The sequence below is a fragment of the Mesoplodon bidens genome (genome assembly GCF_964165515.1).
Source record: "Mesoplodon bidens genome assembly, chromosome: X".
Taxonomy (NCBI): domain Eukaryota; kingdom Metazoa; phylum Chordata; class Mammalia; order Artiodactyla; family Ziphiidae; genus Mesoplodon; species Mesoplodon bidens.
Genome location: NC_138163.1, coordinates 123195839 through 123267927, shown reverse-complemented (window position 1 = coordinate 123267927; position 72089 = coordinate 123195839).

Genomic DNA, 72089 nt, shown 5'->3' with positions numbered 1-72089 from the left:
CGTGTTTGTTTAACTATGAAGTGTGGAATGGATCCCCTCTTTTGGAAAGGGGTTAAATCTTGTGACTACTTAGAAGGATTAGTTTACAGTTCTTACTAGTCATAATTTCAGTGTTTTGCTTGCTTTTAGTGTGCACTGATCAGCCTTTTATTTGTTATGGAAATTAGGTCTTTATCTGACATAAAGTCACATCTGGTTCAACTGACATTTACTTTCCAGTGGCAAACAGGCTCATTACCAAAAAGCCCTCCCTAATCCTACCATCCCTCTTTCACCCCACTTCTCTATTACTCTTTACAGCAAAACTTTCCAAAAGGTTCACCTATGTTGTAGCATGTAACAGAATTTCATTCCTTTTTATGTTCAAACAATATTTTATATACATTATATAATATTTGCACATACTTATATATATCTGTCACGTCTTATTTATCCATTCATCTGTTGGACATTTGCATACCTTACTTCTTCACTTCATTCAGGTCTCTGCTCAAATGTTCTCTTCTTATACAGCCTTCCCTGACTACCCTGTCTGAAAGAGTACCTTTCTCTCAATGATTCTGTCTCCTTACTCTCTTTTCTTTACAGACACACACAACCCTGTATTTTATTGATTGATTGATTGATTGATTTATAGTTGTCTCATTCACCAGCATAAAGGCTCTATGAGGACAAGGACTTGGACTGATGTGTTTACTCGTGTCTCTAGCACCTTGATCAAAGACGGACCCACAAAGTTGCACCATCATACGTGTTAAACGAGTGATTGAGTTCACCTGCATGTTTTCCATTCTCACTTAAAATCCTTCTTTTTCATTTCACTCTGAGGAGAAAATGCATTTCCAGTCTCTTGTCTTTGGGGGGAAGAAGTTTTCTACCACTGGTGGCTCTTTATCGACTGGCAGGCATTTGGTTTTTTTTTTTTTTTAAATTTATTTATTTAGGATGCACTGGGTCTTAGTTGCAGCACGTGGGATCTTCACTGAGGCATGTGGGATCTTTTTTAGTTGCGGCATGTGGGCTTCTTATTTGTGGCATGTGGGACCTAGTCCCCAGACCAGGGATCCAACCCAGGCCCCCTGCATTGGGAACATGGAGTCTTACCCACTGGACCACCAGGGAAGTCCTAGCAGGCATTTGATTTTGAAAGACTTTTGATGTGTCCATTAAACTTTTGGACAAATACTAGATTTGAGCTGCAGAGTCTATCTGGTCTTTGATTTCTTTAGTTTGTGCTTTTACTTGGTTTTGTTTGTACTTCTTTATTAATCCCAGGCTAGATAATAGCTTCATGTTTTCTATGTGCCAAAGTAAAATGATTTTTAAATTTTCCACTAGCAATATATTTACAAAAATAAAACCTTACAGAAATTGCTTACATAAGACTGTACTAGTCTTAATTAAGTTGCCTTAGGCCCTGTTACAGCACGTGCTTTTTCTTACCTGAAGAATCCTAGGAAAGAACTGTATATTTACATCCTACTTCATTCTAGAGAAGGATTTGAGGCAGAGTATACTCACAATCAGAGAAAATTAGTAAATTGGGGTAAGGCAAAAATAAGGTTTCAAAAAGTGAAGTAAACATTTGCCCCCAGTCATTACATTAAAATCTGAATAAAGAGAAGTCTGCAATAGGAATTTTTTTTTTGGAATTGAAAAAGTGCCATATGAGTGTTTCAATTACAGGAAAAGGACCATGATAGAAATGAATCTATTTGTGCTCTTATAGATTAAGCCATGATTAGACTAATTTTTTTTAATTGCTTGAGAAATATTGAGACTTTCAATGGATTTTTAGGTATTTTTACTTATTTTATGTGGATCAATTGATAGTATTTTTATTAGCCTTCTGAGAATTAGCATTCTAAATATTCTGAATGTCACCTCTGGATCCGTTATTATTTTATTGTTCTGTACTAACATTTGAAATTCTGTTTTATGTCTTTACTGAGAGCTTTCTTTGGGCCTAATTTTTTGCTATTGCTCTATTTATGGATCGAGGTAACATAGAAATCAAAAGAAAATTCAATGAAGAAACCATAATGTCAGGAGTGTTTGCAATGCATTCAGTTCAACCATCATTTGTCAGATACTTGCTGAATGAGTCATGAACTCAAGTGTGTCTACAGACCAAGCAGATAAATTAGTGAAGCAGGTCAGGCATATGCAAAATCAATTACCAGAAATGTAATCAAGCTTTCTTTGTTTTTACTGAAATACAGGGTAAAGAGATAACATAATAAACACAGATAGACTAATGGTGATCATATGTTACTATATACATGGGGAATGCAAATTGAAAATAGAGAGAGCTAACTATTAATTGTTTTCTTTCACGTTTCATTACTCTTTTGATTTGGAACTGGAAAGCAGGTACCTTAACTTCTGTGAAAACATGAAGTGTCAGGTCTTATATTTCACATTGTGAGGTGCAGGGTAGAATTCAGCCTTGAATCCTCTAACTGATTTTGATATTTAATTAAATTCAGATTCATAACAGAAAGAAGTTCTTCATAAAATAATAGCTCATTTGAACATGGATAGGATCCTTGCACAGTGTTTTTATATTTAGGATAAATAAATGTCATTGTTTCACTTTTAGTATTATATTACGCTGTATACAGTTCAATAACTTCTCTTTGGCGCTCCCAAGTCATACTATCTGTACTAGTTGGGGAAGATGAACTGAACAAAGCTAGTTTATTTTCATAAAGTTTCAGATCAAGAAAATACATTTGGAATTTGGAATTTTATTTCACACTTTGGGAATGTAAATCTGGCTATGGCTTTGACTTCTGTTAATAAAGGAAAGTAGCTGAGATTATTCTCTGATGAAACTCCTAAAGATTCATTTTTCTATGATTAATGAACAGAACAAATTGCTCCATTTGATAATGCCCTTGGTGAGAAATATTCAAAATATTTAGAAGGGTCATAGTGTCAAGTCCTTGATCGAATTTTTGCTGCTAAATTGAGATAGGCATGTTTCTTTGGTTAATGTGATATCATCATTGAAAGAAATAATTCAACACCCATTCATGACTTTAAAAAAAATCTCAGGAAACTAGGAAACTATTGAAGCAATACAGCGCTTCTTGCCCCCACAGTTCCCTGATAACATTTATGTGATGTCGGTGACATGATTACATATTAACAATGCATCATCCATCCTGCTGCCCATGACTCTTTCAGATGTTGTAACTGTGCTTTGTTGATGATGATCACAAATGCAAGTCTTAGAGCATGCAGGAAAATGTGAACGAGCCATTTTCTGGTCATGTTAAATTTACCACCCAGAATTTTATAGTACAAAAGTGGAACAGCACATGAATTAACCATGTCTTCTCTTGAACCCTTCAGGCCATCATCACTGCATTCCTAGAATTCAACCTCTCTCAATTTTGACTATACCCCTGCAGTATACTCACAGTCACCAGAGGGGAGGAGAGTGGAGGGTAGCCCAGGGCTGAGTGACAAGAACAGTCCCATTTACACAGGGAATGTCTGTCCCTAGACCCATGTGGCCTGAGTCTGAACTAGGAGAGCACAGAGTCACCACATTGATCAGAGGCAAGAGAGGACATGGATATAGCGTTGGCATTGTAGAGTGATGGCCTCAGAAGCCCTTGAGGACACAGGCACGGCCTCCCTTCGAGGGTCACCAACACCTTTAGAGGCTACACGGGAAGGGGATCACCTTGGGTGCCAGCAGGGGGTTGCACATGGTAATGGGTGCCTGCCATCAACCCTTTCACTCTCAGGTGCTGTAGACTGGAAGCAGCATTGCCCAAGGGTTGGTGGTGGACCATTGGTAGCTTAGAGATACTTGTGTGATATGAGCGAGAGCCACTCCAAATCAGTGAGTAAGCACCAATCTTGTGCACTTTCATGAAAGAAATACCACTCTGGCTGGTGGCAGCACTGTCCTCACCAGACTGCTGTCCTGGAACCGGGACCTCAAGACCAGCCCACACATTTGATTTCCAGAGCTCTTTGGGGCATCTGGTCGATCTCGTGCAAGGGGTAGGGTAGTGATTCAAAAAGTGCCTGGGAAGCACTGCTGGTTGGGCCAGTACCAGTGTCAGAGGGGTACTTAGAAAGTCTCCAGGAAGGCAGCCCTAAGGCCCAGGGCCTCTTATATTTAATACATAGTCTTTTATAAAATCCCCAAATGGTTTGTAAATGGTTTGGTGTCAGGCAATTAAATTAATATGTAACTGTATTTCATAGCAGCATTGCAGACTTTATTCACATTCAAAATAAATCCTATTGGTATTGCACTCCTTTTCTAGCTTACTCAATGTTTCATCACACAGTATGTTGGTTAAGAGCACAGATTCTTAAACTAGAAGGGTTGGTTAGATGGAAACCCTAGCTCTTCTACCTACTGGCTCTGTGACTTTGGGTAAGTTTGTTAACCTGTGTTCCAGCTTCCTCATCTATACTAGGAAAAGTAATAGTACCTATCTCATAAAGTTGTATTGATTATTAAATGTGTGAATACATGTAAATACCTAGAACCCTGCCAGATGCACAATATGCACTCTGTGTGTGCTATTATTGTCATATGCCAGGGATTCCCAATAGAAGTGAGTTTGCCCTTCAGGGACATTTTGCAATGTTTGGAGATAGTTTTGGTTGTGTGTATGTGTGTAGAAGCGTGCAGGAAGTGCCACTGGCATCTAATGGGTAGAGGCCAGGGATGATGCTAAACATTCTACAATGCACAGGACAGTCCCGCAGCAAAGAATTATTTGGCCCCAAGTGTCATCAGTGCCAAGGTTGAGAAACCCTGTTGTATACTACTGACAGTTCTTACTGTGGTCTGTTTCATAACGGTGTCTTCAGTTGTATACTTTTGACATAGGTATACTTGCTTTGCAAAATAATCGTGAAATATGCTCTCATTTATCTTGAAATAGGCTACCCTCTTAATCTGTCGTAGAGATAGTGGGTACAAGAATTATTAACTGATCCTCCTTACTCTGTTACAAGTGCAACAGAGCAAGTACAGTAACAATTGCAAACCAACAACTGGCTTCAGTGACTGAGAGAAAATAGAGAGTGATAAGGTGACAGGGTGGCAGAGAACTGGCCTTGGGCCCTTGAAGCACTCAAATCTAGAAAGAAACCACTTACTTTCTTTCCTGTCCCCTCCCTCTTATGTGCCAGAGGGCAAAGGGTCAGCTATTGTTGGAATGGGGACAAGGCGGTGGAAGGAAAACATGAACCCATGGACAAAAACTCCATCAGTTGATATTTCAAATATGTTTACTCTGTTCCACGCAAATTGCAAAAAGAATCATGAGAGTGAATCATAACAACAACCAAAAATTTTTATGTGTTTCAAAAGGTTGGGCACATTTCTGGAAATACTTTGAAACTGAACGGAGCCTTCTTACAGGGCAGAAGGTTCCCTATGTCCTCCATATTCAAAGTGTGGCCCACAGGCCAGCAGCCACCGCCCAGAGCCCCACCCTGGACCTGTTGAATCCGAATCTGCATTTTAACAAAACCTGTGGGTGATATATACGGACATGAAGATTTGAGAAGTGCTGGAATGTTCTCTCTGTCCCTGGCACATATGGTGTGCAGCTCAGCCTTTAATTCAGGACTGGGCCTATTAATAGGCTAAAGGTGACGGGGGAAGCATTTTTTTTTTTTTTTTTTTTTTTTTGCTGTACGCGGGCCTCTCACTGCTGTGGCCTCTCCCGTTGCGGAGCACAGGCTCCGGACACACAGGCTCCGCGGCCATGGCTCGCGGGCCCAGCCACTCCGCGGCATGTGGGATCTTCCGGGATAGGGGCACGAACCCGTGTCCCCTGCATCGGCAGGCGGACTCTCAACCACTGCGCCACCAGGGAAGCCCGGGGGGAAGCATTTTTAATCAATGAGAAAGGGATTTCCCCTTCCATTAAGTAATTTACATACCATTGAACTTATTTATAGATTCTCAAATGATCTGATTTTATAAGATATGATCTTTTCATTAAACTGATGTTATGGTTAATGATATGTATCATATTTGCAATTTAAAAGTTACTAATGAAGAGTATCAACCCTTTGAGAAGGTAACAAAGTGTGTTCTGCCATCTTTGTAATTTGCAGACCGGAGAACCACACTTGCAATCCAGCTATGGCATTCTCTATTTCTGATCTCTATGGTGTGTATTTATTTGCATAACTCTAGATATGATAACTCTAATCTCCTACACATTTAGCTGACTGTCACAGGCTAAAAATGAAAGGGAAGTTACAATAAAACTGAATAGTGTTAGAAGAAAAGTACACATCACTTCAATTAGGCTCACTCCCTTACCAAATAAATAGGACTTGTAGACCAGGAGACTGAAAATTGTGTCTCCATCAAAAACCCCAGTGTGAGCAACAGAAGTGGGGGCTGCCCCTACATGTCTGGGGGGCATTTGAGCCATCACCAGATGCCTGCTTCTGATTTTCACTGCCTTCATTTTTTTATCCTGTCCCCACTGCAGGAAAGGAGAAAAGAGTGGGTATCTCATTCTCTGGCAAGGGGGCTAAAGGGTGGGGTGTGCAAATGATGCAAAGCTCTATGAGCTGCATATTCATAATCGCTCGCCAAATCTACCATTGCTGTCACTTTCTTCCCTACAGTTCCTGCTAAGTCTCCCTAGCCTTTCACTCATGCTGCCTACTGAAACTACAGTAGCTCCCAGAGAGCTTGCTGCAACTGTAAAACCTGAGGCAGATAGAGAACTCTGGCTTTCTAGCCAGAAAACAAAGACATTCCCATGGCCTTCCATATTGGGCGATTTCCAAAGTACTGTAATCTGTGTGCCTTGGAAATAGTCAAGTGTTTTGGGCTGCAAGCCACCAACAGAAATAAATTTCAACTTTATCTGCCGCTGGTGAAAGATAATGAGCATTTTCTTATGAAATTTTGGGCCTCTCTCTCCCCAGCAGCTTATGCACTTCTATTGTGCCAGCTTCCATATACCGTCATTATCATTATTAGACACAACATCTAAAATGCCATCGAATAACTCTCATCTCAAATTGCCTTCCTGAAGTGAACTGAGGAGATTCTGGCAGCCATAAATGCAGAAATGTACACTGCAATTGGCTGAGTGTTGTATCAGACCAAAAAATGAAATGAGGAACATATCAAGCTTGAAAGTTCATCTGAAGCTTCTAGATAATCCTGCCACTGTTTCAATTTAAGTAGTCTCTCTTGAAACATTGGATCTCATTAGGCTTTCAGCTCTCAAGCCCCAGGATGCATTGTATTTAATTAACTCTTCCTGGCATAAAAGTTCTCAGAAGCTCTAAGCTCTGGTAGACAAATAAAATTCCCTCTAAGGTAATCTCAGAAACCCCTTGAGATACATATATCTTTTCAATGTCATTTATCTTTCAGTATGCAAACTCAGACCCTGGGGGAGGTGTGGGTGCAGAGATAGAGATGTCTGTAGACATCTGTCATAAAGCCAGTACGAAATCTGCTTAACAGAGAAATTATCTTTATTGCTATCAAGTGGTTTCGAGCAAGATACATGCTCATCTTTAGATAGGATGGGGCATGGCTAAAGCTTATTGAAACCTTTCTGAAATAACAGAAATCTGGGATGAATATGCCCAAGTTTTGGCATGTCAACTATTCATAGGATTTTAATCACCTCTTTGCTATGGGTTCTTTTCCTGGTTTGTCCATTTGACATTGGCACAGACTAGACTGTCATTTGAATGTGGGTTTTTTAAAAAAAATAAGCAATGATAATAATAAGAAGCAACAGTGATCATTTCTATCCTTTGAACCTTACTTCACAAGATGCAAGAGATGAGAATACCCTATTTTCGATCAGGATCTCTCAAGTAGAAGCTTCCGAGAAGAGTTAAAAATCTCCCGAAACAAATTCTCTTGTTTGAACACATTAATCAATCAGAGATTAAAGGGAAGAGGAGGGAAATAGGCAGTGAGGTGGGGGTAGTGATGGAAAAGAGCATGACAGCAGCTTTTGAGATGCTGACTATATTCCCTTTCTTGATCTGGGTGCAGGTATTACCGGTGTGTTTGGTTTGCAATTGTTATCAGTACATTTTTCTTGACGTATGTTTCAATAAAAAGTAACAAACAAACAACAAAACCAAACATGTAGCTTGTGAAGGTGGTCCAGCTGCCTGGTGTCATGAAGGCAAAGCCATGGTAAGGGCCAGGGTAGGATAATGCCACTGGAAGTTCAGAGAGGAGACATTAAAAGGGCCTGACCAGGCCAAGAGCCAGAGCTTCTAGAGGAAAGTTTGAGAGGCTGGAGGGGAGATGGGGATGGTAGCTAATGGTGGAGAAGGGGATAGTGAATCAGGATTCTAGAACTCGAAGGGAGTTGAAACAGGATCACCGAATATTGCTTAAAGGAGTTCCACAGGAATTAACATTCATCTGGGCAGCAGAGGAAGTATGGGTGGATTTCTTCTTCCCAATTCACAGAGTGTCAGAGATCCTACCCAGGCTCTTGGATGACCCAATACTCATTTAGAAGGTGGAATTTTCAGCTACACAGAAAACGTTAGTCCCCCAGATAGTATGTCCTCTGAGACTCCTTCTTGTTTATCTTGGCATCCCCTCAAGCACTTCCAAATGAGAAAGAGTCCCTTTTGGTTACCATTTGATTCACCAACCCAGTCAAGGATCAGATTTTGTGGTCATCCATACCAAACCAGATGGTGGGATCAGCCTGCCAATTTTTCACTCAACAAACACTCATTGAGCACCTACGATGTGCAGGACTGTTCTAGGTGCTGAGGAGACAATGAACAAAGCAGAGAAAATCCCTGCCCCTTGAAGCTTACACCATGTTGATGATGACTAATATACCATAGCTGAAGGGCTTATTTAATTTAGAGTTTTATAAGCAAAGAAAAAAATCTGTTGAGAATCATCAAAATATCACAATAGCTAAAATATACACAAGTGTGTCCAATGGTTAACCTAGGCATGTATACACATAAAAAGGACACCATATAGAGGCATATTCTTTGTTAACTGTCAGGCCAAGGAGAGTACATTTCATGGGGTCAAAAAGACCCATCGTTTTTTTTTTTTTTTACATCTTTATTGGAGTATAATTTCTTAACAATGGTGTGTTAGTTTCTGCTTTATAACAAATTTAATCAGTTATACATATACATATGTTCCCATATCCCCTCCCTTTTGTGTCTCCCTCCCACCCTCCCTATCCCACCCCTCCAGGCGGAAAAAAACCCATCTTTAAGGCTTAAGGTTTAAGACCTGTCCCTCTCTCTTGCTGGGTGTGGATGGGCAAGCAATTTGCTTACCCTCTCTCTTGAGGTCCCAGTTTTCTCATTTATGGAATGAGAATAATTTAAGTACCTATATTCTAAAGTTGTAATGAGGGTTAATATGTTTATCTTAGTTACTAACTCATGATAATTATATCAATAATTATTTAATAAATGGTAATGCATTCTGAATGCCCCAATACTTTCAAGTCTTCTAGCTTTCTTGAGCCCCTCTTTATATGAGTCCCATGTAAACTTTCTCAAGTTTCTCAAGCTCTCACCTCTATGTTGTGAGATGCCCAAGGTCTGTTGCAGCATTTATAAGGACTGTGGAGGCGGGGAGACTTACAGTTTCCTGGGCATTTTTCTTTCTGAATTCCTACTCTATGCAAATTCTTGATTCACACTCCCTAGGCCATGATTTTGCTTCCTGCAACCTGTCCCTTGCACAGGCACCTCCGTTTCACCATTGTTTTCTTCATGTGTCACTAAGATAAAGCTCTTAGGTACAGTAGACTGTGATTGAAGATTTAGAGACAACCAAGAGAGCTCAGGGTATTACCCTCTTCATGAAGAATTCCTCACTGACCATCTTTCCTTCCCTAAGACTTGGCCTCATCCTTGACTTCTCATTATATGAGTCTTTATAACCAATCCATCAGGAAATCCTGTCGGCTTTACTTTCAAAATATATCAAGCACAAACCTTTTAAAAAAACTGATGTCTTCCAAGTGCCTAAGACAATGTTTGGCATAAAGTAGGTGCTCAAAAATTATTTGTTGAGCAAAAAAATGTGCTTAGAACAGTGCCTGGCATGAAGAAATACACAAATTTAAACTTTTATTAATATGATTTTCTATGATCTGTAATTTAGCCTTTCAAGTGGTTACTATCAGGAGGAAGTTTCCTCTGTAGAAAACTGACCATCTTAAACCTCACACTTCAAGTCAATTAATTAGCACTCGGGTGTACCATCCCCGTCTTGCTTCCGCAAGACTGATCATCTTGAGTGTTTGGTAAAGGAAGTTTCTCAGGTTTGCAGAGGTGCAGAGAAGAAATCGAGCCCTTAGGGACCTCTCCCCTCCCCAATAAGCAGCAGGTCCCTTATGAGGATCAGCTTGAGACCAGATGAAAGCCTCTCACTTTACCACAAGCATCATATCCGTAGATTTAAATAGCATCAGGTCGATTGAGGAAAGGGACCATTTGAACCGTCAGGTGTTTGCAATTAGAAATAAAATTGCACAGCCAAGAAGCCATTATCACAAGTCCTGCACATGTTAGACATTTCAGGTTCTACCAAGTACATTGCAAGAGGTATCAATAATATGAGAAATGTGCACATTTGCATTTTAGTTCAGTGAGACAGCTTTTCTTCTTGCTGCCTCAATGAAAATTTTTAGACACATATTAACATTGCTCTGCTTAAAAGCTTTTTCTTATAATTCTCTACAAAATACATGAAACATGCTCCCTTAGTGTAACATTCCAAGAACTCCATGTCTACTACAGGGGTGGAAAACATTGGACCCAAGATGCCAGTTATATTTTCGTTCCTCCCATGCCTGCAGTATAGTTGGTCTCAGCATTCTTCTCCAGCATTCACTGTCCTCCTCTGCTCAATGCCCTCATCCAAATCATTCACCCCAAATGATCTGCCTCTCTCTCTCTGACTTCATCTCTTGGTACTCTCCCTGTCTCATTCTCTGCCAGCTGTGCTGGCCTCCTTGCTCCTTCAACACACTAGGAACCCTCCAGCCTCAGGGCCTTTGCACTGGCTGTTACCTCTTTCCATAACATTCTCCACATGTGTAACTTCATAGGTAGCTCCCTCTTTTAAGCTTTTGCTCAAATCTTACATTTTTAATGAGGCCTATCATAACCACCAATTTAAAACTGCAACCCCCTTGTGGTAGACAAATAATGGCCCCCCCAAAGATGTTCACATCCTAATCCACAGAACCTGTGAATATGTTACCTGACTTGGCAAAGAGGACTTTGTGGGTGTGATTAAGTTAAAGATCTTGAGATGAGGACATTATACTGGATTATTTGGGTGGGCCTGATGTAATCACAAAGGTCCTTATAAGAGGGAGGCAGGAGAGTCAGAGTCAGAGAAGATGTGACACGGAAACGGAGGTAAGAAAGGAGGGAGATTTGAAGATGCTACCCTGCTAGGTGCAAAGATGGAGAAAGATCATGAGTCAAGGAATTGAAAGTGTCCTCTAGAAGCTGGAAAAGGCAAGGAAAGGCACCTCCCTTAAAGCCTCCAGAAGGAACGCAGTCCTGCTAATACCTCCATTTTAGAGCTACTGACCTCCAAACCATAAGATAACAAATTTATGTTGTTTTAAACCATTATCAGTGTAATTCATTACAGCAGTAAGAGGAAACTAATACACCCCTCAGTCTACTTTTTTTCTTTTTTCACATCACTTATCAACCAACCTCTATTGTACCAATGTGCTTATCATGTCTATTGTTTGTTATGTCTCTCCTGCCTTATCCTCTGCCCCCCTCTATATTGTAAACCCCACAAGGGCAAATATCTTCATCTATTTTGGCCACTGCTATAAACTTACACTTAGAATCTGATACATAGTCGGTGCTCAATGAACATTTGTTGAGTTAATTAATTGGTTGGTTAATCAATCTATTTTTACACTCTGAAATTACTTCCCACCATTTAAAATGAATCATCCAATCTAGCCCCTCATCTTATCTTTCCTCTCCCTCCCTCTCTCTCTCTCTCTCTCCACCCTCCCTGCCTCTCTCTCAAACACACACACACACACACACACACACACACACCTGACACACATGCCCTCTGAATTTAGAATTCTCTCCCCCTGTCAGAGTGGGTCCAGTTTCTGGTTATAGCGTTCCATGAAGCCTTCCCTTGACTCAAAAATCCACATTGAACTCTACATTTTCTGAACTACTATAACATCTCATTGTTATCCCCCAGTTTTGTACTTATATTTTCTTATTGTTTGTATCAGCCAGTCTTCAGTCAGGAGGCAGAAACCACACAGTAATTAGAACAGGGGGAGTTTAACATAAAGAATTATTAACTAATGAAAGGAGATCAACTACCAAGGGGTAATGGATAATTCTAAAGAATACAGGGACAGCAGATATAGGAGGCAGCCACTATCTCTAGGACTGAAGCAGAGTACCCAAGGCAGGAACAAACTGGGAGAGCTCTGTAGACCCCCACTAAGGCTGAGAGATTCAGACCTCAGTGGAGAGGGTGTTGGCACGGCCCACTGGATAGTGAAGAGTTTCACTGAGCTTCTGCAGACAGTATGGCAAACAGGAAACTGCTGGCTGGGGTGCCAGCTAAACTCACTAGGAAGCTTCTTGGTGGGGTGCTGATGAGACTCATAGGAAGTTGCCCAGGGGGTGCTATAGAAACATTCTGAGAAGTGGCCTTCTGAGTTACTAGTGGAATAGGCTGGGAGGCTGCCTGTGAGAATGCCACTGAAATTGGCTAGGAAGCCACCTTGGGGGTGCTCTGAAACTTACTGAGGCGTGAGCACCTCTGGGTGTTTGCCTGCCACTGACCACTGTGTGGTGCAGAAGCAAGGAAGAAACAAAGCACATTAGGAAGAGGTACCCCGTTGCCCTGCCATGTATTTTTAGCACCTTCTATTGACAAATCTTAACAGTGCACCATCTGGCAAAGGAGAAATGTTTACAAGGTCCAGCTCCAGTATCACAAAGCAGAGCAAAGAAGGGCGGATTTGGAGCTGAGGGGCAATACATTAATAATTGGTACACCTTTGTATTTGTAATTTCTCTTGAATGTTAACAATACCGTAAGCCCCTTGAGGGCAAGGGCAATGTCACATTTCTCACCCCCCGCAACGGTTTATATGGCATTTAACACAGTTCTGACCACATGTATTAAGTACTTCGTTGACTGTAAATAAGATTTTCCTGACCTCTTATTTGCTCACTAGCCTAGGAAGACAATGGCATCATCCTCTCCTTTTGTGTTACCCTATCCTGAGATCTAATGACAGAGCAGTTCAACTATGAGTGAACAGCAGCTGCCACCAAGCTAGCAATTTCCAACTGCAAACCAGGCTGTGATTTTCTCCTCAGTGATGATGCCATCTTGCATGTCATTTTCAAAAATGCTGAAGCCAAGCTGGGGTGAATTGTGATTTTGTTTATTAAACTCTCACTTGGTGGGGAACAGCCCTGTCAGCTGCTGGTTTTCCCAGAGTCAATTCTTACTCAGGCCTCCAAGCCAACCCATCAAGGAAGTATGTTCCAATGTGTCCCACCTTCTTCTCTTCTCATAAAGACTCAGATGGTTCACAGGCCAATCTTTTCAAAATCAGATGACTCAAACTGCACAAACCTTCCTTGTGTCCAAAAGGAACAGAGTACAGTCTAACAGTTATATTCATTTTAATGCATTTCTTGGCTTCTAAAGGCCTTCAAAAATCTTATTTTGTGTGAATCCAAGAAGCTCTTACTCCAGGGCCTCTATTAAGTAGCCCATTCCAAAAATAAGATTGCCTAGCCCCAATTTTAACACCAGCCCCAGTCCTTTCCAGTATTCCCTTGTCCGTGATTAACATATGCTAGGACTCATTCCTTACCCTGAATATAATGAGTTACCTCAAATATAATTAGCCCAACACCAGTAATTGTGGCCTGTATAGTTTCTTTGCAGGCAAAACGGCTTGGTCTTGAGTTACACAAATTTGTATGAGCTCAGAGCACATGTTACTTCCGTGACCTTGGATATGTTACTTCACCTCTCTAAATTTCAGAGCCCTCCTTGGTAAATCAGGGCTAGTTGATGGAAATGGGGCAAGTTATCCTCTTTAGAGGACAGTTTTCTCCTCAGTAAATAGGAGCAAACCATGATACTTACGCCACAGAGTGTTATGAGAATAATGTTTATAAAGCCCTTAGCCAGTGAATGGTCAAGAAATGTCAACTATGATTATATCACAGACCAAACAATGTCAACCTTTCTAGTCCAAGCCACCATCACCTCTTTCCGGAATGACTGCAGTGGCTTCCTAACCGGTGTTCCTACTTGCATGCTTGCTTAGAATCTATTCACCACACAGCAGCCTGAAGAATCTTTTCTAAACATAAATCAGGTCTTGTCACTCACTCCCTCACTCAAAGCCCTACATTGGCTTTCCATCACACTTTGTTTGAACAAAGTCCAAAGTCCTTACTATGGCCTACAGGGCCCTGTGTGATTTGGCCTTGGCCTATTTCTCTGATCTCTCTTAATGATTTCCTTTATCCTTCCTTTCTGTCTAGTCATGATTTTCCTGTGGTTCCTAAGCTATGCAGGCGTGTTTTGGCTCAGGGACTTTTCACATGCTGATTCCTTCATTGGAATGCTCCTGATCCCACATATTCACATTGCCCATGACTTATTCCTACACTTTATTCAGGTCTCCCCTCAAATGTCTTCTCCTCAAAAAGGCCTTCCTTGCCCACTATATGTAAAATGGCCCCTACCTCCCATCCATTAGTCTCTAGCCCCTTAACTTACCTTACCTTATTTTACTCACAAGACTTATTGGCACCTAACGTTATGTTATGTATTTATTTGTTTACAATCTTTTGGTCCATTCAAATGTAAGTTTTGTGAAGGCAGGGACTTTGTTCGCCATGGTTCAGTACTTGGGATAAATTAGGTGCACAATAAATATTTCTTGACACAATGAGTATTATTGTTATTATTATCCAGGATTTTGAGTCTTGTGGGACTTTGGATCTTTTGTGAGGCTCTCGTTGGAATGCTAATGCCTCTAATCATGGCCAACTCATCCCCTTCTTGGTAGTTGGTGTAAATCTTAGCTGAGATTCCCAGAACTGGGATGCATGGCTTGACTCCAAGTCTTCGGGGGAAAGAGAGAAGTGACAAAAGAGTAAAGTAGGGAAAGAGAAACTGATAGGAGATATGGGAATATCTCAAAGGAAAATCTTCACTCAATTTATTATTTTGTCTAGAACCATCCCTGGATACTTGCTCAAACCAGAATTTTATATGAGAGAAAACTCCTTTTCTCTGCCTCCCTTTCCTAAATGTACTTATCTTCTGCCTGAACAACATAAATGTAATGTCAATTGCTGAAGAGAAGCCAGTTCCAACATTTTTCAAGTTGTCTGAGAACAAAATGGAAGAATTCAGTTTTTGTTTTTGCTTTAGCATTGAAAATCATGCCCTAGTTTATCATCAAACAAAATAAACTTAAAAACCAAGTCATAGTGAAAGTGTACATCTGGATTCTGCAAGTTCATTCCCAGGAATACTATGGTTTAACTATTGCTAATGTTCAACTCATTCTGACCTAGTAAAATGGCAGTTTCGTATGGTTCACTCTAATATGTGTGGCAGTAATTAAAATTTAGAGATTATAAAACTCAGAGAGATAAAGCTGTAACTCTCCTTATTTCTAACTAGGAAAATTAGCTCGTATTATAAGGATAGACTAGGTTATGCTGCAGCAACAAACACGCCCCCCCAAATCTCAGTGGCTTAGCACAATAAAAATATATTTCTTGCTCATGCTACATGTTCGAATACAGGTCGACAGGGGGCTTTGCTTCACTCAGTCACTCAGGGATCCAGGCTCATAGAAGTATCACCTTCTTATAGTTGTACCGTCTGGAATGCATGGACTTTTTGGTGGATGCCACAAAAGCAAAGATGAGGGAATTGAGCATGGGCATTTTCAGTGTCTCAGTACAGAAGTGACGCTCCCAACTTCTGTTCCTATTTTATTGGCTAGAGTTGGCCCTATGGTTCTCATAGGGTCATTTGCTACCTCCATCCTAACTCTAGCTTAGGCCATCCCCTCCACAACCACCAACCCCCCTTTTCTTGCGTTCTTCTCAATTCACAACACAGTGACACCCTGAAAGGCCTGGATGGCTCTTCTCAGATGGCTCTTGTGACTTATTCTTAAACAATGTAACATTTATGGATCTCCTTTCATACACTGTGACTGGAAAGCAAGGAGGCTGAAGTTTGCTGGGAGTGGGAAGAAGGGAAAGGGAACGAGGTGAGTGCAGCCATGCTTAAACACAACCTACCATCATTTCAACCCTTCTGGGTCTGTCATATGTTGGTCCAGGGAGCTTTGCAAAAAGCATATCTCAAAAAGAGGTGAAGTGAGACATATACCTTTTTCTTCATTCATTTCTCTAAATCAATCTGGGGATTTTTATCATCCTTTCCTTATAGATTTTTTTCATGGTTGGGGGAGGGAAGCAGTTGAGGGTAGAAAGAAACTGGAAAACAAAATCCCACTCTGGCTCCAAACTTTCTTGCCCTTTCCCCCCTACACTTACCCAACTTCATTCTCTAAGACCTTATGTCTTCTTTATGTGGCTGGAAAATGCTCCTGTTATTACACAGTCTTCAACTTATGATTCACATAAAAACTCTGGTCTTCCCTGTCAGGCTTTGGATCCTGACATTGAAAGCCAAGCTCCTTTCCTTCAGAGGTCTAGCTCTTGCAAATCAAAAGCACTTTGGATTTTAGGCCATATTCCCTGCTAAAAACTTTAAAGCTTCTATTTTATAATTAAAGGTGAATAGTGACTGTTTGTTCTCAGTTGGTTCTACCATACTTTTGGGGCATGACTGACAATGATTAAATGGGTAACAGGCAAGCCATAGGACTACTAAGAACTACTGAAAATTACCGGGAACAAAATACAGTAAACTTCATGACACCTAGACCTATAATTACTTGAATTTGAATTAATGACTGGCACTCATCCTCCTCCCAGCCTTGTTTCTCACCTAGTGATGGCCTACATTTCTTATTCTCTTTAGAGTGGGGGGTAGGTGGATGTTGTTATGGAGGCAAGGGCAAGGACTGGTGAGAATTGGCAGACTATCCTGACGTGGAGCATAGATGCCTGAGTTTCCTGTATTCTCCTGGCCTGTTTCTCCATATTGGTCTAACAAAATGCTTGGAAATGCTGCTATTCTATGTACTCATAAGGACTAGAATCACTCCCAGGAGCTATTTAGTAGACAATGAAATTAGGAGATGACAAAACATGGCCTGAATCAGGCCAGATTTAGATCACACAGCTGAACTCCTGGCAGGCTGGCTACATAGGTTTATCCTAAACTTTTCAGTAAACCTGCAATAATATGGCTCTTCATTTTACCAGTGGATGTAAGTACTTTATTCATCAATTTGTCACTTTTTTAATGTCAGTTTTTTCCACTTAGTAATGCAAACTCTACGATGGCAGAGACTTTGTATATTTGTAATGCCTAACACGTGCCTAGTTCATGGTGGGTGCTCAATCCATATTTATTGAATAAATGAATACAAATGAATGAATATCGGGCACTACACTGGGGTGTGAAGATGAGTGAAGCAGGCTTTCCTGCACTAAGGGAATACACAGACCAGAAAGGGAGACCTATTGGCTAGTAATGATCCTAAATGTTGACATACTGGGACTGAAACCAGCAGGCAGTTGGAGCAATAAGGAGCAGCCTCTCTCTTTATATGGGGTGTGAATTCTTCAGTTTGCTGTAGCCTACTTCAGCCACCATGTGCCTGCCTGGAGTTTGGGGACATTTGAGTGTGTGACTGCTACTCTTGTAAGACAAGATCTTAGTCTGAAAGGATACACAAGCAGCACAATTAATCTCGTGCCTGCAAGCAGTGCCCAAGTTGGTGGAGAAAGAGGGCAGACAGGTTGTAATAAGATCTTACCTTACACTTAGCTATGACCCGTATGGATTGTAACTAAGGACCAGGTGGCATGATGGATGTCTCTGAGGATCTCATGTGGACAGATGACTTTGAGAACCAGATTGCCAGTCCCTCTGCCTCTGGATCCATTGGCAGGCTGGAAAAGCTGTCATAACTTTGACATAACCTAGGAGAAAAGGTACATCAAATGATCTATGGTTAAGTTTTTGATGGGAGGTGGGGATCAAGATAGAAATTGAGTTATAAGGAAGAATAAAGTTCCATTTCTTGCATGCCTGAGTTTGTGGTTGGATATTCTTAAACCTGCTACATTTGTATAATGTGTGCACTATAGAAGTAAGGAGAAAAAGCTATATTTTAAGACATACCCTCATTACAATTGACCATGATTCAGATAACAACTGAAAATAAAGAGCAATCCAATGAACAAAGAATTACATAGTTGGTATTTTTAAAAAAACAAAATTAGAGTCCTTTCATTTTTCTGCTGCTTCCATTAATATTTCATTTCATGGAAACTTCCTGTTATGTATCACTTCTTCTTTACCTTAATGGGGTCACTTTTCTTTCTGGAGTTCTTTGGAAAATGTATGGAGTCTAAGAGGTGAACAAATCATTTCCTCTTTCTGGATCTCAATGACCTCTTGTGTAAAATTAAGGAAGTCGATTACACAAGTCCTCCTCAAATTTAATGTACATCACCCAGGGGATCTTGTTAAAATAAAGGCTGATTTAGCAGGTTTGGGGGAACCTGAGATTATGCATTTTAATAAAAAGCTCCCAGGTGATGACAGTGCTGCTGGTCCAGGGACTACACTTTATGTATCAAGGGCCCATGTTGCAGAAGACACAAATGGGATACCAACAGCATATACTAAAGCTCTTATTATTACCCATCTCCTTCTGCAACACACCTCTCCCCTCCTGGAGTATTTGGGAGAGGGTGTTAGAGGCTTGGGATAAGGAATAATGTCTCTTAAAGTTACTCTTTTTTCTATTGGTTTAGAAAAAATAGAAGCATTTGCATTTTTTAATGATCAGTGGTAAAATTCCCCTGGGCCTCAGTTTCCTTATCTGTAAACCAAGAGTAGGGTGGATGATCTCTCAAAGACACTCTCTATCTCTGTATACATTTTTCACTTAAGCATGAATCAAAATTATTTGATACTTTTGTAAAGATACTTGCAGGTTCACAATGTTCAAAAATATAGAGTATATTCATTGTTTAATCAGAATGTGTGTCCGTTGCTGGGAAATTCAAAGAATTCTGTCACCCTTGAGAAGTAAATCACAGTCATCAGAAGCTTCTGTGATTAAGTTTATTACAGAGAGTGCAATATAATTTACATCTGCAAACTCTGAACTAACTAAAGTAATGGGATGTCAATGTTCATAAAATACCAGCAAAGGCACTTTTGTTGAAACAGCAGTGATATAAATGAGGGCCTGTAAGGTCTGTGTGTCAGAGCAGAGAGTTGTAGAGCTGCTACGGCCAGTGCGAGCTAGACAACTGAGGATGGAAAACTAGCCAATCAAGTAAATATTCATATTGCAAGAAATGGTTCAGAAATATCCTTCCTGAAATGGGCCAAGAAAATTCCCCAGCTCCCAGCCCACTGCCATAGTGCAGTAGATTCAGGTATGCCTCTGGGTTTTCTGATTGTACTCTGGTGTAGTATGAAGTTAAAAACAAGTAATTCTAGAAATTATTTTTATTGTAGCAACTAAGAACTCAAATAATATATCCTTGTATTGCATTTTTTCCTGTTTCTGTATCAGTTAGGAAAGCTTTTAGCAGCAAGTGACAGAATAGTCATCTAATAATATCTAATATCACGAAGACTTATGTTGTTTATTCAACCAGAAGCCCAGAACTAGGTGGGTCGGGGTCCGTTATGCAACTTGTGATATTGTTGAGGACTGGGGTCATCCTTGGATTCATCTACTCTTTATCTTCAGTATTCAGGGATGTCTCCTCTCATACTTGCAAGATGGCTGCCTCACCTTTGTATGACACCATCCTAAGCAAGAAACATGAAAATGGTAGAAAAAGAGACTTTCTCTTCATCATCTCTCTTTCAGAGAAAACAACTTTGTTTCCTAGAAGGCCCCAGAAGAGTTCTCTTTATGTGTCATTGATCAGAATGGGTCCATATGTGCAGTCCTAGAACAATTACTGGCAAAGGGGTATGGGAATGCCACAATTGTCTGAGATTAATCACAATTCATTCCTCTGGGCCAGATACTGTCAAATTCTAAATTTCAAATGGTTAAAAACATGACTCTTATATAAGCGTAGAGTGAACACATATCAAAGGTAACTCCTTAATGAGGGAGCCATCAAAATAGTAAAGCTGGTTCAAAGTTGACTAGGAGAAAGTGATAGATAGGTTTAATATCTTACAGGACTATAAAACTGTAACCTTACAGGTTATCTTTTTTACCAGACAAAAATTCCTCACACCTTATTAATGTTCTACAAATTAACATATATCTTTACTGAATCAAGAGTAAGTTATATGTCAAGTAAATGTACATCTCCCTAGAGAATTAGATACTCTTTGGTTGAGTCTAAGACATTGAAAGTTGGACAGTCATTATTTTACCTTATTTCCAAGTTTGGGATACTATTTCTTAACAGCATGTAGCTAAAGGAATCCAACTGAGGTTTTCTTGGCAAAGGTGAAAGAGGAAATGTTTGTTGGGTAGGCAATTAATAGTGTCTGCCACAAACCTCTTATTTCAAATGACTAAATATCATCAGGTAGTTTAAACATTTTTTTCTAGGATTTGGTCTTAAACATGGACAACAATGTCAAGCCCTCTCAAACTCTTAGCATTATATCTTCTATTTTTAGTATTATCAAAATACAGATTTCCTCCACTTACAATGGGGTTTTGTCCCAATAAACCCATTGTGAGTTGAAAATATCCCAAGTTGAAAATATGTTTAATACATCTAACCCACCGAACATCATAGCTTAGCCTAGCCTACCTTAAACAGGTTCAGAACACTTACATTAGCCTACAGTTGGGCAAAATCATCTAACATAAGGCCTAATTTATAATAAAGTGTTGAATATCTTGTGATTTATTGACTATTGTACTGAGAGTGAAAAACAGAATGGCTGCATGGGTACAGAATAGTTGTCAGTGTATCAGTGGTTTATCCTCATGACTGCGTGGCTCATGGGGAGCTGAGGCTGCTGCCACTGCCCAGCATCATGAGAGAGTATTGTACCACATTTTGGTAGCCTGGGAAAAGATCAGAATTCAAAATCTGAAGTACAGTTTCTACTGACTGCGCATCACTTTTGCACCGTAAAGTTGAAAAATTCTAAGTTGAGCCCTTGTAAGTCAGGGAACGTCTGTATTGTATTTTAAGTGGTACTTCAGTGTCTCCAAGAGTAATTTTTATTGACATTTCAATCCAGGTTCTAACTTTGGATGGACACGTGGATTTCTTTACTCAGCTTTCTTGAAAGCAGAACAGTGTCACTGATGAAATGATTATGACAACAGGATGCATTTTCTTGATTTTCTCTAGAGGGTGTTTCCCAGTTGTGATTTGTTTCTTTGAAGATGACCCTTGAATTTTACCTCTAAGAAGAGATTTCTTTCTTTTCACAAGTTCCTCTATGGGTAACTAAATCCCAGTGACACTTAAGTTTCCCAGTGGCCTAGATTGCGTAGGCTTATTTGTTTTACTTCAGTTATTATTTTTCCTATTGACTCAGTAAAGCTAGATCTAGACCTGTATTCCAAAACTACATGCGAATTCCACAGTGAACATTTTTTTAACATCTTTATTGGTGTATAACTGCTTTACAATGGTGTTAGTTTCTGCTTTATAACAAAGTGAATCAGCTATACATAAACATATATCCCCATATCTCTTCCCTCTTGCATCTCCCTCCCTCCCACCCTCCCTATCCCACCCCTCTAGGTGGTCACAAAGCACCGAGCTGATCTCCCTGTGCTATGCGGCTGCTTCTCACTAGCTATTGGTTTTACATTTGGTAGTGTATATATGTCCATGCCACTCTCTCACTTTGACTCAGCTTACCCTTCCCCCTCCCCGTGTCCTCAAGTCCATTCTCTAGTAGGTCTGTGTCTTTATTCCCGTCTTACCCCTAGGTTCTTCATGACCATTTTTTTTTTAGATTCCATATATATGTGTTAGCATACGGTATTTGTTTTTCTCTTTCTGACTTACTTCATTCAGTATGACAGACTCTAGGTCCATCCACCTCACTACAAATAACTCAATTTTCTCCACTTTGCCCTCCGCACCCCTGTGGCTGCGTTCTCCTCCGCAGCTCCGAAGCTTCCCCCCTCCGCCATCCGCAGTCTCTGCCCGCGAAGGGGCTCCTAGTGTGTGGAAACCTTTCCTCCTTCACAGCTCCCTCCCAGTGGTGCAGGTCCCGTCCCTATTCTTTTGTCTTTGTTTTTTCTTTTTTCTTTAGCCCTACCCAGGTACATGGGGAGTTTCCTGCCTTTTGGGAAGTCAGAGGTCTTCTGCCAGCGTTCAGTGGGTGTTCTGTAGGAGTTGTTCCACGTGTAGATGTATTTCTGATATACTTGTGGGGAGGAAGGTGATCTCCACGTCTTACTCTTCCGCCATCTTGAAGCTCCTCCCACAGTGAACATTTTGATCAAAGCAAAGCTTGCCTCTGATTTCAAATGGCTCAAGCAGAACTGGGATATTAGGTATAAGAAGCCAGTGTTATGCTGTCATACATTCTACTTGGGATAAGATTCACTGTTAAGGAATTTTTCTTATGGTGAAGCTTGGAAATAACAGCTGTTTATAATTAAACAGGTGACACTCTCTCTAGTAATTTCATTTGCAAGTGAGTCATGCCGCATGGGTTCTATGGAAGCACATGAGACACATGTCTTGTGCTTAGCGTTCCCTTTATGGCACCTCTTGGATTTGTCATTCTCTTTTGGTGGATTAACAAAGAAGATTCTAACAAGTGAGAATTAAAATCTTGCTTCAAAAGCCAAAATCTAGTTAGACAGCATTTTAGGGAGGGGAACACAGATAATGCTTCTATCCTAAAATCATGTTTCTATAATCACAAGCTAGGTGAGTTTTTTTTTTCAGTGATGATAAGAGCTAGAAAATTTTTTGCATTTATTTAAATTCCTCCTCAGGATGTTTATTGTGTCATTTCTGGATGATCCTTCCTGACTAGACCAGGTGACTATCACACTGAGGAGGAATGTAAAGAATAGAATAGTAAAGGATTTAGAATTATCTCGGCAGGGCCATGACACTAAGGAGGGAGCTGACCTGGAGAAATAGGTCAACTGGACAATATGAAGAGAAATGAATGTTTAATTTGTCAGGGTCTGATTTTCTTTGTATTAAGCATAAATATGAAAAGCAAATATTATTAACTTAAAACTCTCCTTGAATTCAACTATTCTATTTGGGTTTTCTAATGTTTTGCCTTAAGAAATTTATTGGTTAAAGGAAAGTATTAATTGGATGTGCTATGTAGGGGAAAATTATCAATTTTAATAGCAACATCATAAAATAACATTCTCTCCTACCTTCTTATTCCATTATTTATCAACACACTGGTTTTATTTTTTTCCAGGTCTCTTTATACTCCCATATATACATATAGACACTTTGTTTTAGAATTCATACCAAAGAAGATAAAGTTTGTAATCTGCTTTCTCCAGTTAATACTATACCTTAAGTGTCACAATTACAAGTGGCAGTCTGTCTGGTAACTTGCATGATGGTTTATTTGACTCTTTGTTAGACATTGATCTTAAATATTTTTAATGCTGCAATAAAAACTCTCCTACATAACTTTTTTTCCCTAGTCTATATTATTTGTTATTTGGCAGATGTATTAGTCAGGATAGGCTGGGTTATGTTTCAGTAACAAATTGACCCCGAAATACCAGTAGTTTAATACAGTAATGACTTGTTTCTCACTCATGTTACATGTCCATCATGTGTCAGTGGGGGGAGGGGCACACAGTCCTCAGGGACCCAGTTTGATGGAGATTTCACACTATTGTAGCTGCCAGCTGGAACAGATGTCTAGCTCAATTATCATGGTAAAGGAAGAGATAATGGAAAATTATGAACAAACCTTTCACTGCTTCTACCTGGGAGTGACACATGTTCCTCTGCTCACAACATTTTGACCAGAACTAGTCTGTAAGGGTAGGTGAGAAATAGAATGGAGAAAATAGAGTATTAGAGAACATTACAGAATCTTCAACAGCAGGGGTGTTGGAGAGGGAAGAAAGATTATTTTCTTAGAATGAATTCCTGATCTGTTAGAATTCCTTGGTCAAAAAAAGGAGACATATATGAACTTTTGGAAACTTCTTTGCAGAGTGTTTTATAGAAAGATGTGTTTCCTTCATGGTGGCTGGTAGTATAGAGTGGTGGCGAAGAGCATGGCCTGGGGTCTGAGGCATATCTTTGTTTGTCTCCTGACACTTAGTGGCTACCTGTTCTTGAGCAAATTACTTACTCTTACTAACCCTCACTTTCCTAATTTGCTATAAGGGTATGATTATATCTACTGCACTTGATGAGGATTGAGTGAAAGACTATGTGTAAAGTATTGGCACAATGTGTCTGGCCTATGGTAAGTGTTTGAAAAATGGTAAATATTGTTGTTTACCGCTTTTCACTACACTTTTTCATTATGACTATATCCTTTATAATTTTATCCAATGTTAAACATTTTAGATTTGGATTATTTAGTGGATTCAACAATTAATAGGTTTAGATGTGGTAATTATCTATACTTTCAAAGAAATGAGGTGAGGGCTCATAATTTTTTTCCTACTCATAGAGGACCTGACCAGGAGAATATTTTTGGTTTCTGACCAAAAAACTCAAAATCGTCTCTATTATCTTTTCTAAGCCTAATTGGAGGTGCAATGATGGTGAGGGCACAGAAAAAGAAGGAGGGTGTACTGTGTTATCAAGATTCTAGTTCTTGTTCATAAGACTAAGCCATCATGTGTGAATGTATGCGGGTTTTAAAAAAATTAATTTTTACTGAAGTATAGTTGATTTACAATGTTGTGTTAGTTTCAGGTGTACAGCAAAGTGAATCAGTTATATACATACATATATCCACTCCTTTGTATACTCTTTTCCCATATAGGTCATTACAGTGTATTGAGTAGAGTTCCCTGTGCTATACAGTAGGTTCTTATTAGTTATCTATTTTATATATAGTAGTGTGTATATGAGTATCCCATTCTTGTGATTGGGAGGCAAAACAAGGTGTCATGATCGAGTTGAGAGGAGATGGGTCACGTTTTGTAAGTTGTAGTATTAAAAACATATGAGGTCATTTGTTTTGTATTTTTCACATATATAATTCCATATTTAAATGTTTCTTTGTGATTTTATCAAATAGGTTTTATTAATATAATACACCATCTGGTTATCTGATATTGAACAAATGTCAGTGTTCTTTTTATTTTTGTGGTACTAATAAACATATTAAACAATTTTTGAGGGCTTTTTATGTAGTCTCACTGTGCTGGGTGCTATGGTATACAGAACTTATGACTCTGATCTAAAAGGAACATATATAGAGCCATGGAGATAAATATGTATGTACATAGATAACTATTATTAGCAGTGTGATGGGGCAAGGGCCAAAATAAAGCAGAAATGTGTGGCTCTGAGAACTTAAGAATGGGCCAATTTCACCTGGGTGTTTTCGAGAATCTTCAGGGAGGAGAAGTTTTGAAATGGGCCTTGAAACCTGAGGAAAGCTTCAACTGGTGAAGCAGGAAGAAGTACTTTACAGAAAAAGGGAACAAAATGAGCAAAGACACAAAGAGAAAAAGACCAATTGTTTGTATGCTTTTCTATAGGCATTAGGAAGCCAAGAGAGGATTTTGAGCAGGAGATAGACATTATTTGATCAGTGTTCCAACCATATTGAAGCTGGATTAGATGGGATAGAATGGGTAAGAGAACCCAGTTCAGAGGCACTTGTGATGAACCAGAAGAGAAGAGTGAGAGGACAGGTTTGGCAGCACTGGTGAAAGCATTAGCCTTGGCAAGGGAAAAGATGTAGTTCCATCTATAATTCGGTAGAAGAAGCAGAAGATGGATGAAGATGAAGAGAGATGAATTTATAAGGCAGAACTTGTTGGGTGAGCCCCATTTCCTCAGAGAAGTAAAAGGTTGTTGAGAGTAAGCGGACTGGTTGGAGACCTGAGGAAACTATTAAAAGTTTGGAATTTGTCATGTAGAAATAATTCCACAGAAGTTAATGTGTGAAATTGTTCATTGAAGAACTGCTTAAAAAGACACCAAATCAGAAATAACACAAATGCCTATTCAATAGGCAATTGGCTGAAAAACTTGCAGTACATCCCCACAATGGGATCTTATTCAGATGAGGTCTGTCTTAGATGGGGTGCAGATAAGCATTGATGTAGAAATATAGAAACAATACGTTGTAAAGTGAAAAAATTAAATTATAGTATAATGTGTATGACATGCCCTTTTTTTGGAAAAAATACAATGTAACAAAACCAAGTACACTTATATATGCATATTTGTAATTTTAAGGATTTGTATATGTGTAGGATATATCTGAAAAGATACTAATGATTTTCTTCCAGGAGAGAGTATCTTTGTGTCTTCCATCAAAACCAAACCAAACCAAAACCTCTGTGTGTGAATATATGTCTATGTGTTTGGGTGTGTATTTGCACATGCATGCATATATGCATCACAAAAAAAGTCTAGAAGGAGGTGGCCAAAAAGCACATGAAAAGATGCTCAACATCACTAATTATCACAGAAATGCAAATCAAAACTACAGTGAGGTATCACCTCACACTGGTCAGAATGGCCATCATCAAAAAGTCTACAAACAATAAATGCTGGAGAGGGTGTGGAGAAAAGGAAACCCTCCTACACTGTTGGTGGGAATGTAAACTGGTACAGAGACTATGGAAAACAGTATGGAGGTTCCTTAAAAAACTAAAAATAGAACTACCATATGATCCAACAATCCCACTTCTGGGCATATACCTGGAGAAAACCATAACTTGAAAAGATACATGCACCCCAATATTCATTGCAGCATTATTTACAATAGCCAAGACATGGAAGCAACCTAAATGTCCATCAACAGAGGAATGGATAAAGAAGATGTGGTACATATATACAAGGGAATATTACTCAGCCATAAAAAAGAACAAAATAATGCCATTTGCAGCAACATGGATGGACCTAGATATTATCATATTAAGTGAAGTAAGTCAGAGAGAGAAAGACAAATATCATATGATATCACTCATATGTGGAATCTAATTTTTAAAAATGATGTAAATGAACTTATTTATGAAACAGAAACAGATTTTAAAAACTTACAGTTACCAAAGGGAAAATGTGGGGGGGGATAAATTAGGAGCTTGGGATTAACATACACACACTACTATATATAAGATAGATAACCAACAAGGACCTACTGTATAGCACAGGGAACTCTACTCAGTATTCTGTAATAACCTATATGGGAAAAGAATCTGAAAAAGAATGAATATATGTATATGTATAACTGAATCACTATGCTGTACACCTGAAACTAACACAACATTGAATATCAACTACACTCCAATAAATTTTTTTGAAAAGCTAGAAGGATACTCATTAATCTTCACATTTTTTTAATCCTTTCATTTTTGTTGACTTTTTTACTTTACAAGAAGCAAATATTAATTTTTCAATTGAAAATAATAATTACAACATAAAACATTTTTAGACAATGAGGTCCCCATAGAGGTATACAAAACTTATGGTTTTGATCTAAAAGGAACATATCCTTTTAGAGTTTGGGAAGCCTGGATTTGTAGTAGAACCTATTGGTACAATGACACATTTTTTCCTCTAGCTGTGCTTGGCAGCCTAGGAGCTGAGGTGGAGAAATAAATGGGGGATTTATCTAAAGCTGAGGTTGCATAAAGTAGATGCAATAGAAGGTCAAGTGAACTGATTAGTCTAAATAGTTGATAAGGGCAAAGCTGAGGTGGTTGCACATAACACCCAAAGTAAGTAGCCTACAGTCCCTTTAAGCTATCACTCAACAGGGGATTCCTGCACCACATGCCTTAGTTTTGAACCTTGCTCTAGCCTGTCCTCACTCATTGGTCTACTACCCTGACTTTTCATTTCCTCTTTTCATCCTCACTACCTTTTTAGAATATATTGGATGTAAGTAACAGAAAATTCTCTCAACTGGATAAAGAAAAAGAAAGCTTATTGTCTCATATGAAATGAAACGTATTCTCATTTAAGAAGAAATGTACTGGAAGCAACCTAAACATCCACTGACAGATGAATGGATAAAGAAGTTGTGGTACATATATACAATGGAATATTACTCAACCATAAAGAAGAACAAAATAATGTCATTTGCAGCAACACTGATGGACCTAGAGATTGTCATACTGAGTGAAGTAAGTCAGACACAGAAAGATGAATATCATATGATATTGCTTATATGTGGAATCTAAAAAAAGGGTACAAATGAACTTATTTGCAAAACAGAAGTAGAGTTGCAGATGTAGAAAACAAACTTATGGTTACCAGGGGATGGGGGGAGGGATAAGTTGGGAGAGTGGGATTGACATATATACACTACTATACATAAAATAGATAACTAATAAGGACCTACTATATAGCACAGGGAACTCTACTCAATACTCTGTAATGGCCTATATGGGAAAAGAATCTAAAAAAGAGTGGATATATGTATATGTATAACTGATTCACTTTGCTGTACACCTGAAACAAACACAACATTGTAAATCCACTGTACTCCAATAAAAATTTTAAAAACCCCACATAATTGGCAAGGGAGTATTGCGTGGCAGTTGAGAGCACAGAATAGAACCAGGTGAGGTTTTGAATCTGGCTCCACAACTCATCAGCTGTTGACCTTGGGAAGGTTATTTTGCCTGTCTATGCCTCAGTTTCCTCATCCTTAAAATGGAGACAGTAACATACTAACTTCACAGAACTGTTATGAGGATTAAATTGGTTTAAAATTATTTGTAAAGTGTTAAAAATATTTGTAAATAATTAGCTAAAATTATTCATAAAATGCTTAGAGCACTAAGTGCTAAATACATGTTAAACACAAAATTGGCACATACAGGAAATTTGCAAGCAAGATCAACTAACTCACTGTTACTTGGAGGTTTTCACATTCATTTATTTGTCAACTGTTTGCCTGGATCTAGGGTAAATAGTGGGGAATATAAAAGGCATAGAACCTGACCACAGGGGTGGGGGATGGTGGGTGGTGACTACAGCCATTCTTTTCTTTTTACAGTGGAAAGTCCCCCATCCCCCAGAGCTGTTTGAGAGCAAGAGCAGGCATTGTGCTCTGTGGAGGCTGAACAGCAAGACTCTGATTTTGGGGGTGATGTAAGGACACCAGACAGATATCAGCATGTTCATTGGGATCAGTCCCTGGGGCCTGCTGTGTCTCCATTCACTGACACTGATGTATGGTGACTGCCCTCTGTTCTCCTCCGTAACTGGTGGTAACTGTCTTGGTCTAAGGGTTTGGGGGTTTGCAAAGGTCTTGACATCAATACATTTCTACAAAGAATCCAAGTAGCAAAAGGGAAAGAAAAGAAAAAGCAACTCAACAATAAAAAAGTTAACTCAATTTATAAATGGGCAAAGAATTTGAATAGATGTTTCTCCAAAGAAAATAAACAAATGGCCAATGAGCATTAGACAAGATGCCCAACATCATTCGTCATCAAAGAAATGCAACTTAAAGCCACAATGAGATACCACCTCACACCCACTGGAATGGCTATAATCAAGAAGACAGACAATAACAAGCGTTGGTGAGGATGTGAAGAAACTGGAATCCGCATACACTGGTGGGAATGTAAAATGCACAGCCACTTTGGAAGACAGTTTGACATTTCCTCAAAATGTTAAACATTAGAATTACCATATGACCCAGAAATTCCACTCCTTGATGTATCTCCAAGAGAAAGAAAACATGTCCATATAAAAACTTGTGCACAAATGTTCATAGCACTATTTATAATAGTCAAAAGTGGAAACAATCCAAATGTCCATCAGTGGATGAATGGATAAACAAGAGAGTGGTTTATCTGCACAATGGAATATTATTTGGTAATAAAAAGGAATGAAGTCATGATACAGGCTACACCATGGATGAGCCTTGAAAACATTATGCTAAATGAAAGAAGTCAGACCCAAAAGACAACATATTGTATGATTCCGTTTATATAAAATGTCCAGACTGGGCAAATCTATAGAGACAGAAAGTAGATTGGTGGTTGCCTGGGACTGGGGGAAGAGTTGGAGAGAAATGGAGAAAGACTGCCAATGGTTTATAGGGTTTCTTTTTGAGGTGATGAAAATGTTCTAATATTGATTGTTGTACATCTCTGTGAACATACTAAAAACCACTGTGAGAGGATGAGTTTTATAGTAAATTATATCATTATATCTCAAAAAACTCTTAATAATAAAAAAAGAAACATTACGTCTGATTGGAGCCATGTCAAGCCACCATCCATAAAGATTAGAAATCAAAGCTCTCACCATTTTCCTTCCTTGTTCTTCTTATCTGGGGAGTATTAGAGGCTGGCAGAAATATAGAAAAGTCCTTTACTCCATTCTCCTCTTCCAGGCAGAGAGGCAAAACATCCAGGGATGTGGATCTTAAAATGCAGCCCTCCAAGTTTTAATATCTTGGCATGATCAGATTATGAAATTCCCCCAGAGCAGTGGAATATGAGAACAGAGTATGGGGTGCACTTAAGGTAGGGAATTCCTCACAGGATATTTCATAGGTTGCTGCTACTGGGGAATTTCACTGCAGAAAAGTTATTCTGTTGCTAGGCAACACTGCAGCTTGAGTTGAATTCACGGTGATCAGAATGCCTCACATAAACTCACGATTCATATTCCTATCTCCAGTGAGAAGAGTGCAGATAAAAAGCATTTTTTAAATTTTAAAAAGGGTATAATCACAGCATTAAAGAAGATAAAAAAACAGGACTCACTTATATACCCCTCATTTAAATAGAGGAATTAAAATTTCTGTATATTTTATTAGATTGCAATTATTCACAAGCATACGTTTTTCACGATTACAATTGTAATGCGCATACCACCTAACAATCTGCTTTTTCCTTTAATGTATTATAAGAAGGTCCCCATATAGTTATAAAGTCTTCCTAATGATTATTTTAAATGACCACACTGTAGTCCTTTTGGTTCATGTCTCATAGTTTGCTAAACCTTTGTTTTTTCAATGGACATTTATGCTCTTTTTCATTTTCCCCCTTTGTAGAAAATTCCAGAGCACATGGCTTCTTTGAGAAGAATGTATAATACAGGAGCTCGATGAGTTAAGTACTGCTCTTCAATGACTATATTTAATTAGCCTCCGTTTTTTTATAGCCATTTGGAAATCACTTCAGAAGCACATTTAATCCACCCAATCAGTCATTTCTCCAGAGTGGGAACACTGTCTCATTGTTTGGTTGAGTCTTAAAACTGCCTGTATGCCTGGCAAAGAACTCTGAGGGAAGCTTTACATTTTTGATACTGCCAATTGCGTGGAATGTGGCTTGGAGAATTAACAAAATCCACAGGAATGAAAGGGAATTCTCTGCACTGAAGGGAATGGTGCTCCCTCAACACATGAAATTAATGTGCAGAATACTGGTCAAATGCAGATCCTATGAATTTTTAAGAAATTTTTTAAAGGATTATGAAAATAAAAGGAATTTTATTGTCTTCAGTTTCAAGATTGTCACAGTTGCTAATCAGATGTCTCAAAAGGTTTAAGATTGAAGCTTTTCTTATAAATATTTTACGATCTAACTGCCTCATGTATTTGCTGCACTTAAAAAAGGTACAGATTAGACATCTAACAAAAATGCCAACTGTTTCATTTAAGAATGATTGACGGTTAGGGATTTCAAATATATAACTTCAAATATAGCCATTATCAAGGCTTTCAAAAATGAATATTTGAAAAGCTTGTAGAAAAAAATTGACATAGTTTTCCCCAAGTTAAAACAAAAATGAAAATCTTCCATTGGAATGTCTGTGTGTTATTTTTGAAAAGTCTACTTTAGATCAGAGAGGTAATGTAGTTTTATTGTCAAAAAAACAAGCTCTTATCCCTTTGGCCTTTACCTTTCAAAACTGAAATGTTGCAAATTGATTTTGAGATGGGAAACCCTGCTAATGTCAGTTGAAGGCTTACCCTGGAAATCTTTGCCGTTTCAAATAGAAAAGCCTCTATAGGCTTTCTCTGATTCAGCAGCAGCCTGCTTAGCATTAAGAAAGGGCAAGCCAGACTCCAGAGTCGGGTAATTATGGCTGAGCTCTTGGATATTCTCTTTGGGAGATAACAAGGTCAGGTCTTCCCATATTACAAGATGCCAGGAGGAGCTTGCTGGCTGGCTACATCCTGCAGTTTGAAAGTAGTTCAGCTTGGAACACTTTCGCAGCGTCAAGTAAAGGTTCAACCCTTGCCAAATGGAGATTGCTTTAAAAAGAAGCTGACCGGGAATATGGCTCTGAGCGAAGGATCTGCAGAGATCTTGGAGCAGGAGGCCATATTAATCATTCATGATCATGAGGATGCTCTCTAACTCAGAGCAAACATTTGTTCCGAAGGAACTAAAGCATCTTGTTTATCAGGATGCAAATAGCTCCCCAAGTAATCAAATCAGAATTTTATAACTAGTTAGAATTAAGTATTTGGTAACTTCATTTTACATTTTTTTAAAAAATTCAGGATTACTGAGGCATAATTCACTCTTTTTAATGTATATAATTCTGTATTTTGACAAACATAAAACAAGCAAGATAAAGAATATTTCTATCACTCCAGAAAGTTCCCTCATGCCCCTTTGTAGTCAGCCCCTTCCTCTTTCTCCTGTCCCTGGCAACCACTGATCTGTTTGCTGTCTTGACAGTTTTGCTTTTTCCAGAATGTCATATAAATGATATCCTACAGGATCTAGCCTCTAGAGTCTGGATTCTTTCACTTAGAGTAATGCGTTTTGATTCACCTGTGTTGCTGCTTGTATCAGCAGTTTGTTCCTTTTTATTGCTTAACAATATCTCAGTGTATGGATGTACCACCATTTGTTTATCCACTTACCAGTGATGGACATCTGGGTTGTTTCCCTCATTTTACTTTAATATTTTCTCTTTGCATGATGGTGTACAGCTTACAAAAGCTCTTTTACCTTCACTTACATCCTATTATGAAAATATGGCTATTCCAATTTTTCCGATGATAATGAATCAGAGCCACAGGGAGCTTAAATGGCTTTAGATATTTACCAGCTAGAGGTAACAACTTCGAACTTCTTTCTCCCATGCTAACCCTCTTTCCATTATACAATGCCACTTCTCTGATCTGAGATGAATATTGTTGCTTGAAGATCCTTATCTACTGGCGTATAACAATGCACTATACATTTAACAGAGTCTTGGGGAAACAGGACCTTTAATTTTTCAGAGAAATGAAGATCCTAATGGTGTCAGTGTGGTGCGGTAGGAAGAAAATCTATTTTGGAGTCAGTCTTGGGTGCATAGCCTAGCTCTGTGACCTATAGAAAGTTCCTTAACTTCTCCGATCCTCAGTTTCTCTATCTGAATAATGCTTTCCACCATACTGGCCTCTGCACCTTGTGATAATGAAGTGAAGTTATGTGTACATGATGCATCTCACATAGTGGCTGGGACATACTAGGCATTTCTTACACACTAGCTTCCTTGTCCCCTGCCTCCCGTCATATGCACACACACACACACACACACACACACACACACCTATCCAGTAGTGTAAAAACAAAATGCTGGCAAACTGTGGTACCATAAGGGGGAAAGAATTGGAGAGGGATGGAGCCTATAGTTGGAGAGAGGAAGGGATGAGCCTAGAGACACACTCCTGTCTGCTTTCAAGCTGCAGTGCTGACTGATGTAAAAGTCTGTTGACAGACTGCCTCAGTCTCCTCTAGTGGCCCACCTGACCTGGGAGGAAGCCCCTGTGGCTGCCATGTGTCCTACCTCTGTTCCTTCTGGAGCATTTAACATCATCCTGTATGTCAGCCACTTATTCAAACCATTGCCAAGGCCAACTCTATTCAAGCACCTAAATACTCCTGGGATGTGCCATTTTTATCCATGATTACCCCTTTCCAGGCACTATGTTCTTCTTACTTCTGTGTGGGCAGCTCGACCCTAAGTGCCACAGTTTCCACAGTCTTTGGTCTCTCTCCTGAGCAGCAGCCATGGTGGCCACTCTACAAGGCCACTGGCCACTGTGAGGGAGCACTTGGTCTTTCTGCTGTTAGTCATCAGCTGTGACTCAGTGTCGCAAATCTTATCTCAACAGGGTCTGGGCATTCCTTCCCCCACCCTGCCAAAGGAGCAAGGATTTTGTACCACAAATAATGACTTGTTGAAAAAGGAAAATAAAAATTAAAGATTCACATACCAGAGAATCTTTGATTTTTAAAGATGGAGGATTAGAGGAATAAATTTTTCCACAAATATGTGATAATAGTTTTAAGATTCATGTTAGAAAAATAGACTTTTGGAAGAAAGATCGGTGTACTCAGTACGTTTTTCTGTATAATAAATCGTGTCCTTTTGAATAGAAAATAATCTAATACATTAGAAAAAAATCCCAAGGCTTTTATTTTAAAGGCAGTGATATTGCTACAGGCAAAGTAATTATAACCATTAACTCCTCAAAATATCAGTGGAGGCTTTGGCATGAAAATCCCAGAGGAATCCCAAACTGCCTAACCAGTTTTAAAATTTTAAGAATTGCATTCTTGGAGGGAAAAAAAGTACTTAAGAGAGAAGGTACTCAGAAGTCTACATTATTTAATGCAAAAAATCATAATTCTAACTTCTTTTTAAAAATTCATTCTTATGTTGCTTTCGGGCTTTATCTTTAGAGACTGTTTTATATAGTTGGCAAACAACAAAATCCCTGAACTTTAGGAGCAAACCACAAGTTGGGCTATATGATTGAGAATACCACTTTTTATTAACATCTTTTGTCACAAAGATTACCCCTTTAGTAAGATAAAGCAAATATATTATGAACAAAAACTGAATCTTTCTTAGAAAATAACTATAACTTGACTCTTATTGTGATTAACTACACTTCTCTATGATTTGTTGTCTTAATTAAGTAATGATAAACTAAAACGAAAGCAGTGATTAAAATTGAGGTGGGGAAAATGCACTTATTCACTTTATATTTATTAGGTATTTAACGAAATGTGAAGGTGGATATAAAGCAGAGTTAACAACTCATCAGTTTACCTGCAAACTTTCCTGGTTTTAGCACTGCAAGTCCCATATCTGGGACCTTCCTCTGTCCCAGGCAAACTGAGATGGTTGGTCACCCTAAATAAAGCAAAAATGCATGGTAAAATCCTGCTCTCAAGAAATCTAATCTACTAGGAGAGATGAGATATGTGCAATGAAATGTTTAGAATCAAAGTAATAATTAAACAATTATTGATAACAGCATGCTGTCAAAATTAGTACAAATCATTGTTATATAAGTTTTACAGTTTTTCAAAATATTGAATCTTGGGGAGGTAGTTCAAGAATTGAGTACCTACCATGCGGTAAGGTAGTTTCTATCTTCCCCAGAAAAAGTACCTCTTTCTCAGTAACTTGCACAATGTTACAGTGTCAGTAAAGGGCTCAGCTGGAATTTGAACTCAGGTGTTTTGATTTTTGAAATTCACAGGCTTCTCATTGTCCCAGAAGAACATGGAAACCACAATCTTAGCTCCATTTTTAAAATACCTGAAGCAGCTGAGACCTGGACTAGTGGCCTATACAGCACCCCAGAGCACTGCGGTGACAGAGCTTGGATAAAAACCCATGTTTCTTGGCTTATAGTCTAGGGCTGATGACACCATAGAGTGACAGATCACATAGTCTGGAGCAGGCAGTGGAGGCTTGAGTAAAAGAATAATATTTGCACTGTGGCTTTTCTTTCCCCTCTAAGCCTCTTGCTTCACATCCTTATCCATCTGGTGTGCAGCACCATTAGATGGCTGCATGTGTCCACCTGCTGGATTGGTCTTATGGAACACCAGTTGTAGCCTCTCTGGTCCTAACCCATTATCCTGTTTAGAGGTCTATCCTGCTTTTAGGCTAGTGTTTACCACATGTGAAATTTGTAACATCCTGAATCAGTATACTAAAAATGCTGATTCTTGGACTCCTATCCTAGACTCTTTGAAATTAAGTCAAGAAAATGTATTCTAATTATTTTTCACCAAGAAGTTTAAGATACTCTGCTCTAGGGCCAAGCACCCTTTCTTGATCTGTGTCCTAAACTCTGGAGAATATAGTTACTTTATTGAAGTCCTCAATCTCACCCTGACTCAACTGCTGGGATCCTGCCACCTATGAACAGGTTCATATATCATTCATTCATTCATTTAGCCATCCAACAAATATTTGTTTGATGCCTCCTATGAACTAGTCACTCTGCTCCACAGATGTCTACATTAGTGGCTGCATTGCTCACAGTCTGGTTTCCTTCATGCAGTACTTTTCCCACTTAATTCAACTCTCAAGATTTCCTGTTCCTGAACTCTAAACCTAAACTTGCCTGAATGGCCTTTTTGGACATTGCTTTGATTATATGGCTCCCCATAGGGTCAGCTCCTACAGCCCTTGAAGTCCTGGTTATACCAAAATTAGCAGGTTTGCTTCATATCCCTTCTTGTGCCTTCTCCTCAATAATCGTGTTTTTCGTAATTGACCTAAATTTTATCAAGAGTAAACAGGGTACTATAGCAGGACAGATGAGAGAGGGAGAGGGAGAGGGAGAGGAAGAGAGAGAGAGAGGGAGAGGGAGACGAAGAGAGAGAGAGAGAGAGAGAGAGAGAGCGAATAATTCTTTTTAGAGACAGAGAATAGACCCTGATGCTTTAAGTGAGAGAAACAGGATGACAATTTTGATAAAGGATATAATACACAATGAAGATATAATAGTCATGAACCTTTGTGCAATGAATAACATAGCATTAATGTATAGAAATCAAAAACTTCTGTAAATATCAAGATAACTTGATAGGAACACAATCAATTGACAGTCTATTATCAATATGTGGCAAAGTAGTCAAATAAATAAGGATATAAAGTTTCAATAATATAATTAAGAAAAAGGAATTATTAAAGAGTTTTGTTTTTTTGTGTATTTTTGCTGTACGTGGGCCTCTCACTGTTGTGGCCTCTCCCATTGCAGAGCACAGTCTCCAGACCCACAGGCTCAGCGGCCATGGCTCACGGGCCCAGCCGCTCTGCGGCATGTGGGATCTTCCCGGACCGGGGCACCCATGTCCCCTGCATCGGCAGGCGGACTCTCAACCACTGCGCCACCAGGGAAGCCCTATTAAAGAGTTTTTGATGTTGTACTCTACAAAGATAACAGACATTATCTGTAGAGATGTTCTCCCCCTTATTAAATATCCATGGGTTATTTACAAAAAGTGACTAAATGCATGTCTACAAAATAAATTTTTTATAAAAATTGCACAAGTTAGAAATTGCATGGGTGACATTCTCTGAGCATGATCCCATAAAAATTCTTTTAGAAATTAATAAAAGTATAAAGGAAAGACAAGACCAAAGAGAGATGAACAACTTCAGCTAAATAGTTTTGGAACAAAGATGACTTCAAAATAAAGTTACAGACTATTAGAAAATAATTAAAACTTAATACTTGTTAAAATTTATGAGATTCTTAATTATACTCTTTTCAGAGACAGAAAGTAAATACAACAATAAATCATAAAACAAAACAAAAATACTGAACAACAGCACAACAAAAACCAGGTAAATCCCTGGTAAATATAATTGAGGAAAAAATGAAAGAAAACAAGAATGAAGAAAATTAGAAATGAGAAATGGTTAGAAGAGCAGGTATGAAAAACATTATTGTTGAACGAATGAATATATAAAAGTTAAAATTTTCAAAGTGTATACAGTCAATAGCATGCAAATAAATTTGTAAACACTGATGAGTGGTTGACGTTACTAGTATCAGGACCCATTCCGCCAGTAGCTGGGTTTTAGAGTGCCAGAGGAATTGCAAGCAGTTTAAAAACCATTTGGCTTGAGGAAACTTGGAAGATTTTACAGGTCACATCATAGCCACTGGAGTCAGTTACTGAAAGGTCTACAACTGCCCCAGAGAGTGAATGTTATAGGAAAATTTTATTTGCTAAAATTTTATCTAGTCTTCTCCCAATTCTGCCCTATCCCAAAACTTCAACAATTCTCCTAACAAAAGAAGCTACAAGAAAACAAATGTGGATGTTTACCTGTTGGAAGGACTTCATCTTTACTATCATAATTACATTTTATTTGAAACATTTAAGATTTAATTCTTGTGCTCCAGAAGTTCTTTCTATGATGACTGATTTTAAGTTTCACCCAAATATTGGTTTAAATAGTTGGCCATTCAGTCCAATATATTTCAACTAGGGAAGCTGGAAGAATCTGAAAGTGTGAGCCCCAGTGCTCTTAGGCATGGAGTGTAACTCCTGGGAGAAAAACACTCTGTAGAAAGGGAATGAAGGCCAGTTAACAAAGTCACTGAGCATACTGCTGATTGAGCACTATTGGAAAGGTGCTAGGAAAGCAGTGAGGCAGTTTTGATCAGAAATAACATCTTTGGGACTTCTGGGAAGTTCATTACTTTTACTATTTGCATTTATTTGTAGCAAGTAGATATCAGCTCAGATAGTCTTTGGAAATCCTTCTGATATAAGTGGATGTTAGGAAAGCATAGTGTGCATAAAACAGGCCACTGCTTTAGTTTCTGAGCATGCGTAGGTTTGGTCCACAGGGTTGCTGCTTCTGGGCTAAAGCAATTATCAGAGGGAGCAGCAGGAGGGAGCTCATGCCACGACACCCACACTTGCTTCTCCTCAGAAATAATGATGTCCACAAAGGTTCCCTAACTTTCTCAGTCCACACCACCCTTAGAATCTCAGTAATTCTTTCACAGGGCATGTAGGCCAAAACAAATACCTAACAGTTCCATTTATTAAGGAGTTAGGTCCAGATAACTTAATAAGTATTTATATTGTAACAACTTAGCACCCATTGGGCACTAAACAGCTTCTCAACCTTTAGAGTCACACTGAACACTGCAATCCTCATTTTTTATTTCACATTGATTTTCATGCAATACTTTCTTTTTTTTATAGCAACCACTAAAAATCCCAGCTTAGCAAAATATGATGTCATCAAAAGGAACGTAGTGATCTAACTCATGATGAAACTGAATTATCTCAAGCTAGTAGTTCATATGGTGTACAACAGATATCACAGGTATTCCCTTGAAAACTTAAAATATCCCATGGCACTGGTGTAAATTTTTTGTCATGCCCTGGGGCACCGTGGCTCACAGTTAAGAACCCCTGGGAGGTCCACAGGGAAATATTTATGACATTAATTGGGCCAAGGTCATGATTTCAGTCCTGATGTGGTCCACTTCTGTCCTCTGCCTTAGAGAATGACCCTTTATCCCCAATCAGCAAATATGCACTGTTGGGTGATCCCAAGATAGTGTGTGGTGTGTTTGTGTAATTTATCAATGCCTGCCCAGTGGTAAGCTCTCAAAAGATGGTAGCTGTCATTATCATCACCATTCTGTGACAATATAAGCACAGAAGCACAAAACTCCCTAAAGTCCTGATTATATAAGCTCTTATCACTTACAGAGGCTCTTTTTGTTTGCTTCTTTCCCAATGGGTAAGAAAAATGATTCATTGGGTACTGGGGTACATAGAGAATATGACTGAGATGGATTGTCTGAAGGTGAAAACACAGCCACGTTCACCTGCACTTGGTGACTTATACTTGAGTAGGCATCACTGGCCCCACTTCACCATCCCTCTCTCCTGACTTCCTAGCTCTGCCAGGTGCAGTTACACAGATAGGGAGTTATATGCAGATCTACAGAAAAGAATGTCAGGAGACAGAGAAGGTGGGCATTAGGGTGGGGCAGAGGCAGGATAAAGATTTTGGGGAGTAGAGAGAAATAAATGAGGATTTTTTATATATCCTCATATATAATTATTTATATGAAGATAGTATTATTATCTAATAAATGGTTACATAATAACATATAATTATATAATTATTTAATGAGGAAATAAATTGATTTATTTATCTATAATTTTCTGCCTAAAACCATTATGCTATACACATTGGGCTGGGAATTGGTATGAACTCTATTCACAGCTAGTTATGTGACCTTGAATAAAATATTTATGTTCTAAGAATACAGTTCACTTCTGTGTCAAGGGAGAAAATTGGTAGATAATTTCTAGAATTTTTTACTGGATCCTAAATATAAGATTCTGTAATATAAGAAGTCTGTCATTCATTCATTAATTCAAAAATACTGATGGAATTATTTCTATGTGCTCAGATTTGTGGTGGATTTCACAGTGTAATGGTGAATATAATGGTGAGGAAAAAGAGAGGTCTTTGTCTTACAGGAGACTAGGGTGAGGGCATTCTTACTTTTTCTTACAGGAAGCTGTCTTGGCCTTTGGAGAAGAGATTGAACCTGGTGGATGAGAAATGTCAGCAACATCTAGCGAGGTGAATGACCGTGCTCAGAACACTTCTGGGGGCTGATCTACTTCTGAGAGAGAAGATTTGTTGTCCAAAGAAGTGATTTTTGGGACTCATTAGACCTGCCTGTCTTTAGATAACATTGATTTGGTAATGAGAGTCAGGGTATTAGGGTGGTAAAATTTATTTGAAGGATGGTAGCAAGCAAGGCAGTGCTAGCTACTCTCCAAAATCCATCTTCTCTTTTTTATCCTAGGCACACAACGGGACTACATCTTCCATCCACTTTTATAGATAGAAGTAGTCATATGACTAACTTCTAAATGGAATGTGAGTAGAATAGCCTATGAACAATTTCCATATACCTTTCTCATTGATCTTTCTCCTTCTTCAGGCATGGTAGAGACAACTGCAGAAACGTTGAGAGACACGTACTGAAGTGGCAGAGCCACAGGATAGACCAGGACTTGGTGCCTGAATCATGCCCTGTAGGATGTGTTATTATTTGGAGTGGGGGACAGAGAGAGAGAGAGAGAGAGAGAGAGAGAGAGAGAGAGAGAGAGAGAATGATTGATTTTAAGGGATTATCTCACATAATTGTGGGGGCTGGTAAGCGCCCAAATCTGCAGGGTAGGGCAGGCAAGCTGGAGACCCAGGAAAGAGTGGATGTTGCAGCTCAAATCCAAAGGCAGTCTGATGGCAGAATTCCTTCTTCCTTGGGGACATTAGTCTTTTTCTCTCAAGGCCTTCAGCTGATTGGATGAGGCCCACTCACATTATGGAGAGTAATCTGATTTACTCAGAGTCTACTGATTTAAATGTTAAACACATCTAAGGAATACTTTAACAGCAGTTTCTAGACTAGTGTTTGACCAAATATCTGGGTATTGTGGCCCAGCCAGTTGACATAAAATTAACCTTCACAGAAAAATACCTGGGAATAAATTTAACGAAGGAGGTGAAAGACCTATACTCTGAAAACTATAAGACATTGGTGAAGGAAATTGAAGAGGATACAAGTAAATGGAAAGATACTCCATGTTCATTGAATGGAAGAATTAGTATTGTTAAAGTGTCCATACTACCCAAAGCAGTCTACAGATTTAATGCAATCCCTATCAAAATACCCATGACATTTTTCACAGAACTAGAACAAATAATCCTAAAATTTAACCACAAAAGACCACAAAAGACCCTGAATTGCCAAAGCAATCTTGAGAAAAAAGAACAAAGCTGGAAGTATCATGCTCCCTGTCTTCACACAATACTACAAGGCTACCGTAATCAAAACAACATGGTACTGGCACAAAACCATACACATGGATCAATGGAACAGAATAGAGAGCCCAGAAATAAACCCATGCACTTATGGTCAATTCCTCTGTGACAAAGGAGGCAAGAATATGCAGTGGAGAAAAGACAGTCTCTTTAATAAGTGGTGCTGGAAAAATTGGACAGCTACATGTAAAAAAATGAAATTAGAACATTTTCTCACACCATATGAAAAATAAACTCAAAATAGATTAAAGACTTAAATGCAAGACTGGAAAACATAAAACTCCTAGAAGAAAATGTAGGCAGAACGCTGTTTGACATAAATCATAGCAATATTTTTTTTGATCTGTCTCCTAAGGCAAAGGAAACAAAAGCAAAAATAAACAAATGGGACCTAATTAAACTTAAAAGCTTTTTCACAGCAAAAGAAACCATCAATAAAATGAAAAGGCAACCTACTGAATGGGAGAAAATATTTGCAAAGGATATGACTGATAAGGGGTTAATATCCAAAATATATAAAGAGCTCATACAACTCAATATCAAAAAAAAACCCAACCCAACTGAAAAATGGGGACAATACCTGAATAGACATTTTTCCAAAGTAGATATTCAAATGGTCAATGGGCACATGAAAAGATGCTCTACATCACTAATCATCAGAGAAATGCAAATCAAAACCACAATGAGATATCACCTTCATCAGAATGGCTATCATCAAAAAGAACACAAATAACAAATGTTGGTGAGGATGTGGGAACCCTCATACACTGTTAGTGGGAATGTAAGTTGGTGCAGCCACTATGGAGAACAGTATGGAGGTTCCTCAAAAAACTAAAAATAGAACTATCATATGATCCAGCAATTCCACTCCTGGGTATATATCCGAAGAAAACAAAAACACGAATTTGAAAAGACATATGCACCCCAATGTTCCTAGCAGCATTATTTACAATAGCCAAGATATGGAAGCAACCTAAATGTCCATCAACAGATGGATGGATAAAGAAGATGTGGGGGATATATATATATATATATGGAATATAACGCAGCCATAAAAAAGAATGAAATTCTGCCATTTGCAAAAACACGTATAGACTTAGAGGGTATTATGCTCAGTGAAATAAGTCAGACAGAGAAAGACAAATACTGTATGTTTTCACATACATGTGGAATCTAAAAAATAAAGCAAATGAATGTATACAACAAAACAGAAACAGACTCACAGATATAAAGCACAAACTACAGGTTACGAGTGGGGAGAGGGAAGAGGAGAGGGACAAGAAAGGGGTAGGGAATTAAGAGGCACAACCTACTATGTATAAAATAAATAAGCTATGAGGATATACTGTACAGCACAGGGAATATAGCTAATATTTTATAATAACTTTAAACGGAGTATAATCTATAAAAATATTGAATCACTATGTTGTACACTGGAAACTAATATAATATTATAAATCAACTATACTTTTTTTTTTTTTTTGGCCATGCTGTGCAGTATGCGGGATCTTAGTTCCCCGACCAGGGATAGAACCTGCCTCTCCTGCAGTGGAAGCGTGGAGTTTTAACCACTGGACCACCAGGGAAGTCCCATAAATCAGCTATACTTCAATTAAAAAAATTAACCTTGACAGAGGACAACTACCTGTTGACTAGGGACAGCTCTTTTAGAACATAGTTTTTGGAGTAATAACTTCTGTAGCATTTGAGCCATTATACTTGCTCTTGTTACCAACATATAGCATTACCTTAACTAATAGACTACCAAAAAATCCACCAATTACTTTTTGTAATTCCAATTTATTTATTTGCAAACACTTTGAGTTTTGTACTGGCTCCCTGATGTGGAGGGCTAGGAACAGGGCAATTTTAGAAATCTAACGAATAACGATGATGATGATTTATTGAATCCTGCCCTGGGAATGTATTAAATGCCTCGGGGTGGCATTATCTACAGTTTGTCACCAGTAAGCACAAAGAGGCAATCCATTACTAATTGGTAGCCTAGTGGTTCAAGGAAGTTAATGCACCTTCTAAAGTTATTTGCTCCTATAAAGTAATTGGTTTATTGTCATTTCATGTCTGGATGTTTGCGAAGCCTTTGGTGTTAATCAGAATAAATGTGCTGAACTAATCTTTACTAAACTGCCAATGACATTTTACATGCCCCTCTTTTAGATATAAGGCCTCTAAATTCAGTAATTTACAGCATGTTTTACAACAGATGAAAACATTCACTTTTCTGATGTGAGCTGTTTTGTGAAGGGTAGTATTTTCCACAGGAAAATGATGAGATACATAACAAAAAGTCAGTGACCAAATGGCTCATTATTTAAAGAGAAATGAGTGGACATAACAGAAAGGATAAGGCTAAGATGGATACCGTATTTGTAAGATCATGATGTTTTCTAGCGTCTGCTTTGTGCAGGGGCTGAGATGATAACACTGTTTTACATCATTTAAATTGTCAACACAACACCTTAGAGGTTTCCTCTGAACCTTTCAGTGTGCTGTTAAGATTGCCCAGAGATTTCCATAGTGACACGGTAAACACTACTTGCCAGCCACTGAATTTGTGTGAACACATGTTAATCCTGAAATAATTCCTTTCTTTTTTTTCTCTTGGTCTGTAGGGTCGGGTCTCACTTCTGAACCTGGCTATTACATGGGCTTCATGAGTGGCAATCCAGAAACTGAAGATAATTGGAGATAGAGCCCACTTTCCTGGTGGGGAAATCACTTAAATAATAGGTTTATGATTCAAAGGACATTCTGTTTTCTAGGGTCTATGGAGGCAAAAGTGGAAAAACCAAACCCACACTCCTCTTCCACACACCCCACCCCACCCCCACTGCCAAAAGACAGTAGCCAACACACTGTGGTCAAAACTCATGACCCATTAAAAATAATTCTTTTCCCAAATTGTTGACCTCAAAAATGGGGGTTATGATGTAGTGTGTGGTTCACACAGTATTTTTCCTGGACCAGCAGCATTACCATCACCTGGGAACTGATTCTAAATGCAAGTTCTCAGGCCTCACTCTGGATGAATTGAATCAGAAACTCTGGGGATGGGACCTAATAAGCTGTGTTTCAACCAGCCCTCCAGGGGATTCTTTGCACTTAGATGAATCCGGGTTAGAGTGAGGCTCCATCACTTAATACACGTGTGATCCTGAGCAAGTTACTCCCTCTCCTCCCTCCCTTTTTACCCTTTGTATGTTATTTTAAAAGGAGGGAGGAAGATGCATGAGGGAAGGGATGTGGGAACAGATGTATATGTATGACTGATTCACTTTGTTATAAAGCAGAAACTAATTAAAAAAATAAATAAAAATAAATAAATAAAAAAAATAAATTAAGACCTAAACATATCTGAAATTTTATTTCTGTATATTTGAATATATTCCTTTTAGTGTGACCTCTCATCATTAATTCCCTTTTTATTTATTATTTATTTACATGTATTTATTTGTATGTTATTATTTATTTCAATTCCTTTTTATTTGTTATTTAGCAAAATATATTGATTGTATCCTCCCTTGAAAAAAGTCAGATTATGGAGGGTCTTTTAAGTGGTTGTTTTTGATTTGGTAACTGAAATAAGCATTTCCTATTTCATAAGAATAAAATATCATTTAAAATTTTTTAAAAAAAAAAAGTTAACTGTGCATGGTTAAAAATTAAACTATATAAAAGGTTTTTTTTTTTTTTTTTTTTTTTGGTGGTACGCGGGCCTCTCACTGTTGTGGCCTCTCCCGTTGCGGAGCACAGGCTCCGGATGCGCAGGCTCAGCGGCCATGGCTCACGGGCCCAGCCGCTCCGCGGCATGTGGGATCCTCCTGGACTGGGGCATGAACCCGTGTCCCCTGCATCGGCAGGCAGATTCTCAACCACTGCACCACCAGGGAAGCCCTATATAAAAGGTTTTAAGATGAAAACTAAAAGCTTCCCTTCCCTCAGCACCTCTTCCCATAGGTAAATACTTTGAACCAATTCCTTTTTTTAACATGTTTTTCTGGTGTATAATAGTATTCCTTGCTTTATTAACCTTATCTATAATATGTTAATGTCTCACTCTGAAAAAAGAGAAATTTGGCTCACTTATACCACCTGATATTACCTGATTTTGTTATATTATTATTTTCACATAATCTAGGTTTATACAATTTTATTCTGTAACTGTAATTGTCTTTGCCTTTAGATTAATTCTAAAATATTAAAACAAATAAAATAGTACGTGCAGTATTAGATTTATGTAAATATTATTCACTACAGGAGACTCTTCCTTTGGAAAAATCCATGTCACCAAACTTGAGAGAGGATTTTAAAAGCATCAAATTCCAGTGCTTCTTTTAGATCTTAGTCAACTGCATTTGTTTCTTCTATCTTGTGTTCATGTATAATATTGACTTTTTTTTTTGGCTAGAATAACTTTTGTAAGGCATTTTTCATACAGATGTGTAGGTGGCAAATTATCTGCATTTTTGCATGTCTGAAAATGTATTTTATTCTTATACTTGTAGTATAGCTCACCATAAATTATAGGTTCCTAATCATTTTTCCTCAGTTTTAAAAGCATCATTCCACTGTTCTCAAAGTTATTTTAATTTCTTTTTATCCTTGGAGTTCTGAAATTATCATAATTCACCTTTCACACCAAAGTTCCTGTCACCCAATTCCTCTCCACAGGTAATTGTTACCTCTCTCAGAATTATTTTATGAATATACTACTAAATACACATATCCTAGTAAATAATACCTTCTATATTATTTCCCTCTTCTTTTTTTTTTTACAAATGGTAGTGTACTATTTTCTCATTAACATTATATTTGACAGTCTTTCTAGATCATTACCTGAAAGTCTTCTGTATTTTTTTTAACAACTGTATAATATATTTTGTTTGGATGTGCTGTATTTAACCAGTGCCTCTTTGAACACTTCGAGTGTTTCCAATCTTTTGTAATCATAAACAATGCCACAATAAATAAGCATGTACAAATGCCTGTAGATAAATTCCCCAAAGTCATGCTGTTGGTTTAGCAGATAGGAAAATTTGTAATTTTGATAAATATTGCTAGGTTACCTCCATGAAGGTTTATGAACTCATACTCTCAGCAGCAATATAAGAGAGAGCTTCTTTCCTCTCATCACAACAGAGCATATTATCAAACTTTTCAACATCACCAATCTGACAGGAGAGCTATTGTATATCACTACAATTTTGCATTACTTTTCTTTTATTATGAGTGAAACTGAGCCTTTAAAATATGTTTAAGAACCATTTGTATTTCCTTTCCTGTGAACTATATGTTCAAAGTCTTTCTTCCTTTTTCTTGTTGATCTTATCTTCTTGATTAGTAAGAACTTTTTACATATTAGGGAAATTAGTATTCTATTGTATGAAATGCAAATATTTTTGTAAGTTGTGTGTCTTTTGGCTTTAGGTTATAGATTTTTCTCAGTCTTTTCTTTTATGGCTTCAGGATTTTTAATCTTTAGAAAGGCCAACCCCCCACCCCCAAGATTATGAAAGTATTCTCCCAGCTATTTTCAGTTTTACTTTATTTTAAAATGAAAATATCTTTTCAACTTGAATTTACCTTGGTATAAGATATTAAGTATGGATCAAATTTTATTTTAGTTTTTAGATGGCTACTCAACTGTATAATAAAAATTCAGAATAATCCATCTCTTCCCCATGGATATAAACTATCACTTGTGTCAGAAAGAAATTTCCATATGTAGTTCATTTACTTCTGTTTTGCTCCGTTGATCTTTTAAAGTGTTTTATCTTTATATTTTAACGTCTCATAATGCTAGCTCCTTCTATTTTCTGAGTTTCATATATAATCTTCCTTTATTTTTTCAAATGAAGTTTAAAGTTGCAAATGAAATTTCTGTTATTATTCTTAATGAAACCACATTACTTAGGAAGAATTGACATTTTTATTACAACAAACCTACTAATCATTGAATACGGTCTGTCATTCTATTTTTCACACTTTTGCATTTTCCACTGGCACTTTAAAGTTTTCAATTACAAATCCTGTTATGTTTTTCCCTAGGTATTCTGCATGTGTGTATAACTACTGTAAATTGAGATATTTCCCTCTGTTTCTTCTAACTGCTGTTTGTAAATGGGTAGTTACTTGTGTACATTACTTTTATACCCAGCCAAATTATTGCATTGTATTGTTATTTATAAATGCTTTTCAGTTGACTCTTTTATATCTCATAAGTATATACTGAAACCATCTCTAAATAATAATATTAACTTTTCTGCAATTTTTATACCTTTAACTCTCTTGTCTATTTTTGTGTTGCCAGTGCCTCCAAAGCAATGGTAAATAATTGTGGCAATAATGGACACCCTTGGTTTGTTTCTGACTTCAATGCCAATCTTATAGTATTCTCCATGTATGAGATACATAGTTTAATCATGTTAGATTTCCCATTTACTCCTTTTAAAAAGAGTCCTTTAAAAATTCTTAATGAAATTTCTGGAGGTGGATAGTGGTGACGGATGCACAACAATGTGAATATACTTATGCCATTGACTCATACACTTAAAAATGGTTAAAACGGTATATTATGTATATTTTACCACAATAAAAAACTTAGTCCAGAAAAAATAATTCTTGATGGAGGTTTAATTTCACCAAATGTATTTTCAGCCTCTAAGCAGATGATAAAATGATATTTTTCCTTTTTCCTTTAACAAGAGGCAATATAGCATTATGGAGAAGTGCACAGGCTCTGAGCCACCTTGCCTATGTTCAAATCCCAGCTCTGCTGCTCTCTAGCTGTGGACCCTGGGGAAGTCACTTAAGGTTTGTGTGTCTCTGTTTTTTTCTCTCTAAATCATGATAACAAGAGTGCCTACCTCCTAGGGTTTCATTGAGAATGAAAAAAATTAATGTATGTAGAGCATTTGGAATAATACCTAGTACTACATGAGGTAATATGGTGGATTATTTTAATAAATTTTCCATATCCCAGGTATAAAACCCCAATTAGTGATGAAGAATTACCCTGCTGGATTGCATAAACTAATATTTTATTTAGGATTTTTCATTATTAAATCATATGTGAGATTGGTCTCTAGTTTCCTTTTTTGTGTAATCTTTGTTGGGCTTTGATAACAATGTTTGACTTGGTTTATAAAAAGAAAATGGGAAATTTCCTTGTTTTTCTATGCAGTGGGATGTTTAAATAGCCCTTGAATTATCTGTTCTTTAGATCTTTATTCCTCTGTAAAATCAACTAAGCCTAGTGCTTAGTTGACACATTTTTCAATTTCTTCTACTTAGATTTCTCTATGACTTCTGGCGTCATTTTGGGGTAAATTATATTATCTTAGAAAACCGTTCCTTACATCCAGTTTCCACATGTACTTGTGGGCATGGGTCAGGTAGCCTGGCCTGTGGGGAGCCCTCCTACCTGCCAAATGAGGCAGGATTTACTGGGGCAGTGGAAGGATTTAGTTATTTCTGGGAACCAACACCTTGGTTGGCTTTATTGTCTGCATGTCTGTCCTGCGGAATCTGGATTTTCCTCACATTCTCTTCTGCTTTTCTCTTAGGCCCCCATAAGTGGGGGCCCAGGACAGAGAGGAGGATTCCTTTAACATTCAGTCTCTGAGGTCTCTTCCCTGTGGTACTGGCACTGACCAGCTACGTTTATCCTTCCAACTCCATGCCTGACATCTGTGGGCACCCTCTCTGGGTTCGGGTTCCTCTAGTTTGCCCCTGAAAATGGCTGCTCCTACTGCTGATGCTTTGGGTTATGGCTCCCCCTGCTCAGCTTTCGCCATTGGTCTGGGTTAGCTCATTTCAATTTTCTAACATTTCCTCAAAGTTTCTGGGTTGGTTCTTGTTTCTTTGCTTGCTTATAGCATAGCTATGCCTTCCCCCTTGAGAAACATTCCTTTTCCTATTATCTTCAGGATAACGGGCTACAATAATTGCAGCTAACACATAATAGGCTGCTCACCCTTCTAAGTCCCAGCACGCTTCACCTTCTAAGTGCTTTACACATATTAACCAATTTAATCCTCACAAAACTCTATGAGGGAGAAACGATTATTATCCCTATTTTATAGCTAAGTAAACTGAGGCAGGGAAAGAGAAAGCACGTAACTGGAAAACACACCACAAACTTGGGCATTTGAGCTCCCAATGGTGGTCCCTGCTTATAACCACCATGTTGTACTGACTCTTACTATCAAAAAGCAATAAGTTTTGGTCCCTTAAACTCACTGGATCTCAGTTTCCTTATCTTCAAAATGGAATTAGCAATATCTACCTCCTAGTCCATTGTGGGGATAAAAATGTTTCACACAGTACTTTGCACACACAGCCTTCCATAAAACTTAGCCTTTATACTTCGGCTTGCAGTCACGCTAGACTTAGAATTCCTAGGCTCTTTTATCCCCCTTCTCTTGAAAGAGATTGCTCTCATTGACACCTGAGTATGCAATTATTTGAAAAGTGTTTTCATTAGTATCACATGATCACAAACATCATCCCTCAATTTTGCCATCCTCTCTGATATAGGCTATATTTAGCTGCAACTTTCTCACTCTGCCAGAATGTGTTTAATATTTCCTTATTTAATTCTAGTATTTTACATTTCTTTGTGTTGTTTTTATTATGTTTTATCTCCAGTGTTTTTTTTCCTTCCAAAAGTCAATGAGATAAGTTATTCAAGATAAAGCAACTCACTCCATTAGACTTTTTTTGTGCAGTGAGAAAAGCACTGAGATACCTTCTGGTGTTTGGAAGTGTGTTCATTTCACTGACAGACCCCTTCCTTATCAGAGAAAATTACACATGCTATGCATTTGTCTCTTTAATTTACACCTAGGGCACCCAAGGTTCTGGGCAGGGGGTCATTTAAATAAACTGAAGTAATATTTCCAGTTTTCTTGCTGCTTGCCTATGCAAAAAGGTGGGTGCTACCCTCCACTCAGACTCTCCAGTACTCCTGGGGAATGGACAAGTATTTTTGTCCACCGAGGGTCATTTTGGGGCCAGTGTCTCATGCAGTGATTCTCAACCCTACCCACACATCAGAATCACCCAGGAGTTAAAAAAAAAAAAACCCTGATGTCCAAAGCCCCAGATCAATTAAATCTGGATCTCTGGGATTGGGCTATCAGCATCAGTATTTTTTTGTAGCACTCAGGTGATTCTACTATGCAGTGAAGGTTGAGAATCACTGTTCTAACTCCTTCGGTCCTGTCGAATATAGTTTGACATTAAGATGCTATGGAAAAGTATTAGCATCAATGACTAAAGGTGGGGAAAAAATCAATTTGCAAATCCCCTGCAGAATTATTGCTAGGTACCACCTTCTAAGGACAGAGGGATAGGTAATGATGTCTCTTGATGATGCCTTCTAGTTAGAGGGCACTCTGACAGCTTTAAAAATCTTCATTTTAAATAAGGTCATTCAGCACAAACGAATTAGCAGAAACTTAGGGGGAAAGTCATCTTTTATTTCAACAGGCCATTTTCCAGTCTTCTCGAAACTTGTTCACTTCATATTATTTCAGCTGCCTTGACCTTACTTCTTGTTTGGTGTGGCTCACACCAGGCCTCTTTTCTTTCACTAGGGGAGTGGAAGACTGCTCACAAATCTAGTCCCAAATGTCTCTTAGTCTCTAAGCCCTGCCTTCTAAGTTCTGTGCTTTTAGGTTCACCTGCCAACACGTCTTGCAAATCTCCCGAGTGTAGAGGAAATTCCATGGGGGACTTTTATCATTCAGGATGGGAACTCAGGTACAAAAAGGGCCAATGTCTGTGGTCCACTGTGAAAGCTAATGCTTTCTGTATATCACGCATTTTGAGGTAAACCGTACTACTTTTCATATGAAATAATTTTCTTTCTAAATATTTCTTTTTTTTTTTTTTTTTGCGGTACGCGGGCCTCTCACTGCTGTGGCCTCTCCCGTTGCGGAGCACAGGCTCCGGATGCGCAGGCTCAGCGGCCATGGCCCACGGGCCCAGCCGCTCCGTGGCATGTGGGACCCCCCCAGACCGGGGCACGAACCCGCGTCCCCTGCATCAGCAGGTGGACTCTCAACCACTGCACCACCAGGGAAGCCCTAAATATTTCTTTTTGAATTGAGATATAATTAACATCACATGTGTAGGTTTAAGGTGTACAATGTGTTGGTTTCATACATTTATATATTGCAGTATGATTACCACCGTAGCTTCAGCTAATGCTTCTATCATGTCGCATAATTACCATTACTTTTTTGTGGTGAGAACATTTAAGTCTCTTAACGATTTTGAATTCATCCCTACCTCCTGGTGGTCTCAGATATGTCGTAGATTATTACCAGTCTCCTGACTGGTATCTCTTACATCCAGTCATCTATGCTGTTGGCAGTGTGGTTGGGCTGAAAGGAAAATCTGTCTCTACTGTTCTGGCTTAAAAGTAGCCCTTTCCCAGATCACCCCCAATGACGTCCATGAATTTTAACATGGCACTCAAGGTCCTGTGATATTCTCTCCCTTTGTCTACATCTGTACTCTCACTTCTTCCCACTCCATGCTTGGATCTCAGGGCTGTTTAACCCACTTGGCCTTTCCTTTGTCCTTTCTGTCTGCAGTGCCTTTGCCTGGGAAACTACTACTTTTTCAGATTCACCCAGGCATTACTACCTCTCTCTGATGCCCTCAGAGAAGTCAAACAATTCTCTATATTCCTTGAACACACTGAACAGATTTTGACAAGTGTAGTCAACACTGTTTTATACTGATTTCTTTATGGATTTGACTTTCTTCTATTAGTGAGTTAGCTCCTTAATGCGAGGGATTATGTCTTATTCATTTTATTTCCACAGTACCTAAAGGTAGGTACTCGAGAAACTTTTGTTGAATTAATGACTAAAAGAATGGATCTGATTTTTAAATTGTATGTATATCTTGTATCCTCTTTGAGGCCCCTGGGGAGCCATTTATCTCAGATCTTAATAGGAGGAAAGGCAGAGCTTCTGCAAAATAGATTTGTCTTAGCTTATTGGTAATAATATCATATAACTAGTCATAACCTTCATCAGACTTTAAAGTCTATTTCTCTACTAAGGTATAAGCTCCCTGAAGTCAGGGACCATATCTCTCCTGATCACTACTCTACTTCCACCACTAGCTCAGTGCCTGGTACAGAGAGGCTGTTCAATAGATATATAGAAGTAATAAATTCCATATCAAATTACAAACAATAGTGTATACAAGAGGGGAGGCCATAAAGGTGACTGTCTTAGGTTGAGTCTCCCAGAAGCAGAGCCTGAGACAAGAATTCGTGTGACAGTGATTTAGCAGGAACTTTTTCTAGGAAAAACCACCAGGGAAGTGGGACCAGGAGGGGAAGGAGGTCAAGCAAGTGTATAGAATCAATGTGACACAGGGAAAGTTCTGGAAGTAGTACATAGTCACAGTTTACAGTTGTCCAATCAGCTCCAACTCCAAGGGGCTGGAGTATTTGTCCTCTCCACCAATCAGGCATAGGTTAGGGGCTATGAAAGGAGGACATAAATCCTCAGGCACTTCTGGCTTTCCATGCACACAGGCAAAGCAAGTTCTGACAGCCAGAGGGCAGTCGGCCAACAAAGACGCACAGCTGCTGGTTGTTGGGAGGGAACGCACACCCACCAGGAGCAGGTGTGCACGAAAATGGTATGGGCATAGCACTGTCAACATGTGCTATAATGATTATTGTCTAAATCTAGACATGGAACTTTTCTCAAGGACTCTGGATCATTCAGACCATCCAGGGATCACTCCTAGACCACTCCTGCAAAACCAAATAGCCCAGACTCGAGCGGAAAGTAGCAAGGATGGGGCCAGAGTTCAACGAAGGCATTCTGAATGTGGGAAAGTTGTCACATTGCCCTTAGTTATGAAACCAGGTCCCTTCTGTTGGGGTCATAGGATTACAAGAGTGCCCAAGATGATTAAACTTAAGTTTTAAGGCAAAGGATTCACCTGTTCTCCCATATAGTAAAAGCCCCTGGATTAGAGCAAGGAGACCATGTAGAATAAATAGTCTCCATCAGAAAGCCCTCAGGTATATGAAAATCTAACATCTTCACTTACTGCGGTCAATTTCACTTCGAAGGGTATACGAATCACCTGGACATCATGTTAAATGCAGGTTCTGATTCAGCAGATCTTGGCTGGAACTTGAGATTCTGCATTTCTACATGCTCCCAGGTAACACCGATATTGCTGGTCCAAAGACCACAGTTGGAGTAGCTGTGGTCCTGAGGCACATTCAAAAATGAAAATACAACAACAAAAACCAACACAAAAAGAACCTAAATATGGGATTTGAGGTTTTAGAAAGAAAGAAATCCAAAGAAGGCTGCTACCACTTTATTTAATATCCCAGGGACTGTTGATCTTCTTGTTTCCCAGAAGAGGGACTTTAAGAAAAGATGTTCTCAGGGAACCATTAATATATGAAGTTAAAAGTCACTTAGTGGACCATCTGCTAATATGTCCCCAGATGGAATGAGCAAACTGAGTTATTAAGGTTATAATTTAGCAAATTGTGTTTTGTAGTCTCCATATTACACATCTGCAAAGCCTCAGAAATGGGAATGATGCAAAAGAAGGCTTGGAATTTGGCTTCTTCCAAGTGGGTGAAGGTTTATGTGGATGAAGACTCCTATTTCATAAAAGCCACCTTGCTTTCTGACCTGATACTAAATTCTCCATCATGGCTGTGACCTTTGTAGGCTGTGCCTGGGTTAATAGGTGTTCATTATTCTGGGTAATTAAGACTAAAGGGAGGAAAGCCGCCCATATGCTACATATCATTCCTAGTTTCTCTAAGCTTTTCCACTTCTAAGCCCACTGGCTGGTTTTTGTCTCTTTTCCATAAACATTCTTCACAGTGGCTTGAGCCACATTCATTGTACATGGAGAGGACAGGCATGCTTATTTTTTCCCAGAGGCCCTACTTAGAAACAACGACATGTAGAGAACAGAAGGGCATTGAAGTCACCTGAAGTGGGGAGAGATTAACAAGAACAAATCATAACTCATGGATTTGGGCAGATGAGCTTAACTATTTGGTTGGGGAGTTCTGGACTGTCTGTGTCAACTGGCTCCACCACCACTCCTGTCTAAGGCAGGTAACTGTATTTCTCAGAATATTCTTTTCTGTATGATTCTGGGTTAGAGTTTGCTAAGAAGAGATACTCCTGTGAAATCTGGAAGGTGGAAATGAAAGCTATACTTCTCTTTTTTTTTCCCCTTCTTTGCGGTACGCGGGCCTCTCACCGCTGTGGCCTCTCCCGCTGCGGAGCACAGGCTCCGGATGCGCAGGCTCAGCGGCCATGGCTCACGGGCCCAGCCACTCCGCGGCATGTGGGATCCTCCCGGACCGGGGCACGAACCCGTGTCCCCTGCATCGGCAGGTGGACCCCCAACCACTGTGCCACCAGGAAAGCCCAGCTATACTTCTTGGGATGTTGTGGAGCTTAGATGTAGCAGTTTTGTGAAATGCAGTAGATTTCGCTGAATTGGCAGCTTCACAAATCTTTCCATGAGCTCCCACTTTGGTGGCCAGAATGGTGGCTTCTTGGATTTCCTCACTTCCTGCTTCTCAGCCCACTTCACCTACTTCAGTGCTTTAAATGAAGTCCCTAGACCTTCTATCCTATGGCTACAGCCCCTTCCAGATCTTCTCTTCCCCAACTCCTCTCGTGTTCGTATAAGTCTTGATTTCCAAGTTTAATTCCCTATTCTTGTAATAAATGCAGTGCCTTTGTTTCCCTGACTAAACCCAGACTGGCACAGGAGTTCTTGAATTTGTTGGATTTCTATTGGATTAAAAAAATATATAAATGTTTTGATGAACCTCATTGATGGTGAGTGCTTAGTATCTTTCATCTTCTCCCCCATTTTATCACTTCTTCCCTCTTCTGCTGGGCCAGAAGTGTCACAGATTGGGTTCCTGAGGAAGCAGACCCTGAGATGGAGCTTAATGTGAAGGATGTTTATTAAAGAGTTCGCATGGGATAAACGCTTATGGAAAGGAGAGAATGGAAGAAGTGAGTAAAGGAGCAGTCAGCTTCAATGCAGGCCCAAGGGCAGGTGTAGCCAGGTCCATGAGGAGGTCTGGAGGATATAGGACCCTTCATAGTTGTCCTTGTTTGGGTAAATATGGCCAGACCTTAATATTCTGGCACTGATCAGTCACTGGATACAGTCCACTGCAGGAAGGAGCATGAACTTGGTTGAGGAGGGGCTGCTGTCTGAAGGCTGGTGCAGCAGCACTCCCAGAGACTGGGGCAACGAGTGCTTCCCAGAAGGGGACTCCGGGTGGCACATCAGAGAGTTCACCCCAGGAAATAAGTTGGGCTGTGTTATAAGTCAGTGTTGGAGCTCTAGTTGGCAGTGAAGAAAGGAGAATAGGATTTGTGGTAGAGAGAGCAACATGTCTAAAGGCCTGAAAGACAAAGAGTGCTTGATATTTCGAAAAACAAGAAATAGTCCCATCTGACTAAAGCATGAGGTAAAACAGTTTTGATCACATTCCCAAAAGACAGAGATGCTTCTTGAAAACTCGGGATCTGGCTCTAGATATTGAGCATGTCTATGGTCAACTTGTTCCTGGGATACAGGAGTAAAAGTTAAGGCTTTCTAGAGGCCAGCCCAGACCATCAGCCCCATCTTGTCAACTCCAAGCTCCCCACATCACTTTATATTTCCTAGGTCTCTCTCTGCCAGGGTGTGAAGTAAGCATAGGACCACTACTCTTGGTGAATTCCTCCAAATTCAATGTGTTTCTTCATTTGCCTGTTCAGCTGCCTGTCTCTGACCCTTTGCCTCCCAGGATGTGGCTCAGATGCGGCACTTCTCAGTGCTTTCTGAGCTTCTTTTTTTTTTCATCATGTGCAGGCTCCTTTTCTCTTTCACATACTTTACTTCAGGTTTTGATGACAACCACCCTTACCTTTAATTAAGAATGTTTTTCCTTGATGCAATGCAAGAGGTCTCATCTCCTTGCTTGCTCTAAGCCTTTTCTACTTTCCCTTTACCTCATTCATTTACATAGATTGTGTGTTGTAGTGGAAATAAAATGGGCTTTGGATTCAGACCTGGATAAGAATCCCAGGAGCCTCACTTTCTACTGATATGATCTTGGGCAATTACCTTAATCTCTCTCAGCATCAGTTTACTTATTTGTAAAATATGGAGACATGGTGCCAAGCTGAAATAAAACCATGTGTGCAAGAATTTGGCATATGGTAGACACGGGATAGGTTAATGTCCTTTTCCTTTTCTATCTGGGGTTTTAGAAACTCTGAACCTAATCTACTGAGGTCGGCAGGGGGTCTCCTTTTTGTGAGAGTTGTTGGTCCTGCTGTTTTGGTCTCACTTATTTTCCTTTTCCCAGTGGTCATTGGCAGAGCTCAGCTCTCTTTCCCTGCTGGAGCTCATATTACTAGTTCTCTGACATTAATCTTAGCTGTATCACCGAACTGGCTTTATTCCTCAGTCCAGTTTTGCTAACAGGATTACTTTAGGCATTTCCTAATCTTGATGTGTGATCAGTACCTCTAGACACAAGCAGCACTAACCCTCCAAATGAAACAGGCACTACCTAAGTAGCACTTCAGGTTTCATGGAAGGAGAGAGAACATGTTTGTATTCCATGGCCAGATAGACCATGATAGTTCTAATTGGCCCTCCTGAGTGTTCTTGTAAGCTAATGTTCTTCAGAGTGCTGCAGAATTACAGTCTAATTTAATTTCCCCTCTGATCAGTTTACAGATCTTTATAAACGCAGTCTGGACAGATCAATGTTAATAGCCACTGGCGTTTTGGAAGTAGACAAGTGGGAAAAACAAACTGGAGCTTTACTTTTCATGGGCATGGTTTAGATTTTCTGAGTGCCTTTCAGAGGCTGCTGAAGTTCCAATTGAACATTACCCCTTGCTGCCTCTATCAGTCAGTGTTTTTCAGAACCAATAGGATATCTATTTATCTACATCTATATTTATATCTATCTATATCATATCAATCGATCGATCTATCTATCTACCATCTGTCTATCTATCTACAAAATAAGGAATTGGCTCATGTGATTATGGAGGCTGAGAAAGTCCAAGATCTGCAGTTAGCAAGCTGGAGATCCAGGAAAGCTGAAGGTGTAAGTTCCAGTCTGAAAGCTGGCAGGCTCAAGACCCAAGAAAAGCCAATTTTTCAGTTTGAGATCAAAGGCAGGAAAAAAAACCAATGTCCCAGCTCTAGTACGCAGGCAGGAGGAATTCCCTCTTACTCTACCTTTTTGTGCTATTCAGGTCCTCAATCAACTGGATGAGGCCTACCCACATTAGGGAGGGCGATCTGTTATTACTAGGTCTACCGATTCAAATGTTAATCTCACCCAGAAACACCCTCCCAAACACACCCAGAATGTTTGATCAAATGTCTGGGTACCCCATGGCCCAGTCAAGTTGACACATAAAATTAACCATCACAGGGCTTCCCTGGTGGCGCAGTGGTTGAGAGTCCGCCTGCCAACGCAGGGGACGCAGGTTCGTGCCCTGGTCCGGGAGGATCCCACGTGCCGCAGAGCGGCTGGGCCCGTGAGCCATGGCCACTGAGCCTGCACGTCCAGAGCCTGTGCTCTGCAGCGGGAGAGGCCACAACAGTGAGAGGCCCGCGTACCGCAAAGAAAAAAAAATTAACCATCACACACACCATCTCACTCCCACTCCCCAGTAATGATATTTGCTTATGGAAACTTTGGTCCCATGGGAAAATGACTTTCTCTTAAGTTGTGAATGGCTTAAAAGTAGCACTACATTTCAAATGTTCTTTTCTAATGAGAATTGAGCCAGCAACATCATTTGCACAATCGTTTGTTAGCAGGGATGACTAATGCTTGCCAATAGATAAGCAGCTTTGACTCCCTACCAGTCAATGTTGTTTTCCTGTTTGCATGTCTACTGTGGAGACTGCATATTGGGAGTGATTAGAAGTCAATTTACTCATTCTCATCATAAATTTAACCATCAAAAATATATTTCAAGCCAATGGTAACAACAACAACAAAATAGGAGCAGCTATACTTATATCAGACAGAATAAGTTTTAAACTAAAAATGGTAAAAAGAGGCCAAGAAGGTCATTACATAATGATAAAGGGGGTAAATCCATCAAGGAAATATAACTATTGTAAATATTTATGCACCCAACATCAGAGCACTTAAAGCAAAAACTAACGGAGTCAAGAGGATAAATAAACAATAATACAATAATAGTTGGGGATTTTAATACCCCACTCTCAACAATGGATAAGTCATCCAGACAGAGAATCAATGAGAAAACAGTGGATTGTAACAACACTCTACGTCAAATGGCCCTAACAGGCACATACAGTACATTCTATCCAACAACAGGAGAATACACATTCTTCTCAAGGGCACATGGAACATTTTGTAAGATAAACCATGTGTTAGAACACAAAACAAGTCTAAGCAAATTCAAGAGGATTGAAATCATACCAAGTATCTGACTACAATGGTATGAAACTAGAAATCAATAACAGGAGGAAAACTGGAAAATTCACAAATACGTGCAAATTAAACAACACTCTCCTGAACAACCAATGATCAAAGAAGAAATTAAAGGAGAAATACAAAAGTATTTTAAGACAAATGAAAAGGAAAACACAGTATACCAAAACTTATGGAATACAGAAAAAGCAGTTCTAAAAGGGAAGTTAATAAGTGCCTACATTAAAAAGCAAGAGAGATCTCAAATAAACAACCTAGCTCTATGCCTTAAGGAACTAGAAAGAGAAGAACCATCTGAGTGCAGTTAGTAGAAGGAAGGAAATTATAAAGATTAGAGCAGAAACAAATTAAACAGAGAACAGAAAAACAATAGAAAAGATGAACAAAACTGAGTTGGTTCTTTGAAAAGATAAACCAAATTGACAAACCTTTAGCTAGACTAACCAAGGCAAAAAGAGAGAGGATCCAAATCAACAAAATTGTAAATGGAAAGTAGACATTACAACTGATACCACAGAAATAGAAAGGATTATAAGAGGCTACTATGAAAAACTATACACCAACAAACTGGACAACCTAGAAGAAATGGAAAAATTCTTAGAAACATATAACCTATAAAGACTGAATCAGGAAGAAATACAAAAATCTGAACAGATCAATTACTAGTAAGGAGATTGAATCAATAATCAAAAATCTCCCAACAAAGAAAAGCCCAGGACCAGATGGCTTCACTAGTGAATTTTACTAAGCATTTAAAGAAGAATTAATACCAATCCTTCTCAAACGCTTCCAAAAAATCAAAGAGGAAGGAACACTCCCAAACTCATTTTATGAGGTCAGCATTACCCAGATACCAAAACCAGAAAAGGACACTACAAGAAAACTATAGGCCAATATCCCCGATGAACGTAGATGCACAAATTCTCAGTGAAAACTAACAAACTGAATTCAGCAGCACATTAAAAGGATCATTCAGCATATGTATAACTGATTCACTTTGTTATAAAGCAGAAACTAATAAAAAAAGAAAAAAAAGAAATATGTTCTATCCATATATTTTAGTAATCATTAGGGATGTTCACAAATATCCCAGTTTTCTCCTCCTTTCAGGCAAATGATAAGATTAAACTTCCTTGTCCCTTTTTAAATTAATTATGGCCATGTGACTGGTTTCGGCCAATGAGATATGAGAAGTCAGGTGTAGTAGAAGTGGTGTGTGTGTGTGTGTGTGTGTGTGTGTCACTTCTAGGCAGAAGCTTTGAGAACTCCTCCCCCTGTTGCTGTACTGTTGCAGTGAAGCCTCCAACACCCTGGGGCCAAGAGGAGCAGAATCCCCTGTTGAGCTATGTTTTGCCTGTGGCATGAGCGAGAAATAAACTTTTGATGTGTTAAACCACTAAAAAAAAAAAAAAAGGATCATTCACCATGATCAAGAGGGATTTATCCCTGGGATGCAAGGATGGTTCAACATCTGCAAATCAATAAATGTGATATGTTGTATTAATAGAATTAAAGAGAAAAATCATATAATCATCTCAATAGATACAGAAAAAAAGCATTTAACAAAAGTCAACATCATTCATGATAAAACTCTTAAAAATCAGGTAGAGAAGGAAAGTACCTCAACATAATAAAAGCCATATATGACAAGCTCACAGATAACATCATACTCAGTGATGAAACATTGAAAGCTTTTTCTCTAAGATCAGGAACAAGACAAGGGTGCCCATTCTCACCACTTCTATTTGACATAGTACTGGAAGTTCTAGCCAGAACAATCAGACCAGAAAAAAAAATAAAAGGCATCAGAACTGGAAGGGAAGAAGTAAAATTGTCTCTATTTGTAGATGATATGATTTTATATATAGAAAACCCTAAAGACTCCACCAAAAAAAACCTGTTAGATCTAATCAAGAATTCAATAAAGTTGCAGGATACAGAATTAACATGCAAAACTCAGTAACATTTTTATAACTAACAATGAATTATCTGAAAAAGAAATAAAGAAAATGATCTCATTTACAATAGTATCAAAAACAATAAAAAATTTAGGAATAAATATAACCAAGGAGGTGAAAGACCTATACACTGAAAACTACAAGACACTGATGAAAGAAATCAGAGAAGACACAAATAAATGGAAAGGTATCCCCTGTTCATGGATTGGAAGATTAACGTTGTTAAAATGTGAATACTACTAAAAGCCATCTATAGATTCAATGCAATATCTATCAAGATTTGAATGGCATTTTTTACAAAAGTAATAAAACAATCCTAAAATTTATATGAAACCACAAAAGACCCCAAATAGCCAAAGCAATTCTGAGAAAACAGAACAAAGTGGGAGGCATCAAACTTCCTGATTTCAAGCTATATTATAGAGCTATAGTAATCAAAACAGTATGGTACTGGCATAAAAAACAGTCACATAGACTAATGGAATACAGTCAAGAGCCTCAAAATAAACCCATACATATATGATCAAGTAATATTTGAAAAGGGAGCCAAGAATACTCAATGGAGAAAAGACAGTGTCTTCAATAAATAGTGCTGAGAAAATTGGATATTCACATGCAAAAGAATGAAACTAGACACCTATCTTAGACCCCTCCAAAATTATCTCACAATAGGGACTTAAATGTAAGACCAGAAACCATAAAACTCCTAGAAGAAAATATACAAAGAAAGCTCCCTTACATGGGTCTTAGCAATAATTTTTTAGATATGACACCTAAAGCACAAACAACTGAATAAAAAATAAACAAGTGGGGTTACATCAAACTAAAAAGCTCTGCACATCAAAAGAAACAATCAACAAAATGAAAAGACAACCTACAGAATGGGAAAAAATATTTGCAAACTGTATAGTTGATAATGGGTTAATGTCCAAAATATATAAAGAACTCATAAAACTCAATAGAAAAAGCACAAATAATCCAATTTACAAAATGGGTAAAGGACCTGGCTAGGCATTTTTTCCAAAGAAGGTATACAAATGGCCAATAGGTACTCAAAACGATGCACAACATCACTAATCATAAGGGAAAGTCAAATCAAAACCACAATGAGATATCATCTCATGCCTGTTAGAATGGCTATCATAAAAAAACAAGAGATAATAAACGCTAGCAAGGATGTGGACAAAAAGTAAGTCTTGTACACTATTGGTGAGATTGTAAAGTGGTACAGCCACTATGGAAACAGTAGGGAGGTTACTCAAAAAATTAAAAATAGAACTACCATATGATCTAGCATTTCCACTTCTGGGGATATATTTGAAGGGAAGTGAAAACACTATGTTGAAGAGATATCTGCACCCTCATGTTCACAGCAGCATTATTTACAATAGCCAAGACATGGAAACAACCTAAGCATCCAATGATGGATGTATGGATAAAGAAGTTGTGAGATATATATATATATATATATATATATATATATATATACACATATATGTATATATATGTATATGTATATATATACACATATATTTTTTTTTTCAGCCACAGAAAAAGAAGGAAATTCTGCCATTTGTGACAAAATGGATGGACCTTGAGGGCATTGTGCTAAGTGAAATAAATCAGACAGAGAAAGACAAATACTGTATAATCTCACTTACATATGGAATCTAAAAAAACAGAAAACAAAAGACAAACCAACCAAACTCACAGAAAAAGAGATCAGATTTGTGGTTACCAGAAGCAGAAGGAGGGGAGAGGGAAATTGTATGAAGGTGGTCAAAAGTTACAAACTTCCAGTTTATAAGACAAATAAGTACTAGGGATGTAGTATACAACATGATGGCTATAGTTAACACTTTGGTAAGGTGTATTTGAAACCTGTTAAGAGAGTAGATTCTAAGAGTTGTCCTCACAAGGGAAAAACATTTTTTTTTCTTTTTCTGTTTTGTATCTATATATGTGAGATGATGGAAGTTAATGAAACTTATTGTGGTAATTATTTCACAATATATAAATCAAATAATTATGTTATACACCTTAAACTTATACAGTTCTCTGTGTCAATTATATCTCAGTAAAACCGGGGAAAAAGAAATATAACCATCAGTATTTCTTTTGAGCATAATCACTGTTAGGGTAACTTCAGCTGGAATTGGGGGGATGTGGTAGATTACAATAATGACCCTATTCTTCACCCTTATCTGTATCCATGTCTTTTGCCCTGCACATTTCCTGCCCCTCCCATTAAAGAGTCAATTTCCCCACCCTTTGAATTTGAGCTCAGCCATGTGACTTGCTTTGGCTAATACAACGAAGTAGGAGTGATTTTGCACCAGTTCTGAGCCAAGACTTCAAGAGGCTTTGTGTGTTTCTGGTAGCTCTCTTGCACCTCTGCCAGGGATAGGGAGGGTGGGAGGGAGACGCAAGAGGGAAGAGATATGGGGATATATGTATATGTATAGCTGATTCACTTTGTTATAAAGCAGAAACTAACACACCATTGTAAAGCAATTACACTCCAATAAAGATGTTTAAAAAAAAAAAAAAGGACATACTCAGGCCAACTGATAGTCCCAAGAGGAGGATGAGAGACACGTGGAGCAAGCTGCCCCCTAAGGTGCTCAGCCTAGCACAGCATAGCACAGAGCTCCCAGATGACCTGTAGACATGTGAACTGACCCACCAACTTGCAGATGCAGATTCATGAGCAAGTCAAGTCAAGGTCAGATGACCCCAGCACACCCATTTTCATGTGAGCTGTAATAATAAATAAATGTTGTTTTTAAGCCACTCAGTTTTGGGGTGGTGTATTATGCAGCAATAGATAACTGATACAGGAGAGATACTTTAGACTCTGTGTTTTGGGAGTGTGGATTTTGAGTCAGTGTGCAATGGTTAATTTTCGTTCCATTTTGCTTTCCTGCTTTAGACACGTCTACCATACTGCAATGTTGTGTGGTTTTTCTTTTTTTATCAATTGTGGCGCAGACTGCTCCTTGATTATCAGCTTTGTTCTCTCTCTCTCTCTCCCTCCCTCCCTCCTATTTTATTTTTTGAGCACAAATACTACATTTCCTATCCTCCTTTGCAGTTGGGTATTGCCATGAGATGAGTTCAAATCTACTAGGCCTGATCATCGAAACCTCCCAAGTGTCTCTCTCTCACTCACTCTCTCTCTCTTTTTCCTTGTCTGCATGTTAATATTCAGGGAGACCATGAAAGCCATATGTAAAATGTATCAGAGTCTATGGTAGCCTGCTTTCTGAGTGACTGCATGGAATAGCCCCTTGCTGCCTAGGAGGAGCAACCATATTAGACTGCTATGTCAATGAGAAGTAAATGTTTAGGATATTAAGCCACTGAAATTTTAGGATTTATTTGTTAGAGTGTTACCTTTACTAATAGATCAGTTAAATAAGTACACTCAGGAAAACTTGCTCTTTTATCCTACTCCTCCCACCATTAGTATATTATGTATGAATTTTGTATATTATCCAATATACTGATGTCCATATGCTGATGGGGAGGGATGGACATGAAATCTTTAGTATCAAAATCCTGAATTAGCCAGACTCTTCCCTGCTTATGTGCTGGGTATGTTTTGGGTTCTAAATGCTGTAGGGTGTTGTCTTGGTCAGTTTAGACTGTTTTTAACAAAATACCATAGATTGAATGGCTTAAACAACAGAAACTGTTCCACAGTTCTGGAGGCTGGGAATTCTGAGATCAGGATGCCAGCATGGTCAGATTCTGGTGAAGGCCCTCTTCCTGGTTCACAGAAGGCTGTCTTTGCTGTGTCCTCAGATGGTGGAGAGATCATCTCTCTTGTGTCTCTTATTATAAGGACACTAATCCTATTCATGAGGGCTCTACCCTCATGACCTAATTACCTCCCAAAGGCCCCACATCCAAGTACTATCACAGTGGGGATTAGCGCTTTAACATACGAATTTTGGGGAGACACATGTAGTCCATAGCAGATATCAAGAGCTCATGAGCAGAAGACAATAAGAGGCCCCAGAGAACAAGCATCCCTGGATTAGGGGGTGGTAAGTTGACACTCTTCCTAATAATTCTGTTGTTCCAGGGTTGGTGCAGGGTGGGGCTAAGGGATTTTTGAAACATGGCAATATGAGAGAAGATTTGTTTTGTTCAAGATGTACTCCTTTGAATAAGGTTGCAAGTACCCCTAATCTTGATTCCCTGATATGTCCAACAAGATAATATCAATGCACTTTTCTAAGCTGTGCATTGCAAGCCAGGCTGGATTCTCATTTCTCTTCACCCCTGTGAGATCTCAAAGTGCTGCTCAAAGGGGATTCTGTTTCCAGTCAAATACCAGCAGCCTTGACATTCACTGGATTGTCACAAACAGGTGCATCTCTCTCCTGTTTGGCTGCTGCTCATTGGCTCTTCAATGAAAACGGAAAACTTCCTCTGCCTTTATTAACAAAAGACCAGTTTTCCTTGCCTTCCTCTCTGCGTTAGAAAACACCAGATGTGTATGAGGTGGGAGGTCCAGTTCAGTTTTAGGCTGGCTGGTCACTGGTAAGCAGTGAAAATGAGTCTGAAACCTAGCTTCCCAAAGAATCCAAAAGAAAGCCTTTGTTTTCTTGACTACAAAGCTAAGTTAATCTCTTACCGAACACAGTAGCAGTGATTTCCTATTAGAACTACCAGCTAACATACTCAAAGCCAAGTTTTGGGTGTATATGTAGGAGATAGTGGTGGTGGAGCCCCATGATTTTGTCATTATAGTAACTGTACCCCGCTGGAAATGAAAGGAATAAGGTAGGGAAATTTTTCTTATCATTGAAAAAAAATTCACGCTCTTCCCTACCAGAATAATTGCTAACACTTCCACTTCATTATGTTCTTTCTGGGTTAAATGCAACTCAAATTCTAGTTGTGTTTGCCCAGCACTGTATGGTTTTCAAAGTGCATTCCTCTACATTTTCATGTAATTCCCGCAACCCTAGGAAGTTTTCACCACCTACTACATATGAGGAAACTGAGGCTGGGGTGAATGAAAAGCTCCTGGTTAGTGTTGGTGCTGAGACTTGAAATTCACAAGTCTTCAGTGTACATCTGGGGTTCAGAAAACCACAGTTCTCAGTAAGTGATCAGGGATGCAGTAATTAAAGTCTAGACTTCGTGTGTGTGTGTGTGTGTGTGTGTGTGTGTGTGTGTGGTGTGAGACATATACAAGAATACTTTCTTATCCTTGTTAATTCAAGGTATGGTCAAGGAATTACAGAGCTATTACTACTATCATCATTTTTTCAGTACAACCCTCACTTATCACTACTGTCATATTGAATGATATTGGGGAGAGTGGTCATACAGGCTCTTAAAGCTCAGGCTCTGAAGCCACATTACTAGCTACCACTTCCTTATTTTTCTCATCCATAACATAGAGATAATGATAGTATATTAGTTTGCTGGGCTGCTCTAACAAAGTACTACAAACTGAGTGTCTGAAACAATAGAAACTTATTGTCTCAGATTTGGAGGCTAGAAGTCCAAGATCAAGTTGTCAGCAGAGACAATTCCCTCTGAAGGTGCTAAGGAAGGATCTGTTCCAGGTCTCTCTCTTAGCTTCTGGTAGTTCCTTGGCTTGTGGCAGCGTAACTCCACTCTTTACATGGTGTTCTCTCTGTCTCTTCATATGGTGTTCTTTTTTATAAGGACACGAGTCATATTGGTTTAGGGCCCCACCATACTCCAGCATGACTCATCTAAACTTTAACCTGCAACAACCCTATTTCCATATAAGGTTACATTCTGAAGTAATGGTGGTGAGGACTTCTGCACGTGAATTTTTGAGGGGGACACAATTGAACCTGTAACAGATAGTATTTACCTCATTGTTTAAAATGATTTCTGAAACATCCTTATCATTGGAATGCCACAGGTCAGAAATGCTGTTATTATTTTTGTTGTTGAGAATTTGCGTTTCTTTGACTGAATATTGCAGAAAGTACCAAAGTTTTAGTCATTTTGAGAACAGTAAGTTCGTTGGCATCTCTCTCCTCAATCCTAACTGCCCACCCTTTCTGCTGCTCTGAGTCAGTGAGAATAGTAAGGGATTGCTGGGGACAGAGTTCTGTCTAGGGTGTCATGGTGGTAATCACCAGACATCCAAGAGGCTGCACTCTTTCCATTTATTATTTCTTTGAAGGGGATAGATACGACACAACCATTTGAGATGAAAACCTACTTCAGACTTGGCAAATTGATTTCTACTTGGCTCTCATTGTACATGACCTTGAGTGAATTAACCAACCACTAAAAGTCCTTCTAGGAAATCATAAGAATGGAAGGGAAATCAAGCAATAAATTTTATTCCACTAAGTTTATGCAGGTCCATAGTCACACCTCCCCCAGACAAATAATAATCAACTTCATTTTTTAAAAAGTCTAGAGAAGAAGATTTTGTAACCTTCTCTCACTGTCAGGAAATATTGAATTTAATCTAAATCCTTCAAGTTCTAGTTTAAACTCATATTTTTGTTTGTTTGTTTCTAGTCTACAAGCAGAACAACTGGTCATTGTAAATTATATAAAAATCCTCCAGGTACGTGAGTTGTTTCTTCTGCTTTTGGAGCCCCCTCTCGTTTTACACTGCTAGCTATCCACTCAGTCACAATTTATTTGTATATATGGGTTGCACATCTTCATTTCCAGGTCTGAAATTTTCTCCTTTAGTATCATTTTCCCCTTCTGCCCATAGGCAATCTCCATTTGGATATTCCATAAACATGTTAATTTAAACACTTAGCTCAGATAGTTCTATTTGTTCCCCAAATCCTATGCAGGTCTTCTGTTTTCTTAGATTCATAACACTGGCGTGATGGCTCTTTTTCTTCTCCTTTATCCTTACAGTGATCTCCAGGTACTGAAGATTCTTCCTCCTTCTTTCTCCTTCTTCCATTTCCTTACCATTTCTGTCATGGGCGCTGAAGTCCAGGGGTTGTTTCTGCACTACTCAGGCGATAATTTCTGGCTGTCTCAAAACTTCCCATTCTCCTACTGTACTTCCAAGATATCTTCTTCCAGAATCCTGGCTTCTATTATTATGAACCTGCTATGATTCTGAATTGCTACACACAAGTAAGACTTCTGAGGACAAGATTACCCAAACTCTCCACACCAACAAAACAAACCAACTCGATCATTGCATTCAATACTTAAGGAAATATTCATTGATCATCTCCAATGTTTCAGGCTCTGTGCTAAGTGCTGGGAAGGAGGTTGATGATGAAGGACTGTCATAGTTTCCTTGTACAAGTGACTCATTTGTTTTTCCCATTCGAGCCTATGCAAATGCCATTGCCCATATCAGAATGACCTTTCTTCTCCTCTCTGAGAGATTGTATCACTCATCCCTAAAATTCATTTCCTTCTTGAAGTTTTCTTGAACCAATTACATGGCTTAGATTATTCCAGCCACAGCTGATCCTAATTCTTAAAATGTCTGTATAGCTGCCATTAGTAATATAATTATTATATTATAATTACACATGGTTTCATTTATTTGTCTATCAATTATAAGCCCAACTGTTAGAACAGAAGAAAGTTACCTAATATGTTCTATTAATAATGTGCCCTTCACCTTTTTTGAAATTCAGTTCTCTGACTGTATCCGGCAGGTTTAGTCAGGTAACAGAAAGCACATGAGCTGTTTTAACAGAGAGAATTTAATATAACAAATTGTTAACCAGGTATCTGGAAAGGCAAAAGGGGAAGACTGAAATATTGCAAGGTTGTAGCTACAGAAAGCTGCTTCTACCTCTAGGACTGGAGAACACAAGGCAGAGTTTGGGATTGTTAGAACTGAGTAACTCGGAGGAGGGGAGCTTCTCAGCTGGTGTAGATGTCTCTGAGGGAGCAAACGTCACTGCCTGGGTGAAGAAACCTTACTGGAGTGATGCTGACAGAAACAGTGAGCAAACGGGGATGAGCAAGTCCCTTCTCCCTCCTCGACCCTCACAGACTCCCTTGTGCGCCCCCTATTGGCAGAGTCCAACAGGGAGCAGCTGGCTAAGGGGAAAAGTAGCTGGCAGAGTCCCAGACCCTGCCTCGGAGAAAAGAACAAAGCAAGGCAAGGTAGGTTTGGAGCTGAGAGGGAAAAGCTTTATAACCAAGAGAGTCACTTGGGAAAACTCCCTAGTGTGCAGTTGACCATGGAAATCTAAACTTTCCAGACACTTGTACTGAATCCCACCTCTCACCCCATGACCTTAAGGCATTTTCTGTTCACATTACTCTGTGAAAGAAATCCATCATGTTTGCGTTTCAAGAGAATGAGAGCAATGTGCAAAATCAGCACCCAGTAGGAAACTAAGAATTTGTTCATGGGGTTTTCATGTGTTCTGGGGAGCAGAGTCAGTGGGGGGGGTGTCCCACAAAGTTTAGCCTTACCCGCTATGCTGCACTGCATAGAAAACCGTGTCTGCGTGAGCTAGGGAGAGGCTGCCTGGTATCACCTCACTCCAGTGAGCTTGTGACCAGACATCTTAAACCAAGCAACAGAGAAAAAAATGTGTGCCCTTCTGCTGAGCCAAAAGTGGCTGTTGGAGAATTTCACTGAGACTTAATTTGTTGGAAGTTCTTTTCATCTTTATGCTGTGTGTTGAGGGGAGGTGATGATTGTTTAGTCTTTGTAATGTCTTCCATTTCTGGTTATGCTCTGCTCAGAAGACTGCAGCTTTCAATTACATAGGTAGGAGGTCTTCAGATTACTTTTTAAAAGACTTTTTTCTTAGTACAAAAGGGATACATGTTCATTGTAGATAATTTATAAAACACAGTCAAGCAAAAAGAAAGGAATAAAAATCACCTGTAATTCTGCTTCCCAGAGATAACCAAAGCTAATATAGTGAATGTTGTGTTATATATCATTCCATATGCATATATATGTATATTCTGACACATATACACATACTTTAAAATATATACTTTAAATATATACATATATACTTAAAGGTAGCATATGTATAATATAAAAATAATTTTTTGCTGTTTCTTTTGTAATCTTCCATTTAACAATTTGCTCACTTCTGTACTAAAATTTCTAAATTGTTCTCTGTAGTAAGTATTATTCCTATTTAGCCCTTCTAGTTACATCTAACTGGCTGCAAAGTGAAAATAATCCTACATACTGTTCATATGTATTCCTTAGTTGCTTATATAGATTTGCTTCAATAATTGCCTGCATATCCCAGCCATGATCTGCTATCCCAGAGAATCAAGAAATATGTAGATAGATGAGAGTTTTCAAAAGTACCAAAGCATCATAACTTAAGTTGGTTTTAAATCCTCTCCCATTGTTCAAGATTGTACCTACTTCTAATCTTCATGAAGATTTCTCTCTTTGGGGGTGCACTGGACCTATGCAAATAGTGATTTGGCAGGTAAGTTCCAGTTCTGGCAACTTATCTTCATGATAACATGCCTGCCCTCCTCTTTTAGTTCACTGTTGCTCTTTATATACAGAATTTTACTCCCAGTATCACCCTTAACAATATAGATCAACCTTTGAAATTAATTATTATGAAGAGGAAAAGGAAACAGGTCAAATTAATTTAAATGGCAAAATTTATTAAACCCAATATATGCAAATATTATCATTTCCACAAATAATCAAAATGAAAAATATATTATTGAGATATTTTATATTATTTTTTTCATATTGAATCTTTGAAAATTGGCCTGTGTTTCATACTTACAGTACATTTCAATTTGCATGTTAAATTTTCATTGGGAATACTTGAACTGAATTTAGATTTCATATAATTTTCAGTTAAAAAAGTAGATTCACACGCCTAAGTTTTTCCAAGCATACTTAAAAGCTTTCCAGGAGCTGAAATCAAGCAAGTACCAAAAAATCATCTTCTTTTAACATTTGCATCCATATTGACAAAGCCAGTTTATTGTTTTTAGAACTGATTTGACTTTGAATAAAAAGCGTATCAGTTTCAAACTACATCTGTCCGAGTTAAATAAATTCACTAAATCTTGTGTCAACTCAGTATGATGAATAAGTTCAAAGGGGTATTGTATAAATTGAAAAATAACTCAATTTATCAAAAAAAGATTCTTTAAATTTTTCTTGTAGTTTTTTTTTGTAGCCAAGTTACATAATGCTGTCAATTACAGTTTAAATCCTCTGCATATTGTTTCATGTTAGAAAAATGTGAAAATCATTATCAGTGATTTCTATTATGAAAAGTTTCAATTTCAACGTAAATTATCATACCTGTCTAGCTCACAAATAAGCTTTTCCTTTCCTTGGACTTTCAGAATGAGCTCATTCCTCAGCATCATTAGGCATCAGGGAAATGCAAATCAAAAGCACAATGAGATACCATTTCACACTCACTAGGATGGCTATAATCAAAAAGACAGATAATAGCAGTGTCGGCAAGGCTGTGGAAAAATTGGGCCCCTCATATTCTGCTGGAGAGAATTTAAAATGGTGCAGCCACTTTGAAAAACAGTTTTGCAGTTCCTCACAAAGTTAACATAAAGTTACCATATGACCTAGCAATTCCACTTCTAGGTATACGTGCAAGAGAAATGAAAACATATATCTACAC